The sequence below is a fragment of the Anomaloglossus baeobatrachus genome, chromosome 1 (assembly GCF_048569485.1).
Source record: "Anomaloglossus baeobatrachus isolate aAnoBae1 chromosome 1, aAnoBae1.hap1, whole genome shotgun sequence".
In the NCBI taxonomy this organism is placed as follows: Eukaryota; Metazoa; Chordata; class Amphibia; order Anura; family Aromobatidae; genus Anomaloglossus; species Anomaloglossus baeobatrachus.
Genome location: NC_134353.1, coordinates 480689736 through 480761824, shown reverse-complemented (window position 1 = coordinate 480761824; position 72089 = coordinate 480689736). Strand labels below are relative to the sequence as shown.

The 72089-nt window shown below is 48.4% G+C and overlaps 2 protein-coding genes across 3 annotated transcripts in view; both read right to left on the bottom strand.

The window, feature by feature from the left end:
• Positions 1-13719, bottom strand: part of MED26 (mediator complex subunit 26) — a 126213-nt gene extending 112494 nt beyond the window's left edge. The window contains exon 1 of the mRNA XM_075338346.1: positions 13482-13719. The gene's annotated coding sequence lies outside the window, so the exon portion shown is untranslated. The remainder of the gene's footprint in view (positions 1-13481) is intronic.
• Positions 13720-40925: 27206 nt separating this feature from the next.
• Positions 40926-70967, bottom strand: SMIM7 (small integral membrane protein 7). Of its 2 annotated transcripts, XM_075338322.1 has the most exons (6): positions 70865-70967; positions 66503-66544; positions 59522-59574; positions 56947-57000; positions 48710-48800; positions 40926-41410 (listed from the first exon to the last, which is right to left on the bottom strand). In XM_075338322.1, the coding sequence occupies exons 1-6, from the start codon at positions 70888-70890 to the stop codon at positions 41395-41397; spliced, it is 282 nt and encodes a 93-aa protein (XP_075194437.1). In that variant the 5' UTR covers positions 70891-70967; the 3' UTR covers positions 40926-41394. The 2 variants fall into 2 exon arrangements, with proteins under 2 accessions (XP_075194437.1, XP_075194444.1); XM_075338329.1 differs by lacking the exon at positions 56947-57000 and having other exon boundaries at positions 70865-70966.
• Positions 70968-72089: the final 1122 nt, after the last annotated feature.

Sequence of the window (72089 nt, the reverse complement as noted above, 5' to 3'; positions counted from 1 at the left end):
CACACTATATAACCAGTGACTCCCCCTGCACCAGTCTATATACACAGCACACACACTATATAACCAGTGACTTCCTCTGCACCAGTCTATATACACAGCACACACACTATATAACCAGTGACTTCCCCTGTACCAGTCTATATACACAGCACACACACTATATACCCAGTGACTTCCCCTGTACCAGTCTATATACACAGTGCACACACTATATAACCAGTGACTTCCCCTGCACCAGTCTATATACACTGCACACACTATATACCCAGTGACTTCCCCTGTACCAGTCTATATACACAGCACAGTACAGAAGCAGTGTCTGTATACACAGCACACACACTATATACCCAGTGACTTCCCCTGCACCAGTCTATATACACAGCACACACACTATATAACCAGTGACTTCCCCTGCACCAGTCTATATACACAGCGCACACACTATATACCCAGTGACTTCCCCTGCACCAGTCTATATACACAGCACACACACTATATAACCAGTGACTTCCCCTGCACCAGTCTATATACACGGCACACACTATATAACCAGTGACTTCCCCTGCACCAGTCTATATACACAGCACACACACTATATACCCAGTGACTTCCCCTGCACCAGTCTATATACACAGCACACACACTATATAACTAGTGACTTCCCCTGCACCTGTCTATATACACAGCACACACTATATACCCAGTGACTTCCCCTGCACCAGTCTATATACACAGCACACACTATATACCCAGTGACTTCCCCTGCACCAGTCTATATACACAGCACACACACTATATACCCAGTGACTTCCCCTGCACCAGTCTATATACACAGCACACACACTATATAACCAGTGACTTCCTCTGCACCAGTCTATATACACAGCACACACACTATATAACCAGTGACTTCCCCTGTACCAGTCTATATACACAGCACACACACTATATAACCAGTGACTTCCCCTGTACCAGTCTATATACACAGCGCACACACTATATAACCAGTGACTTCCTCTGCACCAGTCTATATACACAGCACACACACTATATAACCAGTGACTTCCCCTGCACCAGTCTATATACACAGCACACACACTATATAACCAGTGACTTCCTCTGCACCAGTCTATATACACAGCACACACACTATATAACCAGTGACTTCCTCTGCACCAGTCTATATACACAGCACACACACACTATATACCCAGTGACTTCCCCTGCACCAGTCTATATACACAGCACACACACTATATAACCAGTGACTTCCCCTGCACCAGTCTATATACACAGCACACACACTATATAACCAGTGACTTCCCCTGCACCAGTCTATATACACAGCACACACACTATATAACCAGTGACTTCCCCTGCACCAGTCTATATACACAGCACACACTATATAACCAGTGACTTCCCCTGCACCAGTCTATATACACAGCACACACTATATACCCAGTGACTTCCCCTGCACCTGTCTATATACACAGCACACACACTATATAACTAGTGACTTCCCCTGCAACCTGTCTATATACACAGCACACACTATATACCCAGTGACTTCCTCTGCACCAGTCTATAACACAGCACACACACTATATACCCAGTGACTTCCCCTGCACCAGTTCTATATACACAGCACACACACTATATACCCAGTGACTTCCCCTGCACCAGTCTATATACACAGCACACACACTATATAACCAGTGACTTCCTCTGCACCAGTCTATATACCACAGCACACACTATATAAACCAGCGACTTCCCCTGTACCAGTCTATATACACAGCACACACACTATATAACCAGTGACTTCCCCTGTACCAGTCTATATACACAGCGCACACACTATATAACCAGTGACTTCCTCTGCACCAGTCTATATACACAGCAGCACACACTATATAACCAGTGACTTCCCCTGCACCAGTCTATATACACAGCACACACACTATATAACCAGTGACTTCCTCTGCACCAGTCTATATACACAGCACACACACTATATAACCAGTGACTTCCTCTGCACCAGTCTATATACACAGCACACACACTATATACCCAGTGACTTCCCCTGCACCAGTCTATATACACAGCACACACACTATATAACCAGTGACTTCCCCTGCACCAGTCTATATACACAGCACACACACTATATAACCAGTGACTTCCCCCTGCACCAGTCTATATACACAGCACACACACTATATAACCAGTGAATTCCCCTGCACCAGTCTATATACACAGCACACACACACTATATAACCAGTGACTTCCCCTGCACCTGTCTATATACACAGCACACACACTATATACCCAGTGACTTCCCCTGCACCAGTCTATATACACAGCCACACACACTATATAACCAGTGACTTCCCCTGCACCAGTCTATATACACAGCACACACACTATATAACCAGTGACTTCCCCTGCACCAGTCTATATACACAGCACACACACTATATAACCAGTGACTTCCCCCTGCACCAGTCTATATACACAGCACACACACTATATAACCAGTGACTTCCCCTGCACCAGTCTATATACACAGCACACACTATATAACCAGTGACTTCCCCTGCACCAGTCTATATACACAGCACACACTATATAACCAGTGACTTCCCCTGCACCAGTCTATATACACAGCACACACACTATATAACCCAGTGACTTCCCCTGTACCAGTCTATATACACAGCACACACACTATATAACCAGTGACTTCCCCTGCACCAGTCTATATACACAGCACACACTCTATATAACCAGTGACTTCCTCTGCACCAGTCTATATACACAGCACACACTATATAACCAGTGACTTCCCCTGTACCAGTCTATATACACAGCACACACACTATATAACCTGTGACTTCCCCTGCACCAGTCCTATATACACAGAACAGACACAATATAACCAGTGACTTCCCCTGTACCAGTCTATATACACAGCACACACACTATATAACCAGTGACTTCCCTGCACCAGTCTATATACACAGCACACACACTATATAACCAGTGACTTCCTCTGCACCAGTCTATATACACAGCACACACACTATATAACCAGTGACTTCCCCTGCACCAGTCTATATACACAGCACACACACTATATACCAGTGACTTCCCCTGCACCAGTCTATATACACAGCACACACACTATATAACCAGTGACTTCCTCTGCACCAGTCTATATACACAGCACACACACTATATAACCAGTGACTTCCCCTGTACCAGTCTATATACACAGCACACAACTATATAACCAGTGACTTCCCCTGCACCAGTCTATATACACAGCACACACACTATATAACCAGTGACTTCCCTGCACCAGTCTATATACACAGCACACACACTATATAACCAGTGAATTCCCCTGCACCAGTCTATATACACAGCACACACTATTAACCAGTGACTTCCCCTGCACCACTCTATATACACAGCACACACACTATATAACCAGTGACCTCCCCTGCACCAGTCTATATACACAGCACACACACTATATAACCAGTGACTTCCCCTGCACCAGTCTATATACACAGCACACACACTATATAACCCAGTGACTTCTCCTGCACCAGTCTATATACACAGCGCACACACTATATAACCAGTGACTTCTCCTGCACCAGTCTATATACACAGCACACACACTATATAACCAGTGACTTCCTCTGCACCAGTCTATATACACAGCACACACACTATATAACCAGTGACTTCCCCTGTACCAGTCTATATACACAGCACACACTATATAACCAGTGACTTCCCCTGCACCAGTCTATATACACAGCACACACACGTATATAACCAGTGAATTCCCCTGCACCAGTCTATATACACAGCACACACACTATATAACCAGTGACTTCCCCTGCACCTGTCTATATACACAGCACACACACTATATACCCAGTGACTTCCCCTGCACCAGTCTATATACACAGCACACACACTATATAACCAGTGACTTCCCCTGCACCAGTCTATATACACAGCACACACACTATATAACCAGTGACTTCCCCTGCACCAGTCTATATACACAGCACACACTATATAACCAGTGACTTCCCCTGCACCAGTCTATATACACAGCACACACTATATAACCAGTGACTTCCCCTGCACCAGTCTATATACACAGCACACACACTATATAACCAGTGACTTCCCCTGTACCAGTCTATATACACAGCACACACACTATATAACCAGTGACTTCCCCTGCACCAGTCTATATACACAGCACACACTCTATATAACCAGTGACTTCCTCTGCACCAGTCTATATACACAGCACACACTATATAACCAGTGACTTCCCCTGTACCAGTCTATATACACAGCACACACACTATATAACCTGTGACTTCCCCTGCACCAGTCTATATACACAGAACAGACACAATATATACCCAGTGACTTCCCCTGTACCAGTCTATATACACAGCACACACACTATATAACCAGTGACTTCCCCTGCACCAGTCTATATACACAGCACACACACTATATAACCAGTGACTTCCCCTGCACCAGTCTATATACACAGCACACACTCTATATAACCAGTGACTTCCTCTGCACCAGTCTATATACACAGCACACACTATATAACCAGTGACTTCCCCTGTACCAGTCTATATACACAGCACACACACTATATAACCTGTGACTTCCCCTGCACCAGTCTATATACACAGAACAGACACAATATATACCCAGTGACTTCCCCTGTACCAGTCTATATACACAGCACACACACTATATAACCAGTGACTTCCCCTGCACCAGTCTATATACACAGCACACACACTATATAACCAGTGACTTCCTCTGCACCAGTCTATATACACAGCACACACACTATATAACCAGTGACTTCCCCTGCACCAGTCTATATACACAGCACATACACTATATAACCAGTGACTTCCCCTGCACCAGTCTATATACACAGCACACACACTATATAACCAGTGACTTCCTCTGCACCAGTCTATATACACAGCACACACACTATATAACCAGTGACTTCCCCTGTACCAGTCTATATACACAGCACACACACTATATACCCAGTGACTTCCCCTGTACCAGTCTATATACACAGCACACACACTATATAACCAGTGACTTCCCCTGCACCAGTCTATATACACAGCACACACTATATAACCAGTAACTACCCTGCACCAGTCTATATACACAGCACACACACTATATACCCAGTGACTCCCCCTGCACCAGTCTATATACACAGCACACACACTATATAACCAGTGACTTCCCCTGCACCAGTCTATATACACAGCACACACTCTATATAACCTGTGACTTCCCCTGTACCAGTCTATATACACAGCACACACACTATATAACCAGTGACTTCCCCTGTACCAGTCTATATACACAGCACACACACTATATACCCAGTGACTTCCCCTGCACCAGTCTATATACACAGCACATACACTATATAACCAGTGACTTCCCCTGCACCAGTCTATATACACAGCACACACACTATATACCCAGTGACGTCCCCTGCACCAGTCTATATACACAGCACATACACTATATAACCAGTGACTTCCCCTGCACCAGTCTATATACACAGCACACACACTATATAACCAGTGACTTCCTGTGTAGCAGTCTATATACACAGCACACACACTATATAACCAGTGACTTCCCCTGCACCAGTCTATATACACAGCACACACTATATAACCAGTGACTCCCCCTGCACCAGTCTATATACACAGCACACACACTATATACCCAGTGACTTCCCCTGCACCAGTCTATATACACAGCACACACTATATAACCAGTGACTTCCCCTGCACCAGTCTATATACACAGCACACACACTATATACCCAGTGACTTCCCCTGTACCAGTCTATATACACAGCACACACACTATATAACCAGTGACTTCCCCTGCACCAGTCTATATACACAGCACACACTATATAACCAGTAACTACCCTGCACCAGTCTATATACACAGCACACACACTATATAACCAGTGACTTCCCCTGCACCAGTCTATATACACAGCACACACACTATATAACCAGTGACTTCCCCTGCACCAGTCTATATACACAGCACACACACTATATAACCAGTGACTTCCTCTGCACCAGTCTATATACACAGCACACACACTATATAACCAGTGACTTCCCCTGCACCAGTCTATATACACAGCACACACTATATAACCAGTGACTTCCCCTGCACCAGTCTATATACACAGCACACACTATATAACCAGTGACTTCCCCTGCACCAGTCTATATACACAGCACACACACTATATAACCAGTGACTTCCCCTGTACCAGTCTATATACACAGCACACACACTATATAACCAGTGACTTCCCCTGCACCAGTCTATATACACAGCACACACTCTATATAACCAGTGACTTCCTCTGCACCAGTCTATATACACAGCACACACTATATAACCAGTGACTTCCCCTGTACCAGTCTATATACACAGCACACACACTATATAACCAGTGACTTCCCCTGCACCAGTCTATATACACAGCACATACACTATATAACCAGTGACTTCCCCTGCACCAGTCTATATACACAGCACACACACTATATAACCAGTGACTTCCTCTGCACCAGTCTATACACAGCACACACACTATATAACCAGTGACTTCCCCCTGTACCAGTCTATATACACAGCACACACTATATAACCAGTGACTTCCCTGCACCAGTCTATATACACAGCACACACACTATATAACCAGTGACTTCCCTGCACCAGTCTATATACACAGCACACACACTATATAACCAGTGAATTCCCCTGCACCAGTCTATATACACAGCACATACACTATATAACCAGTGACTTCCCCTGCACCACTCTATATACACAGCACACACACTATATAACCAGTGACCTCCCCTGCACCAGTCTATATACACAGCACACACACTATATAACCAGTGACTTCCCCTGCACCAGTCTATATACACAGCACACACACCTATATAACCAGTGACTTCTCCTGCACCAGTCTATATACACAGCGCACACACTATATAACCAGTGACTTCTCCTGCACCAGTCTATATACACAGCGCACACACTATATAACCAGTGACTTCCCCTGTACCAGTCTATATACACAGCACACACACTATATACCCAGTGACTTCCCCTGCACCAGTCTATATACACAGCACATACACTATATAACCAGTGACTTCCCCTGCACCAGTCTATATACACAGCACACACACTATATACCCAGTGACGTCCCCTGCACCAGTCTATATACACAGCACATACACTATATAACCAGTGACTTCCCCTGCACCAGTCTATATACACAGCACACACACTATATAACCAGTGACTTCCTGTGTAGCAGTCTATATACACAGCACACACACTATATAACCAGTGACTTCCCCTGCACCAGTCTATATACACAGCACACACTATATAACCAGTGACTCCCCCTGCACCAGTCTATATACACAGCACACACACTATATACCCAGTGACTTCCCCTGCACCAGTCTATATACACAGCACACACTATATAACCAGTGACTCCCCCTGCACCAGTCTATATACACAGCACACACACTATATACCCAGTGACTTCCCCTGTACCAGTCTATATACACAGCACACACACTATATAACCAGTGACTTCCCCTGCACCAGTCTATATACACAGCACACACTATATAACCAGTAACTACCCTGCACCAGTCTATATACACAGCACACACACTATATAACCAGTGACTTCCCCTGCACCAGTCTATATACACAGCACACACACTATATAACCAGTGACTTCCCCTGTACCAGTCTATATACACAGCACACACACTATATAACCAGTGACTTCCCTGTACCAGTCTATATACACAGCACACACACTATATAACCAGTGACTTCCCTGCACCAGTCTATATACACTGCACACACTATATACCCAGTGACTTCCCCTGCACCAGTCTATATACACAGCACACACACTATATAACCAGTGACTTCCCCTGTACCACTCTATATACACAGCACACACTATATAACCAGTGACTTCCCCTGCACCAGTCTATATACACAGCACACACTATATAACCAGTGACTTCCCCTGCACCAGTCTATATACACAGCACACACTATATACCCAGTGACTTCCCCTGTACCAGTCTATATACACAGCACACACACTATATAACCAGTGACTTCCCCTGTACCAGTCTATATACACAGCACACACACTATATAACCAGTGACTTCCTCTGCACCAGTCTATATACACAGCACACACACTATATACCCAGTGACTTCCTCTGTAGCAGTCTATATACACAGCACACACACTATATAACCAGTGACTTCCCTGTACCAGTCTATATACACAGCACACACACTATATAACCAGTGACTTCCTCTGCACCAGTCTATATACACAGCACACACACTATATACCCAGTGACTTCCCCTGAACCAGTCTATATACACAGCACACACACTATATAACCAGTGACTTCCCCTGCACCAGTCTATATACACAGCACACACACTATATAACCAGTGACTTCCCCTGCACCAGTCTATATACACAGCACACACACTATATAACCAGTGACTTCCCCTGCACCAGTCTATATACACAGCACATACACTATATAACCAGTGACTTCCCCTGCACCAGTCTATATACACAGCACACACACTATATAACCAGTGACTTCCTCTGCACCAGTCTATATACACAGCACACACACTATATAACCAGTGACTTCCCCTGTACCAGTCTATATACACAGCACACACTATATAACCAGTGACTTCCCTGCACCAGTCTATATACACAGCACACACACTATATAACCAGTGACTTCCCTGCACCAGTCTATATACACAGCACACACACTATATAACCAGTGAATTCCCCTGCACCAGTCTATATACACAGCACATACACTATATAACCAGTGACTTCCCCTGCACCACTCTATATACACAGCACACACACTATATAACCAGTGACCTCCCCTGCACCAGTCTATATACACAGCACACACACTATATAACCAGTGACTTCCCCTGCACCAGTCTATATACACAGCACACACACTATATAACCAGTGACTTCTCCTGCACCAGTCTATATACACAGCGCACACACTATATAACCAGTGACTTCTCCTGCACCAGTCTATATACACAGCGCACACACTATATAACCAGTGACTTCCCCTGTACCAGTCTATATACACAGCACACACACTATATACCCAGTGACTTCCCCTGCACCAGTCTATATACACAGCACATACACTATATAACCAGTGACTTCCCCTGCACCAGTCCTATATACACAGCACACACACTATATACCCAGTGACGTCCCCTGCACCAGTCTATATACACAGCACATACACTATATAACCAGTGACTTCCCCTGCACCAGTCTATATACACAGCACACACACTATATAACCAGTGACTTCCTGTGTAGCAGTCTATATACACAGCACACACACTATATAACCAGTGACTTCCCCTGCACCAGTCTATATACACAGCACACACTATATAACCAGTGACTCCCCCTGCACCAGTCTATATACACAGCACACACACTATATACCCAGTGACTTCCCCTGCACCAGTCTATATACACAGCACACACTATATAACCAGTGACTCCCCCTGCACCAGTCTATATACACAGCACACACACTATATACCCAGTGACTTCCCCTGTACCAGTCTATATACACAGCACACACACTATATAACCAGTGACTTCCCCTGCACCAGTCTATATACACAGCACACACTATATAACCAGTAACTACCCTGCACCAGTCTATATACACAGCACACACACTATATAACCAGTGACTTCCCCTGCACCAGTCTATATACACAGCACACACACTATATAACCAGTGACTTCCCCTGTACCAGTCTATATACACAGCACACACACTATATAACCAGTGACTTCCCCTGTACCAGTCTATATACACAGCACACACACTATATAACCAGTGACTTCCCCTGCACCAGTCTATATACACTGCACACACTATATACCCAGTGACTTCCCCTGCACCAGTCTATATACACAGCACACACACTATATAACCAGTGACTTCCCCTGTACCACTCTATATACACAGCACACACTATATAACCAGTGACTTCCCCTGCACCAGTCTATATACACAGCACACACTATATAACCAGTGACTTCCCCTGCACCAGTCTATATACACAGCACACACTATATACCCAGTGACTTCCCCTGTACCAGTCTATATACACAGCACACACACTATATAACCAGTGACTTCCCCTGTACCAGTCTATATACACAGCACACACACTATATAACCAGTGACTTCCTCTGCACCAGTCTATATACACAGCACACACACTATATACCCAGTGACTTCCTCTGTAGCAGTCTATATACACAGCACACACACTATATAACCAGTGACTTCCCCTGTACCAGTCTATATACACAGCACACACACTATATAACCAGTGACTTCCTCTGCACCAGTCTATATACACAGCACACACACTATATACCCAGTGACTTCCCCTGAACCAGTCTATATACACAGCACACCACACTATATAACCAGTGACTTCCCCTGCACCAGTCTATATACACAGCACACACACTATATAACCAGTGACTTCCCCTGTAGCAGTCTATATACACAGCACACACACTATATAACCAGTGACTTCCCCTGCACCAGTCTATATACACAGCACACACACTATATAACCAGTGACTTCCCCTGCACCAGTCTATATACACAGCACACACACTATATAACCAGTGACTTCCCCTGCACCAGTCTATATACACAGCACACACTATATAACCAGTGACTTCCCCTGCACCAGTCTATATACACAGCACACACTATATAACCAGTGACTTCCCCTGCACCAGTCTATATACACAGCACACACACTATATAACCAGTGACTTCCCCTGTACCAGTCTATATACACAGCACACACACTATATAACCAGTGACTTCCCCTGCACCAGTCTATATACACAGCACACACTCTATATAACCAGTGACTTCCTCTGCACCAGTCTATATACACAGCACACACTATATAACCAGTGACTTCCTCTGCACCAGTCTATATACACAGCACACACTATATAACCAGTGACTTCCCCTGTACCAGTCTATATACACAGCACACACACTATATAACCTGTGACTTCCCCTGCACCAGTCTATATACACAGAACAGACACAATATATACCCAGTGACTTCCCCTGTACCAGTCTATATACACAGCACACACACTATATAACCAGTGACTTCCCCTGCACCAGTCTATATACACAGCACACACACTATATAACCAGTGACTTCCCCTGCACCAGTCTATATACACAGCACACACACTATATAACCAGTGACTTCCCCTGTACCAGTCTATATACACAGCACACACACTATATAACCAGTGACTTCCCCTGCACCAGTCTATATACACAGCACACACTCTATATAACCAGTGACTTCCTCTGCACCAGTCTATATACACAGCACACACTCTATATAACCAGTGACTTCCTCTGCACCAGTCTATATACACAGCACACACTATATAACCAGTGACTTCCCCCTGTACCAGTCTATATACACAGCACACACACTATATAACCTGTGACTTCCCCTGCACCAGTCTATATACACAGAACAGACACAATATATACCCAGTGACTTCCCCTGTACCAGTCTATATACACAGCACACACACTATATAACCAGTGACTTCCCCTGCACCAGTCTATATACACAGCACACACACTATATAACCAGTGACTTCCTCTGCACCAGTCCTATATACACAGCACACACACTATATAACCAGTGACTTCCCCTGCACCAGTCTATATACACAGCACATACACTATATAACCAGTGACTTCCCCTGCACCAGTCTATATACACAGCACACACACTATATAACCAGTGACTTCCTCTGCACCAGTCTATATACACAGCACACACACTATATAACCAGTGACTTCCCCTGTACCAGTCTATATACACAGCACACACACTATATACCCAGTGACTTCCCCTGTACCAGTCTATATACACAGCACACACACTATATAACCAGTGACTTCCCCTGTACCAGTCTATATACACAGCACACACACTATATAACCAGTGACTTCCTCTGCACCAGTCTATATACACAGCACACACACTATATAACCAGTGACTTCCCCTGCACCAGTCTATATACACAGCACACACACTATATAACCAGTGACTTCCCCTGCACCAGTCTATATACACAGCACACACACACTATATAACCAGTGACTTCCCCTGCACCAGTCTATATACACAGCACACACTATATAACCAGTGACTTCCCCCTGCACCAGTCTATATACACAGCACACACACTATATAACCAGTGACTTCCCCTGCACCAGTCTATATACACAGCACACACACTATATAACCAGTGACTTCCCCTGCACCAGTCTATATACACAGCACACACTATATAACCAGTGACTTCCCCTGTACCAGTCTATATACACAGCACACACACCATATAACCAGTGACATCCCCTGCACCAGTCTATATACACAGCACACACTATATAACCAGTGACTTCCCCTGCACCAGTCTATATACACAGCACACACACTATATAACCAGTGACTTCCCCTGTACCAGTCTATATACACAGCACACACACTATATAACCAGTGACTTCCTCTGCACCAGTCTATATACACAGCACACACACTATATACCCAGTGACTTCCCCTGTACCAGTCTATATACACAGCACAGTACAGAAGCAGTGTCTGTATACCATACACAGCCCAGCCATAGACACATGTGGCAGGCTGTGCTCGGTGTCTGCAGGGCTCCTCCTCCGAGGACAGCCGCCTATGACTGGCCGGAGGCAGGCCGAAGCCTCGGTGTTTCCTGATAGTTGGATCCAGGCAGCGTTGGCCGGGCCTGTGTGATGAATGAGAGGCGCGGTGTGCGGTCACGGCCCGCTCTTACCGTTCACGCTACACTTTGTACCGGTCGGCACAGCTGACACCGGACCCTCCAGGCAGAAAGTAGTTCCCAGGCAACAAGTGTCCAGGCCGGAACCTCACGTCCCCGGACCCCAGCCTGACACTTCCTGTCACCAGTCTGCGGCCCGATAGGCACTTGTTGGGGGAATGTTGTCCCGGTCGGGAGCAGTGGCCGCCTCAGCACACGCTGCCTCCTCACGGGGACACACTACCCCCGCTGCTGTGACTGCGGCCGGTGCAGGACAGCCCTTCCCCTCGGTCCCTCAGCCCCTCCCAGCCCCGGCACTCACATTGCTGTGCTTATCGATGGCCTGTACCCAGCCTCTCCCTGATCTCCCGCGGGGATACCGGAGCCGCTGTCATTGCCTCTGTCCGGGGATCACTGCGGAGGGCGGCGCGGCATGTTCCCGGGGAGGGAGGGACACTGTGGCCTGGGCACCGGAGACTCCCAGGCGCGTCTCTCCAGCTGGAGTCGAGCGACCGGGAGCCCCGAGGCACGACGGGAAATCCGCCGCCGCACGCTTTGTGACGCCACTGAAGCGACGTCTCGCGTCACAATTCCTCTGGGCAGCACGCACGTCACGTACGTACGCAGCGACGTCCATTATTCCCTCCTCCAACAGGAAGTGGCAGGTTCAGCATGTAACTGTCAGTGGCGGGGAGGCTGCGTGCTTTCCTCTCACAACACACGGAAGGCTGTCACGTGACTCACGTGTCCTCGGGAGTCCCGACGCGTCTGCGCCCGGTGCTCATTCTCGTGTTGTGCTGGGACATATAGGACTGTTATCTATCACATGCAGCGCTTTCCCTTGGCCGAGCTGGGGCATGGCAGAGCGCACTCAGTGTGTACCACACACACCATCAGGCCTAACCTGTGCAGAGTGTGCCTCAGCAATTGGAGAGGCGCTGCGCATGCTCGACCCTCACTCTGTCTTTCTAATTGTTTGGGAAGGCAGCGATTTCTGGCATCTCATGAACAGGAGGTGGAGTATGCCCACCACCACTGCCTTCTAGACTGGGTATAGGAAGAAGCATGGTCGCCTGCTGCCTTGTAGCCTGGTACTGCGGAGGTGAAGCATGCGCACCTCTGCCGCCTTGTACTTTGGAGGTGGAGCATGCGCACCTGTGCTGCCTTGTACTGTGGAGGTGGAGCATGCGCACCTGTGCTCCCTTGTAGCCTGGGACTGCAGATGTGAAGGTGGAGGATGCGCACCTGTGCTGCCTTGTAGCCTCGGACTGCGGAGGTGGAGCATGCACACCTGTGCTGCCTTGTAGCCTGGGACTGCGGAGGTGGAGCATGCGCAACTGTGCTGCATTGTAGCTTGGGACTGCGGAGGTGGAGCATGCGCACCTGTGCTGCCTTGTTGCTTGGGACTGCGGAGGTGGAGCATGCGCACCTGTGCTGCCTTGTTGCCTGGGACTGGTGGAGCATGCGCACCTGTGCTGCCTTGTTGCCTGGGACTGCGAAGGTGGAGCATGCGCACCTGTGCTGCCTTGTTGCCTGGGACTGCGAAGGTGGAGCATGCGCACCTGTGCTGCCTTGTAGCCTGGGACTGCGAAGGTGGAGCATGCGCACCTGTGCTGCCTTGTTGCCTGGGACTGCGAAGGTGGAGCATGCGCACCTGTGCTGCCTTGTAGCCTGGGACTGCGAAGGTGGAGCATGCGCACCTGTGCTGCCTTGTTGCCTGGGACTGCGAAGGTGGAGCATGCGCACCTGTGCTGCCTTGTAGCCTGGGACTGCGGAGGTGGAGCATGCGTACCTGTGCTGCCTTGTAGCCTGGGACTGCGGAGGTGGAGCATGCGTACCTGTGCTGCCTTGTAGCCTGGGACTGCGGAGGTGGAGCATGCGTACCTGTGCTGCCTTGTAGCCTGGGACTGTGGCGGTGGAGCATGCGTACCTGTGCTGCCTTGTAGCCTGGGACTGTGGCGGTGGAGCATGCTGAGGCTAGTTTCACACTTGCGCTATTTTGACGCAAACTGAATCCGTCACTAATGTAGTACAGTTCATTTATTTACAGTGGAAGCGCGTTACTATGGCGTGTGTGTGTCATGCAGTACCCGCTTGTGTCCACACAATGTCGCGCTTCCACTGTAAATAAATGAACTGTACTACATTAGTGACGGATTCGATTTGCGTTAAAATAGCGCAAGTGTGAGTGAGCCCTTACTTGTGCTCCCTTGTAGCCTGGGACTGCGGAGGTGGAGCATGCGCACCTGTGCTGCCTTGTAGCCTGGGACTGCGGAGGTGGAGCATGCGCACCTGTGCTGCCTTGTAGCCTAGGACTGCGGAGGTGGAGCATGCGCACCTGTGCTGCCTTGTAGCCTGGGACTGCGGAGGTGAAGCATGCGCACCTGTGCTCCCTTGTAGCCTGGGACTGTGGCGGTGGAGCATGCGCACCTGTGCTGCCTTGTAGCCTGGGACTGCGGAGGTGGAGCATGCGTACCTGTGCTGCCTTGTAGCCTGGGACTGCGGAGGTGGAACATGCGCACCTGTGCTGCCTTGTAGCCTCGGACTGCGGAGGTGGAGCATGCGCACCTGTGCTGCCTTGTAGCCTGGGACTGTGGAGGTCGAGTATGCGCACCTGTGCTGCCTTGTACTGTGGAGGTGGAGCATGCGCACCTGTGCTCCCTTGTAGCCTGGGACTGCAGATGTGAAGGTGGAGGATGCGCACCTGTGCTGCCTTGTAGCCTCGGACTGCGGAGGTGGAGCATGCACACCTGTGCTGCCTTGTAGCCTGGGACTGCGGAGGTGGAGGATGCGCACCTGTGCTGCCTTGTAGCTTGGGACTGCGGAGGTGGAGCATGCACACCTGTGCTGCCTTGTAGCCTGGGACTGCGGAGGTGGAGCATGCGCAACTGTGCTGCCTTGTAGCTTGGGACTGCGGAGGTGGAGCATGCGCACCTGTGCTGCCTTGTCGCCTGAGACTGCGGAGGTGGAGCATGCACAACTGTGCTGCCTTGTTGCCTGGGACTGCGGAGGTGGAGCATGCGCACCTGTGCTGCCTTGTTGCCTGGGACTGCGGAGGTGGAGCATGCGTACCTGTGCTGCCTTGTAGCCTGGGACTGCGAAGGTGGAGCATGCGCACCTGTGCTGCCTTGTAGCCTGGGACTGTGGCGGTGGAGCATGCGTACCTGTGCTGCCTTGTAGCCTGGGACTATGGCGGTGGAGCATGCTGAGGCTAGTTTCACACTTGCGCTATTTTGACGCAAACTGAATCCGTCACTAATGTAGTACAGTTCATTTATTTACAGTGGAAGCGCGTTACTATGGCGTGTGTGTGTCATGCAGTACCCGCTTGTGTCCACACAATGTCGCGCTTCCACTGTAAATAAATGAACTGTACTACATTAGTGACGGATTCGATTTGCGTTAAAATAGCGCAAGTGTGAGTGAGCCCTTACTTGTGCTCCCTTGTAGCCTGGGACTGCGGAGGTGGAGCATGCGCACCTGTGCTGCCTTGTAGCCTGGGACTGCGGAGGTGGAGCATGCGCACCTGTGCTGCCTTGTAGCCTGGGACTGCGGAGGTGGAGCATGCGCACCTGTGCTGCCTTGTAGCCTGGGACTGCGGAGGTGAAGCATGCGCACCTGTGCTCCCTTGTAGCCTGGGACTGTGGCGGTGGAGCATGCGCACCTGTGCTGCCTTGTAGCCTGGGACTGCGGAGGTGGAGCATGCGTACCTGTGCTGCCTTGTAGCCTGGGACTGCGGAGGTGGAACATGCGCACCTGTGCTGCCTTGTAGCCTCGGACTGCGGAGGTGGAGCATGCGCACCTGTGCTGCCTTGTAGCCTGGGACTGTGGAGGTCGAGTATGCGCACCTGTGCTGCCTTGTACTGTGGAGGTGGAGCATGCGCACCTGTGCTCCCTTGTAGCCTGGGACTGCAGATGTGAAGGTGGAGGATGCGCACCTGTGCTGCCTTGTAGCCTCGGACTGCGGAGGTGGAGCATGCACACCTGTGCTGCCTTGTAGCCTGGGACTGCGGAGGTGGAGGATGCGCACCTGTGCTGCCTTGTAGCTTGGGACTGCGGAGGTGGAGCATGCACACCTGTGCTGCCTTGTAGCCTGGGACTGCGGAGGTGGAGCATGCGCAACTGTGCTGCCTTGTAGCTTGGGACTGCGGAGGTGGAGCATGCGCACCTGTGCTGCCTTGTCGCCTGAGACTGCGGAGGTGGAGCATGCACAACTGTGCTGCCTTGTTGCCTGGGACTGCGGAGGTGGAGCATGCGCACCTGTGCTGCCTTGTTGCCTGGGACTGCGAAGGTGGAGCATGCGCACCTGTGCTGCCTTGTAGCCTGGGACTGCGAAGGTGGAGCATGCGCACCTGTGCTGCCTTGTAGCCTGGGACTGCGAAGGTGGAGCATGCGCACCTGTGCTGCCTTGTAGCCTGGGACTGTGGCGGTGGAGCATGCGTACCTGTGCTGCCTTGTAGCCTGGGACTGTGGCGGTGGAGCATGCTGAGGCTAGTTTCACACTTGCGCTATTTTGACGCAAACTGAATCAGTCACTAATGTAGTACAGTTCATTTATTTACAGTGGAATCGCGTTACTATGGCGTGTGTGTGTCATGCAGTACCCGCTTGTGTCCACACAATGTCGCGCTTCCACTGTAAATAAATGAACTGTACTACATTAGTGACGGATTCGATTTGCGTTAAAATAGCGCAAGTGTGAGTGAGCCCTTACTTGTGCTGCCTTGTAGCTTGGGACTGTGGAGGTGGAGCATGCGCACCTGTGCTGCCTTGTAGCCTGGGACTGTGGAGGTGAAACATGCGCACTTGTGCTGCCTTGTAGCTTGGGACTGTGGAGGTGAAGCATGCGCACCTCTGCTCCCTTGTAGCCTGGGACTGCAGAGGTGAAGCATGCGCACCTGTGCTGCCTTGTAGCTTGGGACTGTGGAGGTGAAGCATGCGCACCTGTGCTGCTTTGTAGCTTGGGACTGTGGAGGTGAAGCATGCCCACCTGTGCTGCCTTGTAGCCTGGGACTGCGGTGGTGAAGCATGCGCACTTGTGCTGCCTTGTAGCCTGGGACTGCGGAGGTGAAGCATGCGCACCTGTGCTGTCTTGTAGCCTGGGACTGCGGAGGTGGAGCATGCGCACCTGTGCTGCCTTGTAGCCTGGGACTGCGGAGGTGGAGCATGCGCACCTGTGCTGCCTTGTAGCCTGGGACTGCGGAGGTGGAGCATGCGTACCTGTGCTGCCTTGTAGCCTGGGACTGCGGAGGTGGAACATGCGCACCTGTGCTGCCTTGTAGCCTCGGACTGCGGAGGTGGAGCATGCGCACCTGTGCTGCCTTGTAGCCTGGGACTGTGGAGGTCGAGTATGCGCACCTGTGCTGCCTTGGAGCCTGGGATTGCGGAGGTGAAGCATGCGCCCCTGTGCTGCCTTGTAGCCTGGGACTGCGGAGGTGAAGCATGCGCACCTGTGCTCCCTTGTAGCCTGGGACTGCGGAAGTGGAGCATGCGCACCTCTGCCGCCTTGTAGCCTCGGACTGCGGAGGTGGAGCATGCGTACCTGTGCTGCCTTGTAGCCTGGGACTGCGGAGGTGGAACATGCGCACCTGTGCTGCCTTGTAGCCTGGGACTGCGGAGGTGGAACATGCGCACCTGTGCTGCCTTGTAGCCTCGGACTGCGGAGGTGGAGCATGCGCACCTGTGCTGCCTTGTAGCCTCGGACTGCGGAGGTGGAGCATGCGCAACTGTGCTGCCTTGTAGCTTGGGACTGCGGAGGTGGAGCATGCGCACCTGTGCTGCCTTGTTGCCTGGGACTGCGAAGGTGGAGCATGCGCACCTGTGCTGCCTTGTTGCCTGGGACTGCGAAGGTGGAGCATGCGCACCTGTGCTGCCTTGTTGCCTGGGACTGCGGAGGTGGAGCATGCGTACCTGTGCTGCCTTGTAGCCTGGGACTGTGGCGGTGGAGCATGTGCACCTGTGCTGCCTTGTAGCCTGGGACTGCGGAGGTGGAGCATGCGCACCTGTGCTGCCTTGTAGCCTGGGACTGCGGACGTGGAGCATGCGTACCTGTGCTGCCTTGTAGCCTGGGACTGTGGCGGTGGAGCATGCTGAGGCTAGTTTCACACTTGCGCTATTTTGACGCAAACTGAATCCGTCACTAATGTAGTACAGTTCATTTATTTACAGTGGAAGCGCGTTACTATGGCGTGTGTGTGTCATGCAGTACCCGCTTGTGTCCACACAATGTCGCGCTTCCACTGTAAATAAATGAACTGTACTACATTAGTGACGGATTCGATTTGCGTTAAAATAGCGCAAGTGTGAGTGAGCCCTTACTTGTGCTGCCTTGTAGCTTGGGACTGTGGAGGTGGAGCATGCGCACCTGTGCTGCCTTGTAGCTTGGGACTGTGGAGGTGAAGGATGCTTACTTCCGCTGCCTTGTAGCCTGGGACTGTGGAGGTGAAACATGCGCACTTGTGCTGCCTTGTAGCTTGGGACTGTGGAGGTGAAGCATGCCCACCTGTGCTGCCTTGTAGCCTGGGACTGCGGAGGTGAAGCATGCGCACCTGTGCTCCCTTGTAGCCTGGGACTGCAGAGGTGGAGCATGCGCACCTGTGCTCCCTTGTAGCCTGGGACTGCAGAGGTGGAGCATGCGCACCTGTGCTGCCTTGTAGCCTGGGACTGTGGAGGTCGAGTATGCGCACCTGTGCTGCCTTGGAGCCTGGGATTGCGGAGGTGAAGCATGCGCCCCTGTGTTGCCTTGTAGCCTGGGACTGCGGAGGTGAAGCATGCGCACCTGTGCTCCCTTGTAGCCTGGGACTGCGGAAGTGGAGCATGCGCACCTCTGCCGCCTTGTAGCCTTGGACTGTGGAGGTGGAGCATGCGCACCTGTGCTGCCTTGTACTTTGGAGGTGGAGCATGCGCACCTGTGCTGCCTTGTACTGTGGAGGTGGAGCATGCGCACCTGTGCTCCCTTTTAGCCTGGGACTGCAGAGGTGAAGCATGCGGACTTGTGCTGCCTTGTAGCCTGGGACTGCAGAGGTGAAGGTGGAGGATGCGCATCTGTGCTGCCTTGCAGCCTGGGACTGTGGAGGTGGAGCATGCGCACCTGTGCTGCCTTGTAGCGTGGGACTGCGGAGGTGAAGCATGCGCACCTGTGCTGCCTTGTAGCCTGGTATTGTGGAAGTGAAGGTGGAGGATGCTCATCTGTGCTGCCTTGTAGCCTGGGACTGCGGAGATTAAGCATGCGTACCTGTGCTGCCTTGTACTGTGGAGGTGGAGCATGCGCACCTGTGCTGCCTTGTACTGTGGAGGTGGAGCATGCGCACCTGTGCTGCCTTGTAGCCTGGGACTGCAGATGTGAAGGTGGAGGATGTGCATCTGTGCTGCCTTGCAGCCTGGGACTGTGGAGGTGGAGCATGCGCACCTGTGCAGCCTTGTAGCGTGGGACTGCGGAGGTGAAGCATGCGCACCTGTGCTGCCTTCTAGCCTGGGACTGTAGAAGTGAAGGTGGAGGATGCGCATCTGTGCTGCCTTGTAGCCTGGGACTGCGGAGATTAAGCATGCGCACCTGTGCTGCCTTGTAGCCTGGGACTGCGGAGGTGGAGCATGCGCACCTGTGCTGCCTTGTAGCCTGGGACTGCGGAGGTGGAGCATGCGCACCTGTGCTGCCTTGTAGCCTGGGACTGCGGAGGTGGAGCATGCGTACCTGTGCTGCCTTGTAGCCTGGGACTGCAGAGGTGGAACATGCGCACCTGTGCTGCCTTGTAGCCTCGGACTGCGGAGGTGGAGCATGCGCACCTGTGCTGCCTTGTAGCCTGGGACTGTGGAGGTCGAGTATGCGCACCTGTGCTGCCTTGGAGCCTGGGATTGCGGAGGTGAAGCATGCGCCCCTGTGCTGCCTTGTAGCCTGGGACTGCGGAGGTGAAGCATGCGCACCTGTGTTCCCTTGTAGCCTGGGACTGCGGAAGTGGAGCATGCGCACCTCTGCCGCCTTGTAGCCTTGGACTGTGGAGGTGGAGCATGCGCACCTGTGCTGCCTTGTACTTTGGAGGTGGAGCATGCGCACCTGTGCTGCCTTGTACTGTGGAGGTGGAGCATGCGCACCTGTGCTCCCTTGTAGCCTGGGACTGCAGATGTGAAGGTGGAGGATGCGCACCTGTGCTGCCTTGTAGCCTCGGACTGCGGAGGTGGAGCATGCGCACCTGTGCTGCCTTGTAGCCTCGGACTGCGGAGGTGGAGCATGCACACCTGTGCTGCCTTGTAGCCTGGGACTGCGGAGGTGGAGCATGCGCAACTGTGCTGCCTTGTAGCTTGGGACTGCGGAGGTGGAGCATGCGCACCTGTGCTGCCTTGTTGCCTGGGACTGCGAAGGTGGAGCATGCGCACCTGTGCTGCCTTGTTGCCTGGGACTGCGAAGGTGGAGCATGCGCACCTGTGCTGCCTTGTAGCCTGGGACTGCGAAGGTGGAGCATGCGCACCTGTGCTGCCTTGTAGCCTGGGACTGCGGAGGTGGAGCATGCGTACCTGTGCTGCCTTGTAGCCTGGGACTGTGGCGGTGGAGCATGCGTACCTGTGCTGCCTTGTAGCCTGGGACTGTGGCGGTGGAGCATGCAGAGGCTAGTTTCACACTTGCGCTATTTTGACGCAAACTGAATCCGTCACTAATGTAGTACAGTTCATTTATTTACAGTGGAAGCGCGTTACTATGGCGTGTGTGTGTCATGCAGTACCCGCTTGTGTCCACACAATGTCGCGCTTCCACTGTAAATAAATGAACTGTACTACATTAGTGACGGATTCGATTTGCGTTAAAATAGCGCAAGTGTGAGTGAGCCCTTACTTGTGCTGCCTTGTAGCTTGGGACTGTGGAGGTGGAGCATGCGCACTTGTGCTGCCTTGTAGCTTGGGACTGTGGAGGTGAAGCATGCGCACCTCTGCTCCCTTGTAGCCTGGGACTGCAGAGGTGAAGCATGCGCACCTGTGCTGCCTTGTAGCTTGGGACTGTGGAGGTGAAGCATGCGCACCTGTGCTGCTTTGTAGCTTGGGACTGTGGAGGTGAAGCATGCCCACCTGTGCTGCCTTGTAGCCTGGGACTGCGGAGGTGAAGCATGCGCACTTGTGCTGCCTTGTAGCCTGGGACTGCGGAGGTGAAGCATGCGCACTTGTGCTGCCTTGTAGCTTGGGACTGCGGAGGTGAAGCATGCGCACCTGTGCTCCCTTGTAGCCTGGGACTGCGGAGGTGGAGCATGCGCACCTGTGCTGCCTTGTAGCCTGGGACTGCGGAGGTGGAGCATGCGCACCTGTGCTGCCTTGTAGCCTGGGACTGCGGAGGTGGAGCATGCGTACCTGTGCTGCCTTGTAGCCTGGGACTGCGGAGGTGGAACATGCGCACCTGTGCTGCCTTGTAGCCTGGGACTGTGGAGGTCGAGTATGCGCACCTGTGCTGCCTTGGAGCCTGGGATTGCGGAGGTGAAGCATGCGCCCCTGTGCTGCCTTGTAGCCTGGGACTGCGGAGGTGAAGCATGCGCACCTGTGCTCCCTTGTAGCCTGGGACTACGGAAGTGGAGCATGCGCACCTCTGCCGCCTTGTAGCCTTGGACTGTGGAGGTGGAGCATGCGCACCTGTGCTGTTTTGTACTTTGGAGGTGGAGCATGCGCACCTGTGCTGCCTTGTACTGTGGAGGTGGAGCATGCGCACCTGTGCTCCCTTGTAGCCTGGGACTGCAGATGTGAAGGTGGAGGATGCGCACCTGTGCTGCCTTGTAGCCTCGGACTGCGGAGGTGGAGCATGCACACCTGTGCTGCCTTGTAGCCTGGGACTGCGGAGGTGGAGCATGCGCAACTGTGCTGCCTTGTAGCTTGGGACTGCGGAGGTGGAGCATGCGCACCTGTGCTGCCTTGTCGCCTGAGACTGCGGAGGTGGAGCATGCACAACTGTGCTGCCTTGTTGCCTGGGACTGCGGAGGTGGAGCATGCGCACCTGTGCTGCCTTGTTGCCTGGGACTGCGAAGGTGGAGCATGCGCACCTGTGCTGCCTTGTAGCCTGGGACTGCGAAGGTGGAGCATGCGCACCTGTGCTGCCTTGTAGCCTGGGACTGTGGCGGTGGAGCATGCGTACCTGTGCTGCCTTGTAGCCTGGGACTGTGGCGGTGGAGCATGCTGAGGCTAGTTTCACACTTGCGCTATTTTGACGCAAACTGAATCCGTCACTAATGTAGTACAGTTCATTTATTTACAGTGGAATCGCGTTACTATGGCGTGTGTGTGTCATGCAGTACCCGCTTGTGTCCACACAATGTCGCGCTTCCACTGTAAATAAATGAACTGTACTACATTAGTGACGGATTCGATTTGCGTTAAAATAGCGCAAGTGTGAGTGAGCCCTTACTTGTGCTGCCTTGTAGCTTGGGACTGTGGAGGTGGAGCATGCGCACCTCTGCTCCCTTGTAGCCTGGGACTGCAGAGGTGAAGCATGCGCACCTGTGCTGCTTTGTAGCTTGGGACTGTGGAGGTGAAGCATGCCCACCTGTGCTGCCTTGTAGCCTGGGACTGCGGTGGTGAAGCATGCGCACTTGTGCTGCCTTGTAGCCTGGGACTGCGGAGGTGAAGCATGCGCACCTGTGCTGTCTTGTAGCCTGGGACTGCGGAGGTGGAGCATGCGCACCTGTGCTGCCTTGTAGCCTGGGACTGCGGAGGTGGAGCATGCGCACCTGTGCTGCCTTGTAGCCTGGGACTGCGGAGGTGGAGCATGCGTACCTGTGCTGCCTTGTAGCCTGGGACTGCGGAGGTGGAACATGCGCACCTGTGCTGCCTTGTAGCCTCGGACTGCGGAGGTGGAGCATGCGCACCTGTGCTGCCTTGTAGCCTGGGACTGTGGAGGTCGAGTATGCGCACCTGTGCTGCCTTGGAGCCTGGGATTGCGGAGGTGAAGCATGCGCCCCTGTGCTGCCTTGTAGCCTGGGACTGCGGAGGTGAAGCATGCGCACCTGTGCTCCCTTGTAGCCTGGGACTGCGGAAGTGGAGCATGCGCACCTCTGCCGCCTTGTAGCCTCGGACTGCGGAGGTGGAGCATGCGTACCTGTGCTGCCTTGTAGCCTGGGACTGCGGAGGTGAAGCATGCGCACCTGTGCTCCCTTGTAGCCTGGGACTGCGGAAGTGGAGCATGCGCACCTCTGCCGCCTTGTAGCCTTGGACTGTGGAGGTGGAGCATGCGCACCTGTGCTGCCTTGTACTTTGGAGGTGGAGCATGCGCACCTGTGCTGCCTTGTACTGTGGAGGTGGAGCATGCGCACCTGTGCTGCCTTGTAGCCTGGGACTGCAGATGTGAAGGTGGAGGATGTGCATCTGTGCTGCCTTGCAGCCTGGGACTGTGGAGGTGGAGCATGCGCACCTGTGCAGCCTTGTAGCGTGGGACTGCGGAGGTGAAGCATGCGCACCTGTGCTGCCTTCTAGCCTGGGACTGTAGAAGTGAAGGTGGAGGATGCGCATCTGTGCTGCCTTGTAGCCTGGGACTGCGGAGATCAAGCATGCGCACCTGTGCTGCCTTGTAGCCTGGGACTGCGGAGGTGGAGCATGCGCACCTGTGCTGCCTTGTAGCCTGGGACTGCGGAGGTGGAGCATGCGCACCTGTGCTGCCTTGTAGCCTGGGACTGCGGAGGTGGAGCATGCGTACCTGTGCTGCCTTGTAGCCTGGGACTGCAGAGGTGGAACATGCGCACCTGTGCTGCCTTGTAGCCTCGGACTGCGGAGGTGGAGCATGCGCACCTGTGCTGCCTTGTAGCCTGGGACTGTGGAGGTCGAGTATGCGCACCTGTGCTGCCTTGGAGCCTGGGATTGCGGAGGTGAAGCATGCGCCCCTGTGCTGCCTTGTAGCCTGGGACTGCGGAGGTGAAGCATGCGCACCTGTGTTCCCTTGTAGCCTGGGACTGCGGAAGTGGAGCATGCGCACCTCTGCCGCCTTGTAGCCTTGGACTGTGGAGGTGGAGCATGCGCACCTGTGCTGCCTTGTACTTTGGAGGTGGAGCATGCGCACCTGTGCTGCCTTGTACTGTGGAGGTGGAGCATGCGCACCTGTGCTCCTTTGTAGCCTGGGACTGCAGATGTGAAGGTGGAGGATGCGCACCTGTGCTGCCTTGTAGCCTCGGACTGCGGAGGTGGAGCATGCGCACCTGTGCTGCCTTGTAGCCTCGGACTGCGGAGGTGGAGCATGCACACCTGTGCTGCCTTGTAGCCTGGGACTGCGGAGGTGGAGCATGCGCAACTGTGCTGCCTTGTAGCTTGGGACTGCGGAGGTGGAGCATGCGCACCTGTGCTGCCTTGTTGCCTGGGACTGCGAAGGTGGAGCATGCGCACCTGTGCTGCCTTGTTGCCTGGGACTGCGAAGGTGGAGCATGCGCACCTGTGCTGCCTTGTAGCCTGGGACTGCGAAGGTGGAGCATGCGCACCTGTGCTGCCTTGTAGCCTGGGACTGCGGAGGTGGAGCATGCGTACCTGTGCTGCCTTGTAGCCTGGGACTGTGGCGGTGGAGCATGCGTACCTGTGCTGCCTTGTAGCCTGGGACTGTGGCGGTGGAGCATGCAGAGGCTAGTTTCACACTTGCGCTATTTTGACGCAAACTGAATCCGTCACTAATGTAGTACAGTTCATTTATTTACAGTGGAAGCGCGTTACTATGGCGTGTGTGTGTCATGCAGTACCCGCTTGTGTCCACACAATGTCGCGCTTCCACTGTAAATAAATGAACTGTACTACATTAGTGACGGATTCGATTTGCGTTAAAATAGCGCAAGTGTGAGTGAGCCCTTACTTGTGCTGCCTTGTAGCTTGGGACTGTGGAGGTGGAGCATGCGCACTTGTGCTGCCTTGTAGCTTGGGACTGTGGAGGTGAAGCATGCGCACCTCTGCTCCCTTGTAGCCTGGGACTGCAGAGGTGAAGCATGCGCACCTGTGCTGCCTTGTAGCTTGGGACTGTGGAGGTGAAGCATGCGCACCTGTGCTGCTTTGTAGCTTGGGACTGTGGAGGTGAAGCATGCCCACCTGTGCTGCCTTGTAGCCTGGGACTGCGGAGGTGAAGCATGCGCACTTGTGCTGCCTTGTAGCCTGGGACTGCGGAGGTGAAGCATGCGCACTTGTGCTGCCTTGTAGCTTGGGACTGCGGAGGTGAAGCATGCGCACCTGTGCTCCCTTGTAGCCTGGGACTGCGGAGGTGGAGCATGCGCACCTGTGCTGCCTTGTAGCCTGGGACTGCGGAGGTGGAGCATGCGCACCTGTGCTGCCTTGTAGCCTGGGACTGCGGAGGTGGAGCATGCGTACCTGTGCTGCCTTGTAGCCTGGGACTGCGGAGGTGGAACATGCGCACCTGTGCTGCCTTGTAGCCTCGGACTGCGGAGGTGGAGCATGCGCACCTGTGCTGCCTTGTAGCCTGGGACTGTGGAGGTCGAGTATGCGCACCTGTGCTGCCTTGGAGCCTGGGATTGCGGAGGTGAAGCATGCGCCCCTGTGCTGCCTTGTAGCCTGGGACTGCGGAGGTGAAGCATGCGCACCTGTGCTCCCTTGTAGCCTGGGACTACGGAAGTGGAGCATGCGCACCTCTGCCGCCTTGTAGCCTTGGACTGTGGAGGTGGAGCATGCGCACCTGTGCTGTTTTGTACTTTGGAGGTGGAGCATGCGCACCTGTGCTGCCTTGTACTGTGGAGGTGGAGCATGCGCACCTGTGCTCCCTTGTAGCCTGGGACTGCAGATGTGAAGGTGGAGGATGCGCACCTGTGCTGCCTTGTAGCCTCGGACTGCGGAGGTGGAGCATGCACACCTGTGCTGCCTTGTAGCCTGGGACTGCGGAGGTGGAGCATGCGCAACTGTGCTGCCTTGTAGCTTGGGACTGCGGAGGTGGAGCATGCGCACCTGTGCTGCCTTGTCGCCTGAGACTGCGGAGGTGGAGCATGCACAACTGTGCTGCCTTGTTGCCTGGGACTGCGGAGGTGGAGCATGCGCACCTGTGCTGCCTTGTTGCCTGGGACTGCGAAGGTGGAGCATGCGCACCTGTGCTGCCTTGTAGCCTGGGACTGCGAAGGTGGAGCATGCGCACCTGTGCTGCCTTGTAGCCTGGGACTGTGGCGGTGGAGCATGCGTACCTGTGCTGCCTTGTAGCCTGGGACTGTGGCGGTGGAGCATGCTGAGGCTAGTTTCACACTTGCGCTATTTTGACGCAAACTGAATCCGTCACTAATGTAGTACAGTTCATTTATTTACAGTGGAATCGCGTTACTATGGCGTGTGTGTGTCATGCAGTACCCGCTTGTGTCCACACAATGTCGCGCTTCCACTGTAAATAAATGAACTGTACTACATTAGTGACGGATTCGATTTGCGTTAAAATAGCGCAAGTGTGAGTGAGCCCTTACTTGTGCTGCCTTGTAGCTTGGGACTGTGGAGGTGGAGCATGCGCACCTGTGCTGCCTTGTAGCCTGGGACTGTGGAGGTGAAACATGCGCACTTGTGCTGCCTTGTAGCCTGGGACTGCAGAGGTGAAGCATGCGCACCTGTGCTGCCTTGTAGCTTGGGACTGTGGAGGTGAAGCATGCGCACCTGTGCTGCTTTGTAGCTTGGGACTGTGGAGGTGAAGCATGCCCACCTGTGCTGCCTTGTAGCCTGGGACTGCGGTGGTGAAGCATGCGCACTTGTGCTGCCTTGTAGCCTGGGACTGCGGAGGTGAAGCATGCGCACCTGTGCTGTCTTGTAGCCTGGGACTGCGGAGGTGGAGCATGCGCACCTGTGCTGCCTTGTAGCCTGGGACTGCGGAGGTGGAGCATGCGCACCTGTGCTGCCTTGTAGCCTGGGACTGCGGAGGTGGAGCATGCGTACCTGTGCTGCCTTGTAGCCTGGGACTGCAGAGGTGGAACATGCGCACCTGTGCTGCCTTGTAGCCTCGGACTGCGGAGGTGGAGCATGCGCACCTGTGCTGCCTTGTAGCCTGGGACTGTGGAGGTCGAGTATGCGCACCTGTGCTGCCTTGGAGCCTGGGATTGCGGAGGTGAAGCATGCGCCCCTGTGCTGCCTTGTAGCCTGGGACTGCGGAGGTGAAGCATGCGCACCTGTGCTCCCTTGTAGCCTGGGACTGCGGAAGTGGAGCATGCGCACCTCTGCCGCCTTGTAGCCTCGGACTGCGGAGGTGGAGCATGCGTACCTGTGCTGCCTTGTAGCCTGGGACTGCGGAGGTGGAACATGCGCACCTGTGCTGCCTTGTAGCCTGGGACTGCGGAGGTGGAACATGCGCACCTGTGCTGCCTTGTAGCCTCGGACTGCGGAGGTGGAGCATGCGCACCTGTGCTGCCTTGTAGCCTCGGACTGCGGAGGTGGAGCATGCGCAACTGTGCTGCCTTGTAGCTTGGGACTGCGGAGGTGGAGCATGCGCACCTGTGCTGCCTTGTTGCCTGGGACTGCGAAGGTGGAGCATGCGCACCTGTGCTGCCTTGTTGCCTGGGACTGCGAAGGTGGAGCATGCGCACCTGTGCTGCCTTGTTGCCTGGGACTGCGGAGGTGGAGCATGCGTACCTGTGCTGCCTTGTAGCCTGGGACTGTGGCGGTGGAGCATGTGCACCTGTGCTGCCTTGTAGCCTGGGACTGCGGAGGTGGAGCATGCGCACCTGTGCTGCCTTGTAGCCTGGGACTGCGGACGTGGAGCATGCGTACCTGTGCTGCCTTGTAGCCTGGGACTGTGGCGGTGGAGCATGCTGAGGCTAGTTTCACACTTGCGCTATTTTGACACAAACTGAATCCGTCACTAATGTAGTACAGTTCATTTATTTACAGTGGAAGCGCGTTACTATGGCGTGTGTGTGTCATGCAGTACCCGCTTGTGTCCACACAATGTCGCGCTTCCACTGGAAATAAATGAACTGTACTACATTAGTGACGGATTCGATTTGCGTTAAAATAGCGCAAGTGTGAGTGAGCCCTTACTTGTGCTGCCTTGTAGCTTGGGACTGTGGAGGTGGAGCATGCGCACCTGTGCTGCCTTGTAGCTTGGGACTGTGGAGGTGAAGGATGCTTACTTCCGCTGCCTTGTAGCCTGGGACTGTGGAGGTGAAACATGCGCACTTGTGCTGCCTTGTAGCTTGGGACTGTGGAGGTGAAGCATGCCCACCTGTGCTGCCTTGTAGCCTGGGACTGCGGAGGTGAAGCATGCCCACCTGTGCTGCCTTGTAGCCTGGGACTGCGGAGGTGAAGCATGCGCACCTGTGCTCCCTTGTAGCCTGGGACTGCAGAGGTGGAGCATGCGCACCTGTGCTCCCTTGTAGCCTGGGACTGCAGAGGTGGAGCATGCGCACCTGTGCTGCCTTGTAGCCTGGGACTGTGGAGGTCGAGTATGCGCACCTGTGCTGCCTTGGAGCCTGGGATTGCGGAGGTGAAGCATGCGCCCCTGTGTTGCCTTGTAGCCTGGGACTGCGGAGGTGAAGCATGCGCACCTGTGCTCCCTTGTAGCCTGGGACTGCGGAAGTGGAGCATGCGCACCTCTGCCGCCTTGTAGCCTTGGACTGTGGAGGTGGAGCATGCGCACCTGTGCTGCCTTGTACTTTGGAGGTGGAGCATGCGCACCTGTGCTGCCTTGTACTGTGGAGGTGGAGCATGCGCACCTGTGCTCCCTTTTAGCCTGGGACTGCAGAGGTGAAGCATGCGGACTTGTGCTGCCTTGTAGCCTGGGACTGCAGAGGTGAAGGTGGAGGATGCGCATCTGTGCTGCCTTGCAGCCTGGGACTGTGGAGGTGGAGCATGCGCACCTGTGCTGCCTTGTAGCGTGGGACTGCGGAGGTGAAGCATGCGCACCTGTGCTGCCTTGTAGCCTGGTATTGTGGAAGTGAAGGTGGAGGATGCTCATCTGTGCTGCCTTGTAGCCTGGGACTGCGGAGATTAAGCATGCGTACCTGTGCTGCCTTGTACTGTGGAGGTGGAGCATGCGCACCTGTGCTGCCTTGTACTGTGGAGGTGGAGCATGCGCACCTGTGCTGCCTTGTAGCCTGGGACTGCAGATGTGAAGGTGGAGGATGTGCATCTGTGCTGCCTTGCAGCCTGGGACTGTGGAGGTGGAGCATGCGCACCTGTGCAGCCTTGTAGCGTGGGACTGCGGAGGTGAAGCATGCGCACCTGTGCTGCCTTCTAGCCTGGGACTGTGGAAGTGAAGGTGGAGGATGCGCATCTGTGCTGCCTTGTAGCCTGGGACTGCGGAGATTAAGCATGCGCACCTGTGCTGCCTTGTAGCCTGGGACTGCGGAGGTGGAGCATGTGCACCTGTGCTGCCTTGTAGCCTGGGACTGCAGAGGTGAAGCATGCGGACTTGTGCTGCCTTGTAGCCTGGGATTGTAGAGGTGAAGGTGGAGGATGCACATCTGTGCTGCCTTGCAGCCTGGGACTGTGGAGGTGGAGCATGCGCACCTGTGCTGCCTTGTAGCGTGGGACTGCGGAGGTGAACCATGCGCACCTGTGCTGCCTTGTAGCCTGGGACTGTGGAAGTGAAGGTGGAGGATGCGCATCTGTGCTGCCTTGTAGCCTGGGACTGCGGAGGTGAAGCATGCGCACCTGTGCTGCCTTGTAGCCTGGGACTGCGGAGGTGAAGCATGCGCACCTGTGCTGCCTTGTAGCCTGGGACTGCGGAGGTGAAGCATGCGCACCTGTGCTGCCTTGTAGCCTGGAACTGCGGAGGTGAAGCATGCGCACCTGTGCTGCCTTGTAGCCTGGGACTGCGGAGGTGAAGCATGCTCACCTGTGCCGCCTTGTAGCCTGGGACTGCGGAGGTGGAGCATGCGCACCTGTGCTGCTTTGTAGCCTGGGACTGCGGAGGTGAAGCATGCGCACCTGTGTTGCCTTGTAGCCTGGGACTGCGGAGGTGGAGCATGCGCACCTGTGCTCCCTTGTAGCCTAGGACTGTGGAGGTGGAGCATGCGCACCTGTGCTCCCTTGTAGCCTGGGACTGCGGAGGTGAAGCATGCGCACCTGTGCTGCCTTGTAGCCTGGGACTGCGGAGGTGAAGCATGCGCACTTGTGCTGCCTTGTAGCCTGGGACTGCGGAGGTGAAGCATGCGCACCTGTGCTGCCTTGTAGCCTGGGACTGTGGAGGTGGAGCATGCGCACCTGTGCTCCCTTGTAGCCTAGGACTGTGGAGGTGGAGCATGCGCACCTGTGCTCCCTTGTAGCCTGGGACTGCAGAGGTGAAGCATGCTCACCTGTGCCGCCTTGTAGCCTGGGACTGCGGAGGTTAAGCATGCGCACCTGTGCTCCCTTGTAGCCTGGGACTGCAGAGGTGAAGCATGCTCACCTGTGCCGCCTGGTAGCGTGGAGGTTAAGCATGCGCACCTGTGCTCCCTTGTAGCCTAGGACTGTGGAGGTGGAGCATGCGCACCTGTGCTGCCTTGTAGCCTGGGACTGTGAAGGTGGAGCATGCGCACCTGTGCTGCTTTGTAGCCTGGGACTGCGGAGGTGGAGCATGCGCACCTGTGCTCCCTTGTAGCCTGGGACTGCGGAGGTGAAGCATGCGCACCTGTGTTGCCTTGTAGCCTGGGACTGTGGAGGTGGAGCATGCGCACCTGTGCTGCCTTGTAGCCTGGGACTGTGGAGGTGGAGCATGCGCACCTGTGCTGCCTTGTACTGCGGAGGTGGAGCATGCGCACCTGTGCTGCTTTGTAGCCTGGGACTGCGGAGGTGGAGCATGCGCACCTGTGCTGCCTCGTAGCCTGGGACTGCGGAGGTGGAGCATGCGCACCTGTGCTGCCTTGTACTGCGGAGGTGGAGCATGGGCACCTGTGCTGCTTTGTAGCCTGGGACTGCGGAGGTGGAGCATGCGCACCTGTGCTGCCTCGTAGCCTGGGACTGCGGAGGTGGAGCATGCGCACCTGTGCTGCCTTGTAGCCTGGGACTGCGGAGGTGGAGCATGCGCACCTGTGCTGCCTTGTAGCCTGGGACTGCGGAGATTAAGTATGCGCACCTGTGCTGCCTTGTAGCCTGGGACTGCGGAGGTGAAGCATGCACACTTGCACACTGCTCGATCTGCCGCAGATAAAACTGATTTTATAAAAACAGCTCAGTAAGTGAAACATCGCTGGAATCAGAATCTCTGTCCCTACATCATGCTGCTCTCAGAAGATTGTAGCAAAATCCTGGTGACAGATTCCCTTTAAGGCCCCTTCACGTCAGTGATTCTGGTACGTTTGTGCTTTTTTTTTTTATACGTACCAGAATCACTGACATACGCAGACACATTATAATCAATGGGTCTGCGCACACATCAGTGATTTTTCACTGACAGTGTTTCCGTGCAGCGTGCACGCATGTGATTCTGCACGGAGACAAGTCAGTTTTTTTCTGGCATCACTGATGACCCACGGACCACACTATGGTGTGATCCATGAAACACGTACCAGAAAAACACTGACATAAAATAAAACATTTTCCATTCACCTTTCCAGCGACGCGAATGTGCAGCCTCCGCTCTCTGCAGCTCCTGCCCGGCTCATGAATATTCATGAACGCAGGAACAGCCGACCCGGATGTAGCTGCAGAGAGTGGTGGGCGGACGCTGCAGAGCCGAGGAGTTTAGCACCATGGACAGCAGGAAAGAAGGCAGGTGAGTAATGTCCATGTGCAATCACGAAGGGACATGTGAGTGTTTTACACGTCAGTGAAGGAACGTCTGTTTTTCACTGACGTGTGAAGGGGGCCTAAAGGAAATTTTTCTCCAGGTTTGTTACCTCATCTGAGAGCAGCATTACGCAGGCATGGAGATTCTGAATCTATCAATTAGATTACTGGGTGCAGCTATTCTGTCACAAGGTGCATTTTTAGCGTTAGTCATATAACAGTTCAGAGAGCTGTCCCCTCCCACACCAGGCTCTCTAGAGAGATTGACACCTCACTGTCCATGTACAGAGAAGTGGGTGTGCCGGACAACATAGCCTGAGCCAGCTAGCCACAGCAATGATCAGGGTTTGGCTGCTAAAACAGACACAGCAAATAAACAAAAGATTGGACAGTGACAACACAGGGATGACTGAATTTTCTGTCTTAACCCTTGGAACATGGGTGTGGAACCATTTGAAATTTTCTACCAACCTTCGGGGGCCGCACAAAATTATCAATGTGAAAATGACCCTGCTATATTTGATCAAACAATTAATAAACACAGCCCTATTGTGATGGCTGGAGCTGCTTCTCAATGGTGTAGCTCTGATGTTTGGTGATAATAATCATGTTGCTTCTCACAATTGCTTTTTCAGGTTTGTCTTTGTCTGGAGCGCAGTCAACTCTTTATAAGATTGGTAAACCATATACATCATATAACAGATGTATATACATCACAGGAGACGATGGGACTGCTATATATACATCACATGAGACACTGGGACTTCTGTATATACTTCACAGGAGACGCTGGGACTGCTGTATATACACATCACATAGACACTGGGACTGCTGTATATACATCACAGGAGACACTGGTGGCATATACATCACACAAGAGGCTGGGGACATGTATCCCCAGCCCCTCCTGTGATGTATATGCCCCATGTTCTCCAATGTAATGTATATATAACAGGAGACGCTGGGGGCATACACATCACAGGAAGGGCTGGGGGCAAATAAGGTGAAGGAAATTATTTTATCCCATGCTGATTTTGTAAGTTTATACACTGACAAAGACATGAACAGTCTATAATTTTAAGGGTAGGTTAATTTTAACAGTGAGAGAATATTCAAAATAAAATCCAGGAAATCAGATTGTATAAATTATATTCATTTATTTGCATTTTGCAGGTTTGTGATTCTGAGTGTTATTTCGTGACATGTTGTAATTCATGTTAGTGGTAAATTTAGGAAATTTGGAAAATTTTGCAATTTTTAAACTGAGGGTTTTTGATTTTTTTTTTTTACTAAATCACATTTCCCACTTGTCTACTTTCTGGCAGCACAAGTTTTGAAGCATATCTTGTTTTCGTTAGGAAGTTAGAAGGGTTTAAAGTTCATCAGTAATTTCTCATTTTTCTAACAATTTACAAAACCATTTTTTTTTTTTTTTTTTTTTTATTTTTTTAGGGACCACGTCACATTTAGGCTATGTTCACACACAGCGTTTTTTACCTGCGTTTTGGGTCCGTTTTTGCTGCAGAAATTTCTTGAGAAATTCTTGTAACCTTTCTGCAGACATTCCCCAGCAAAACCTATGGCAAAAAAAATTAGCTGTGCACACACTGCGTTTTTTTCTTAAGAAAATTCTTTCAGTAGATTTTCTTAAGAAAAAGAATGAGCATGTCACTTCTTTTCTGCAGCTAACTGCGTTTTTTGCCATAGATAATTGGCACAATAACGCAGGGAGCAACCAGCGGTAAAAACGCACCGAAAACGCACCGAAAACGCAGGTGCGTTTTTGGTGCGTTTTTTTTTAACACAGGTGCACTCTTAAGAAATTTCTTAAGAAATTTCTTAAGAAAAATCATTTTTCTAGTGTGAACATAGCCTTAAAGTGACTTCGAGAGGCCGAGGTGACAGAGAATGTCCAAAAGTGACACCATTCTAAAAACTGCACCCCTCACACTGCTCAAAACCACATCCAATAAGTTTATTAACCCTTCAGGTGCTTCACAGGAAATAATGCAAACTGTGGGGAAAAAAAAATACATTTTACCTAAAAATGTTGCTTTAGCCGTATTTTATTCACTTTTACAAAAGATAGCATGACAAAATGGACCCCAAAATTTGTCACCCAGTGTCTTCTAAGGGCACCGATACCCCACATGTGGTCAGAAATCTCTGTTTGTACAAATAGGAGGGCTTGGAAGGAAAGAAGCGCTATTTGAATTTTGGAAAGCAAATTTGGCTGAAATAGATTGAGAGCACGGCCGGGCCTTCAAGGTACATAAACAGCAGAAACCCCCCACAAGTGACCACAGTTTGGAAACTAGACCACTCAAGGATTTTTATCTAGGGGTATAGTGAGCATTTCAACCCACAGGTACTTCACAGAATTTGATAAGTTATAGTAAACATTTTCATTTTTTCACAAATGTCTGACATTTACAAGAGGTGACACGAAAAAGGTGGACCCCACAGTTTGTTACCCAATTTCTTATGAGCGCGGTGATACCCCACATGTAGTCAAAGTTCTATTTGGACAAATGCGAGCAAACGGAAGAAGCAATATTGGAATTTTGGCTCCATTTGGAATGATTGTCATATTTGCAGAACCTATATGGTTGAAGAGCAACTAGTTTTCAGTGTTCGGAAATTGATGGGCTTATACATTCCTTTAGTGGGCAATAAGTTTTTGAATAAATTAAAAGGGAGGAAAATTAGTGACATTGCTGTCCGCAGGGTACCGGACTATATTAGGCAGAATTCATTAGGTGACAAAAACTTGGTAATATATTCCCTTTGGAGTACTAATTATAGTCACAATGGGGTAAATAAGTATTTGATCCCTTGCTGATTTTGTACTTTTTCCCACTGACAAAGACATGAACAGTCTATAATTTTAAGAGTAGGTTAATTTTAAGTGAGAAAATTCTAAATAAAATCAGTGTATAAATTATATAAATTTATTTGCATTTTGCAGAGGGAAATAATTATTTGATCCCCTACCAACCATTAAAAGTTCTGGCTCCTGCAGACCAGTTAGACGCTCCTAATAAACTCGTTATTTGTATTATAGACAGCTGTCTTAAATTGTCACCAGTATAATATACTCCTGTCCACAGACTCAGTCAGACTCGAACCTCTACAACATGGGCAAGACCAAAGAGCTTTCTAAAGGATGTCAGGGACAAGATCATAGACCTGCACAAGGCTGGAATGGGCTACAAAACCAGAAGTAAGACGCTGGGCGACAAGGAGACATACAGAAATACAAAATGAGTGTTAATTGACATCGATCTGGGGCTCCATGCAAAATCTCACCTCATGGGGTATCTAGGATCATGATGTATGTGAGAAATCAGCCTAAAACTACACGGGGGGAACTTATGAATGATCTCAAGGCAGCTGGGACCACTGTCACCAAGAAAACCATTGGTTACACATTACACCATAATGGCTTAAAATCCTGCAGTGCCAGCAAAGTCCCACTGCTCAAGAAGGCACATGTGCAGGCCCATCTGAAGTTTGCCAATAAACACCTGGATGATTCTGAGAGTGATTGGGAGGTGCTGTGGTCAGATGAGACAAAAATGAAGCTCTTTGGTCTAAACTCAACTATGTTTGGAGGAAGAGAAATACTGCCTATGACCCAAGAACACCGTCCCCACTGTCAAGCATGGAGGTGGAAACATGTTTTGGGGTGTTTCTATGCTAAGGGCACACGACTACTTCACCGCATCAATGGGACAATAGATGGAGCGATGTACTGTAAAATGCTGAGTGACAACTTCCTTCCCTCTGCCAGGACATTAAAAATGGGTCGTGGCTGAGTCTTTCAGCACGACAATGACCCAAAACATACAGTCAAGGCAACAAAGGAGTGGCTCAAAAAGAAGCACATTAAGGTCATGGAGTGGCCAAGCCAGTCTCCAGACCTTAATCCTATAGCAAATCTATGGAGAAGCTGAAGCTGCGAGTTGCCAAGCGACAGCCTCAAAATCTTAATGATTTAGAGGTGATCTGCAAAGATGAGTGGAGCAAAATTCCTCCTGACGTGTGCAAACCTCATCATCAACTACAAAAAATGTCTGACTGCTGTGCTGCAAATCAAGGGTTTTGCCACCAAGTATTAAGTCTTGTTTGCCAGAGGGATCAAATACTTATTTCTCTCTGCAAAATGCAAATACATTTATATAATTTATACAATGTGATTTTCTGGATTTTATTTTGGATATTCTCTCACTGTTAAGATTAACCCACCCTTACAACTATAGACTGGTCATGCCTTTGTCAGTGGGCAAACTTACAAAATCAGCAAGGGATAAAATTATTTCCCCACTGTAGATATTGTGAAGTCATCAGATAAGTGATATATGTCAGAGAGGTAATCTGGAGTTGTGAGCATATAATCTCATCTCTACTCCATGTGTTGGCGACACTGTTAGAACACAGGTGATGTGCCTGCCTCCCTCCTTTGTGATGTGATCGGGGATGACGAGTCGATGCTACACACTGGGCAGGGGTCATTCATTTATTCTAATTAATAAAACAAGGGCACAATACCAGCCTGGCATTGGAAGCTTCAGCATCCCTCCACACCCCATGTCAGATCAGGTGGAAAAGAGAGGTGCGGCACAACCGCCCCTTCATTTACAGATCTGACCTATGCAATGGTTGGTACATAGTTATGGAAAGTTTTTGCTCTTTTTGAGCCATTTTGTAAACTAAAAATCTTCGTCTCAGTAATACAAGTTGACAGGGACAATATAGGTAACAGTGATAAATGATGCACTTTTTATTTAAACATATAATTTGTACTGCTTCGAATTGTCTATAATAAACAGTTTTAAAAAAAATCTATTGTTTTATGCCACAGCTCCCTGCAGATCTATGTGTCTTCACGGTTACAGAAAAACTGTGTATAGTCTGATCCTGCACTTCTTCCTCACATATATACAGTAGATTTCAATCACTATCATAAGAAATATGCCTATGAGAGACCAGAGTCTTATAAGTAATAGTTGTCTCTCTCAGCTGGTATCATATTTTGAACACTGAAAAGGAATTTGTCAGCAGGTTTTTGCTATGTAATCTGAGGACGGTATGATGTATGGGTTAAAACACTGAATTCAGGGATATGTTACTTATTCAGCTGTGTGCTGTTCTTTCCACACAGTGAATCTTTTATCACTAGGAGATAATCAATGCCAGGACTACAGTGCACACGAGCCTGAGTTAGACCACACCCCCTTCTCTGATTAGCAGCTCACTATCAATAGACAATGTACACAGAAAGCTGTGGTGCGAGCAAGCTTTCTGAGCTCTGCTACATTTTAGGCCGGAGTCACACTTGTGCGTGTCTCGCATCGCATCATTCGGCACGGCCGCACACTCTCCTGACAGGAGCGGGTCGGCTGCATGTATTTCTATGTAGCTGAGACGCTCCTGTCCGGAGAGCATCAAGCCATGCCGGGTGATGCAATGTGAGACTCTCGTGAGATACACGCAAGTGTGACTCCAGCCTAAGAACTCTGATTGTATCACAAATGCTGCAGCCAGTAAATTAAAGGGGTGGTTCACCCATATTTTTTATTTTCTAGATCGATATTATGTTGAGAAACAATGTTTCTCTCAAATACCTTATGTTGGCAATAGTGCCTGTGAGAGGCGCTATTGTGGACCGCTGTTCTCCGGGCTCCGTGACCTCGGGGATCTGGTGATGTCACTTCAAGTTCCTGTTAAACCTAACCTAAACCTGTTAAACCTAACATCACCGCGGCCAGCCCCAGTCTTCCTGAGTGATGGACTGTGGGCGGTGTTTCACCGCATGTCACAGCCCATCCGCTCCCTCCTCCCTCACAGCAGAGCGCTGCAAGCAGGAGACACAGTGGGCTGTAATGAGTGGTGAAACTCTGCCCACAGACCAGTGAGTCAGGAATAACGAATAACGTTTGGAACACCATTCTAAGTCTGAACTGGGTGCAAAAAACCTAAAAAAACATCACTATGGGGAGATAAGGTATGCACACCAGTGACTATGTAAGGGGAATACATGGAATAGCAGAAACTGCTGTGTGAATACTGACTTGAAAAATCCAATAGCTATGTGCACCCAGTTCAGACATAGAATGGAGTTCCAAACGTTATTCGTTATTGTTAGTAGTTTTTCGTTTGTGAACCCTCCCCACCAGACCTATTGCCAATCCATACAATACGCATAAATAGCCTGGGTCTCAGCTTCCCATACACGGTAAGTTTTTTAACTGCATGAGAGGACACACACAAGCTAGGGACCCCAACGTAGAGAAATACTTTGGCGTAGTGTTGGGGCTCTATTGCATTGATCAATTCAGTAGCTAAATTTCTCTTGATTCATATGTTCATGGCAGTAATGCAGATTCCATTTTTCACATTTTCACTTTTACACATAGCTATTGGATTTTTCAAGTCAGTATTCACACAGCAGTTTCTGCTATTCCATGTATTCCCCTTACATAGTCACTGGTGTGCATACCTTATCTCCCCACAGTGAGTCAGGAAGACTGGGGCCATCCTCGGTGATTCACGTGATCCGGAACTTGACATGACATCACCAGATCCCCAAGGTCACAGAGCCCGGGGGTCAGGCAATGGGGAACAGCGGTCTGCAATAGCGCCTCTCACAGGTACTATTGCCAACATAAGGTATTTGAGAGAAACTTTGTTTCTCAACATATCGATCTATAAAATAAAAACTATAGGTGAACCACCCTTTTAAGTCATACATCATTGGAATCAGGGTCTCTTTTCCTATATAATGCTACTCTCAGATGAGGTAGTAAAAACCTGCTGACATTTCCTTGAAATCAAGCAGAAGAAACTAATGTAAAAAGGGTCTTGTTCCTAAATTTACTTTCTTTACCAATTAATCAATCAAAGATCTGAACCCACAATGCATTGTTTAGGGTGTAAATACTTTAGTCTGCTTTTAGGTATTGCCCATCTTTGGGGACATTTTTTTTTATTTCACTTAAAGGGAACCTGTCAGCAGAAATGTCCCCTAAAACCTAACAGATTCCCCCTCTGCAGCTCCTGGGCTGCATTCTATAAAGGTCCCTGTTATGATTGTGCCCACTTTCTGACCGAAAAAAAGTGTTTATAAAGTTGTACCTTTTTGGCTTCTGATTCTGTAAATCCGTCACGGGGGCGGGTTGCCTGATGGCCGTTATTCTGCCCCCTGGTCCTGTAAGCCGCCCCCATCGCTGATTTCAATACTTCTGGACGCCGCCCACTGCTCCAGCCATCCCCGCGCATGCCCAGTGCCCATCTCTCGGGGATGAGCACTGTGCCCAGTGTCACCGCTGGTGACGTGCACGCAGGGCTAAGATTATGGGCGGTGCTGTGATGTTTATTCCTAAGCAACCGCCCATAATCGCGGGACCGCGCTTTCGGTGTAGTCACTGCTCCGCGCTCTTCCCATCTATTTCCTGCCTCGGGGCAAGATGGGAAGGAGGCGAAGTGAGGTCAGCAGCAGCGCGCTTGCGCAGAAAGAAGCAGGCCGAGGGGGAAAGCGCGGTCCCGCGATTATGGGCGGTTGCTTAGGAATAAACATCACAGCACCGCCCATAATCTTAACCCTGCGTGCACGTCACCAGCGGTGACGCTGGGCACAGTGCTCATCCCCGAGAGATGGGCACTGGGCATGCGCGGGGATGGCTGGAGCAGTGGGCGGCGTCCAGAAGTATTGAAATCAGCGATGGGGGCGGCATACAGGACCAGGGGGCAGAATAACGGCCATCAGGCAGCCCGCCCCCGTGACGGATTTACAGAATCAGAAGCCAAAAAGGTACAACTTTATAAACACTTTTTTTCGGTCAGAAAGTGGGCACAATCATAACAGGGACCTTTATAGAATGCAGCCCAGGAGCTGCAGAGGGGGAATCTGTTAGGTTTTAGGGGACATTTCTGCTGACAGGTTCCCTTTAAATGCAAATATTTCAAGCTAAAAATCCTTTTTGCAATTGTGATACAGAAAAAAGTAAAAAAAATCGGGGCCAAATTTTTAATCCACCCCAATTGCAAAATAGTTTTTTAGGCAAAAATGCAATGTCAGCAAAGGTAGAGCGTATCGTAGTACATGTAGTATATTTTACATTATGCTCTATAGAAGATGTGGGCAGTAAGTGTAAAAAAAAAAAAAAAAAAAAAAAATCACAAAAAGAAAGAAAGATGGTTAGGCACAGAAATGAAAAGCAATGCAGAAACTAGGCTTGTCCTAAATACATAACCTTTCAGGGTCATCGTCAGGAAGCCATTAATCAGCGATGGAGGAAGGTCTGTGCTTCTGTAATACTATCCTACTACTTTTATATATCATGCCGTCTCGGGCAACAACTAAAAACAACATATTGAGCGACTGCAAGAGGTCCCATGTGAAAATAAGGTTTGATTTTCTAACATCGCAATAGAGAATATTGCGGTAAAGTCACAAAATAGTCCAATATATATACACATTTCTACAGAATGCCTTTATCTGCAGATACTAGGCCTTGGTGAGGTCGATGGAACGAAGGTTGGCTATCGGAAGTTCTTTAAGGTCGTAGGGTAAAAATATCTACATAGCCGAAGAGAACCATTCCTAGGCCCATCATGTTTACTTATGACCCAAACAACCTGAAAGGAAGAAAAGAGGAGAATTAAAACATGCTTGTGTATTTTATCCTTAAACTTGCATTATAGCCACAAGCACCATACATATGTACAGGGAGAGGTAAGTATATAGTCCGCTTCCAATTGTGCAAGTTCCCCCACTTAAAAAGTCGAGAGAGGCCTGTAATTGACATCATAGGTAGACCACAACTATGAGAGACTAAATGAGAAAACATCCAGAAAATCACCGCGTCTGATTTGGCAAGATTTTATTGGAAAATTATGGTGGAAAATAAGTATTTAGTCATCTTAAACATGCAAGATTTCTGTCTCTCACAGACCTGTAACTTCTTTAAGAGGCTCCTCTGTCCTCCACTCATTACCTGCAGCAATGACACCTGTTTGAACTTTTTAGTATAAAAGACACTTGTCCACAACCTCAAACAGTCACACTCCAAACTCCACTATGGTGAAGACTAAAGGGCTATCGTAGGACACCAGAAACAAAATTGTAGCCCTGCACCAGGCTGGGAAGACTGAATCTGCAATAGGCAAGCAGCTTGGTGTGATGAAATCAACTGTGGGAGCAATAATAAGAAAATGGAAGACATACAAGACAACTGGTAATCTCCCTCGATCTGTGGCTCCACGCAAGATCTCACCCCATGGGGTCAAAATGATCACAAGAACGGTGAGCAAAAAAATCCCATAACCGTACGGGGGGACCTAGTGAATGACCTGCATAAAGCTGGGACCACCGTAACAAAGGTTACCATCAGTAACACACTACACCGCCAGGAACTAAGATCCTGCAGTGCCAGACGTGTTCCCCTGCTTAAGCCAGTATATGTCCGGGCCCGTCTGAAGTTTGCTAGAGAGCATTTGGATTATCCAGAAGAGTATTGGGAAAATGTCATATGGTCTGATCAAACCAAAGTAGAACTGTTTGGTAGAAACACAGCTCGTTGTGTTTGGAAGAGACAGAATGCTGAGTTGCATCCAAAGAACACCATACCTACTGTGAATCATGAGGGTGGCAACATCATGCTTTGGGGCTGTTTCTCTGCAAAGGGACCAGGACGACTGATTTGTGTACATGAAAGAATGAATGGGGCCATGTATCGTGAGATTTTGAGAGCAAACCTTCCATCAGCAAGGGCATTGAAGATGAAATGTGGTTAGGTCTTTCAGCAGGATAATGATCCCAAGCACATCACCAGGGCAATGAAGGAGTGGCTTTGTACGAAGCATATGAAGGTTCTGGAGTGGCCTAGCCAGTCTCCAGATCTCAACCCCATTGAAAATCTTTGGAAGGAGTTGAAAGTTTATGTTACCCAGCGACAGGCTCAAAACATCACTGCTCTAGAGGAGAACTGCATGGAGGAATGGGCCAACATACCATCAACAGTGTGTGCCAACCTTGAAGACTTACAGAAAACGTTTGACCTCTGTCATTGCCAACAAAGGATATAGAACAAAAAATTGAGATGAACTTTTGTTATTGACCAAATACTTATTTTCCATCATAATTTGCAAAAAACAATCTTGCCAAATCAGAAAAGGTGATTTTCTGGATTTCTTTTCTTATTTTGTCTCTATAGTTGTGGTCTACCTATGATGTCAATTACAGGCAAATCTCATCTTTTTAAGTGGGAGAATTTATACAATTGGTGGCTGACTGCAACTCTGTTTCATTAAAAAATGGTGTACAAATTTTGCACAATATAGCCATGGTGTTGCACTGCAGAATGAATTCTCTGAAAACCTGTGCGCATGTCCTGGTGGGGGCATTTGTAACAATCACATTTCTTCTAGGCCACTTTCAGCTGATTTCTGACCAAAAAGTGCAGCTTAAATTTCATGAGTTCAACCATTACAAACTCTGCCATCAGATCGAGTTCACTGACAGATTCTCAGGTAACTCATTCTGTAGCAAGCAATAGACTGTACAACACAATGGTTATATTTCTATACAGAGTGTGCAACATTTCTATAAATTTTAATGAAACACTGTTGCAAATTTTTATTTTAAGACAAAACTATATGCATTGAAATAAAATGAAAAAAAATGTCCATATTTTTTAAAGGGAATTTGTCAGCAGGTTTTTGTAATCTGTAGACAGCATGCTGTAGGGGTTAGCACACAGACTTTGTCGTTGTGTCTCTTATCAAGGTCCCTACTGTTGTTTACCTGCAATGTTTGTTTTAGCTTCAGGGCATTATCATTGCTGACTAGGTCAGATAGTCCGGCATGCTCCTTGCTGTGATTAGCACCTCACTGTCTATAGACAATGTACATAGAGAACCTGGTGTGGGTGGAGGCAGCTTTCTGAGCTCTGCTGCATTCCTAAATCTAAAGACACTGATAGTGTCACAACCACTGCACCCAGTAAAGTAAGTGAGACATCATTGGATTCAGAGTCTCTTTGTCTACATTATGCTGCACTCAGATGAGGTAGCAGAAACCTGACGACAGATTCCCTTTTAGGCCTTGTGCGCACTGGGAAATGAAATTTCCTTGAGAAAATTCCGCATGCTCTCAAAGATTACCGCACCCGCGGTAAAAAACCGCGGGAAACCGCACCCGAAAACCGCATGCGGTTTGCTGCGGTTTTACCGCGGTATTATTCGCGGTATTGCCGCGTGCGGGTTGGGATGTGCATTATTGCATTCAATGCAATAAAGCACATTGAAAAAAAAAAAAAAAAAGTCATTTAATCCTGAGATAGTAGATAGATAGACAGAAGAATAGATAGAGGGATAGATAGATAGACAGATAGATAGATGACAGATCGCTGCATTTCCCACGGTCGGCAGTGAGTTCACATTACCGGCCGTGGGAAATGACCAGTAATTATCTCTGCTGTCTGCTGCTTTCATTCAGCGCTGTGTCTATGTCAGTCGCGGCTGGATGGAAGCAGCGCAGGACCTGTGGATTACGCCGGAGCGGTGGATTACGCCGGAGCTTTGGTGCGGGAGGGGTTAATAAAATGGTGAACGAGGCTTGTTTGTTTTATTTAAAATAAAGGATTTTTCGGTGTGTGTGTTTTTTTCACTTTACTTACGGGTTGATCCTGTCAGCTGTCACATAGACGCTGCCATGATCAAGCCTGGAGTTAATGGCGGTGGTCCCCCACCATCATTAACCCCTTGTATTACCTTGCTGCCACTGCTACACGGCAGCAAGAAGAGCCGGGGACACGCCGGTGCTGCCGCATAATGCATGCGACAGTGCCGGGGCAGCTGCGGCTGATATTCTCGGCTGCCGGAGGGGGAGTGAGGCGGGGGACATTAACCCTGCCCCTCTCCCTCCCCAGCCTGAGAATACCGGGCCGCCGCTATGTGCTTACCTCGGCTGGACGGTAAATATGCAGCGGAGCCCACGTCTTTGTTTTCTATATTTCCGTTTTCTTTCTATGTGTGTTCTATGTGTCTGTGTTCTATGTGTCTGTGATGTGTTCTGTGTCTGTGATCTGTGTGTTTACTCTCTGCTTTGCTTCCTGTTCCTGTAATGACATCACTTCCCTGCAAAACTGCAGACAAGCGATGCACATTACCGGAGGTAAACCGCGAAATACCGCAGGGAATAACGCAGGAAAACACAGTGAACCGCACAGAATTTTCTGCCTGCGTTATTCCCTGCGGGATTTCACGATTATATTGGAGTCAATGGAGTGGAATCCCGCAGCGATGTGCGGAAAAGAAGTGACATGCACTTGTTTTTGCTGCGGGATTCCCGCAGCAAAACATGCAGCTGTCAAATTCCGCCCAGTGCGCACAGGATTTTTTTTCTCCATAGGATTTGCTGGTGATTCACTGCAGAGATGTTATGAACATTTTCTGCAGCGAAACATGCAGCAAATCCGCGGAAAATCCGCGGCAAAATCCGGTAAGTGCGCACATAGCCTAAAGGGGTTTTCCATCACCGAGGAAACCCTTCCTAACTATTGTAATGACACACTGCTAGGATTCAGCTCCACTTACTGGTTCCAGTGGCAATTTACACACTTGCTAAATCCCAGCGGATTGTACTTTACACGAAGTTAGGATTTTGTAAGCTGCAGGGGTTTCTAAAAATCTCCTAAGTGTTTGGACAACCCCCTTACAGGGGTTCCACACTAGCAAAATAAATATTAGACATATGCAATATTCATAAAAAATAGTGTGCAAAAAAGTTATTTAGAAAGAGCTTTTTAAAAAGTGTTTTTTGCAGGGGGCCTGCCATGAAAAAAAAATTATTATTAAAGGGTTTGTCAACTACATAAAGAATACCTTTTCATCCCCTATGTGCGCCTCTTTAAAAATAATAAAAAAATCCTATACGCTCCTCCGGTGCCAGTGTGGTACCAGCGATGTTAGAACTCGCATTCCCGGGGTCCACGTGACATTGGTTTTGAGGCTCATGTGTCATTACAATCAGCGCCGACTTCTCTCTGCCCGCCTTCAGACACAGGAGTAATTAACATGATGTGCGCAGCAGCCGCAGCTCTCACTTCTTGTTAATTACTTAAACGTCCAAAGGCGGAGAGAAGAAGGCCAACGTTAATTGGTTTTGGGTCTTGTGTGTCATAACAATGTCACGTGGGGCCCGGGATCGCGAGTTCTGAGATTGGAGGAACCACGCCGGCACTGGAGGGGAGTATAGGATTTGTTACTTTTATGGGCGTGCATATGGGAAATGAGAAGGGGGTGTCCAAATAGTGGACAAACCCTCTAAATAATTTTAATACGAAACAAAACTTCAAAAGCATTGTGGTTACATTTTTATTAGAGTTGTTGACACTGAGATTTGGGGTTGATTTGTGTCATCTGCACTACATATCACATACTGGTAATTAGTGTTGAGCGGACCCGGATTGGCAAAAGCCATATCCACACGGTTTGAGCGTCAGATCAGAGTCCAACCCGGACGCGGGGGTGTGTCTGTCTGTCTGTCTGTCTCTCTCTTCTCTCTCGTCCCAGATTCCGCTCCCCATTGACATATATAGGGCCGGATTACGGATCGGATCCGGACTTCTTTGTCAACCCGCCGCGGACCTACCGGACCCGGATTATTTGCAATCCGCTCAACTCTACTAGTAATACAAAAGTGTGTCACTTGTGTCTCACTGATCTACACAGACTTTAAAGCACACCAATCACCAGGATTTTCCTACATAAAGCCAGTGCAGTACTGGCACTAGGTTATCAGGCTGATTCTATACATACCTTTAGTGGTCAGCTCGGATGTTTAAGTTTTGAAACAAAAGCAAGTAAAGGTTGTAAAATAAGCAGCTTTTTGAATGATAGCAGCTGCCAATCAGCTGATAGCTGGGGTGGGTATTCATAGTGATTCTCGCCCCCCTGCCTGTCGTCCTCCCCATTATTTATGCTAATTCTATTATACAATCGTTTTAATAATAGTTGTAGAAGGACCTGTGCTGATGTCATACCCATGTGGAGCCTCAGCCAACAGAAAAATAATGTTGCTTCCTGGTATCAGCTATGTTGGCTGAGGCCCCGCCCCTTCTGGTCACATGGGCATGACATCAGCACAGGTCCTTCTACAACTATTAGTAAAACGATTCTATAATAGAATTAGCAGAAATAACGAGGACGACGACAGGCAGGGGGGCGAGAATCACTGTGAATACCCACCCCAGCTATCAGCTGATCGGCAGCTGCTGTCACTCAACAAGCTGCTAATTTTACAAACTTTACTTGCTTGTGTTTCAAAACCTAAACATCTGAGCTGACAACTAAAAGGTATGTATAGAATTAGCCTGATAGTGCCAGTATAGCACTGGCTTTAGGTTATATAGGAAAATCCTGGTGATTGGTATGCTTTAAAGGCAGGGTCAGATCCACAAAACAGAATGGGACATGCTCTGAGTCTACTGGACAGGAGACATGGACCCCTTTATAAATCTGATGTGTGTATGGACCAATAAAAGCCTATGGGTCAGTGTGCTGTCAGAGAAAAAAAACAGCACACGGATGTGTGAATACAGCCCAAGGTTAACACCATATTTATCTGCAGCAAAATTACCACAATTTAAATGTAGAATTGGATGCAGATATGGAGTGTGGCAGATCTATTGTGGACTTTACCTTTTATAAAAGATGAAATCCAAAGCAAATTCACATGGAACAATAACCCTTTGGTGGAATATATTCCACATATAGCTTTAGTCTAACCTGGTGTGGCTTTATCAAGAACGCAGGAACCCCAAAGAATAGCATATCTCGGAAGGTACCGCAAATAAGTCGCAGAAAGACAGAACTATTTGGGCTTTTTGCAACCTACTGGTTACAACATAACCCCATTCCGCTGCACTACAGTGGAACCTCGCTTAACGAGTAACCCACTTAACGAGAATTTCGCTTAACAAGCAAAGCTTTCTGTAAATTTGTAACTCTGTTTACGAGAAAGCCTTGCTGTACGAGCAAAATACTCACCGCACACACTTCCGGTTCCGTACATACACCGCGTTCTAACCCGCTCTTGCAGTCAACACAAACACACACAAACAAACACACAAGCACGCACGCACACATATACAGTATTATGCTCACCTTACCTTCCGTTCCATCGCCGGCCTAATGGGTCTTGTAGTTCGCCGGTGCATCGCGACGAGGGAGGAATCCTCGCGGCAAACTACAGGACCCAGGAGACCGTCGATGGAACGGAAGGTAAGGCGAGCATATAATATGTGTACCTTTCGTTCCATCGCCGGCCTCCTGGGTCCTGTAGTTCGCCGCTCCACGCTGTGTATCGGTAACCATCGGCGACGAGGCAGGAACTTCCCCTGTCAGATGCTACTCAATGGCAGCGTGCTGACCAATCAGAGGCTCCTGCCTTTGACGTCAGTGCTCTGGGTGCAGAAGTTCCTTCCTCGTCATCATGGTTACCCGATACACGGCCCGTGCTAGAGAACAGCAAGTCCCAGCAGACCGACGATGGAACGGAAGGTAAGGTGAGCATAATATGTGCGTGTTTGTGCATGTGCGGAATGGCACAACAGGGGACCAGTATGGGACATTTAACAAGTTGTGGAACGAATTGTCTGCATTGCAATGATTTCCTATGGGAAATCTTGCTTTGCTGAACGAGTAACTTGGTTAACAAGCACAGTCCCAGAACGGATTGTTCTCGTTACCAAGGTTCCACTGTATGTTCTTTTATAGCAGTGGCATAGAATGATCTGTGGCCACCAGACCTGTGTCACGGGCAAGTTTCTGCATAGCCCCAGCCTAGCCTTAATAAGAAATGGATTAATAAACTATTCTTGTTATAGTGAAGAAAAACTAATAAAATGTTGGAAAAAATAAAATCGTACTTACACAATCATACAAAACATCATAAAAATGTTCCACATGGCGATAAAAATTCTGAAGTAGCGTAAACTGAGGAGAAATTCTCGAATATTGTCACCTGAAAAAGAAAAACACACACCAAAAAAACATTATTAATTTGAGGTGGAGCACAAACGTGGGCTACTGTAAGTGTATATACAAAACATGCCATTCTAAAAATGAGTGCGACTGTTGGGACGCCACCGATCCAGGAATGTGTCTCTGCAGAGCTCCGCTGAATGTACCATCACTCCGTGTATTCTCTATTGGGTGGTGGAAATGGCTGAACGCTACACTCTGTACCTAGCAGTCCCATAGAGAGGAATGGGGCGCTGGTACATCACAAATAAGCTCCATGCAGCGCTCGTCTGGGTTCCTATGGATAGATAATCATTTCTAAAGAAGGGAATAACCCTTTAATAAGACGTCCAACCCCACGAGTAATACTCATATCACCAATGCCATGAGTTCCGTACCGATTAATTCCAGGTACCCCGCCGCTTTCCATTCATCCAGCTTGTAAGCAATTTGTCAAAAATGTCATAGGGTTGGACAACCCAATCCCTTTCAAAAGTTTTTATGAAAACCACAAGCCAATGTATTGTAACCTGATATCCTCAGATCAAAAGGAAAAGATCCAGCACTTTGCCCTCCGATGATGGATAAAAGCTATTGATGAGCAAGCACTACCATGCTCGGGTGCTCATAACGAGTAGTAATGAGTGAGCACTACCATGCTCGGGTGCTCATAACGAGTAGTGATGAGTGAGCACTACCATGCTCGGGTGCTCATAACGAGTAGTGATGAGTGAGCACTACCATGCTCGGGTGCTCATAACGAGTAGTAATGAGTGAGCACTACCATGCTCGGGTGCTCATAACGAGTAGTGATGAGTGAGCACTACCATGCTCGGGTGCTCATAACGAGTAGTGATGAGTGAGCACTACCATGCTCGAGTGCTCATAACGAGTAGTGATGAGTGAGCACTACCATGCTCGAGTGCTCATAACGAGTAGTGATGAGTGAGCACTACAATGCTCGGGTGCTCATAACAAGTAGTGATGAGTGAGCACTACCATGCTCAGGTGCTCATAACGAGTAGTGATGAGTGAGCACTACCATGCTCGGGTGCTTGTAACGAGTAGTGATGAGTGAGCACTACCATGCTGGGGTGCTCATAACGAGTAGTGATGAGTGAGCACTACCATGCTGGGGTGCTCATAACGAGTAGTGATGAGCAAGCACTACCATGCTCGGGTGCTCATAACGAGTAGTGATGAGTGAGCATTACCATGCTCAGGTGCTCATAACGAGTAGTGATGAGTGAGCACTACCATGCTCAGGTGCTCATAACGAGTAGTGATGAGTGAGCACTACCATGCTCAGGTGCTCATAACGAGTAGTGATGAGTGAGCACTACCATGCTCAGGTGCTCATAACGAGTAGTGATGAGTGAGCACTACCATGCTCGGGTGCTCATAACGAGTAGTGATGAGCGAGCACTACCATGCTCAGGTGCTCATAACGAGTAGTGATGAGCGAGCACTACCATGCTCGGGTGCTCATAACGAGCAGTGATGAGTGAGCACTACCATGCTCGAGTGCTCATAACGAGTAGTGATGAGTGAGCACTACCATGCTCGGGTGCTCATAACGGGTAGTGATGAGTGAGCACTACCATGCTCGGGTGCTCATAACGGGTAGTGATGAGTGAGCACTACCATGCTCGGGTGCTCATAACGGGTAGTGATGAGTGAGCACTACCACGCTCGGGTGCTCATAACGAGTAGTGATGAGTGAGCACTACCATGCTCGGGTGCTCATAACGAGTAGTGATGAGTGAGCACTACCATGCTCGGGTGCTTGGTACTCGTAATGAGCAGTCGGACGAGTAAAATGGGAGTCAGCGGGGAACTCTTCTGTAAAAATGCTTGCGTTCCCCATTGATATCCTCGAGTCGCACCCATCCGAGCGTCCAACTGCTCATTAGGAATACCGAGCACCCAAGTATAGTAGTGCTCGCTCATCCCTAATAAAAACAATAATGTTTATTTCAGAATCCAATTAAAAACAGGACACCTTGGAAAAACATGCCAGACCTACGCGTTTCAGACTAGTGTGTAGAAACGGTCCTTATTCATACCATGCATTACATTCTCTGGATCAACTATCAACCTCCAGGATTCTAGTACAAATAACACATCAGATCTAAGAAAGGTTTGCTCTAAAGTCTTCTAGATTTACAATATATACACTGTGAAGCAAAGAGCGTTTAGACAATGACAGCAATCTTGGGGACCATGGCTGTGTCATTATTACATTAAGGGGTACTTCTCACACAGCGAGATCGCTGCTGAGTCACGGTTTTTGTGACGCACCAGCGATCTCGCTGTGTGCGACACTGAGCAGCGATCGGGCCCCTGCTGTGAGATCGCTGCTTGTTACACACAGTGCTGGTTCATTTTTTGGACGTTGCTCTCCCGCTGATAAGCACACATCGCTGTGTGTGACAGCGAGAGAGCAACGAACTGAATGTGCAGGGAGCCGGTGTCTGGCAGCCTGCGAGTAAGCTGTAACCAAGGTAAATATTGGGTAACCAAGTGAAGTGCTTTGCGTGGTTACCTGATATTTACCTTAGTTACTAGCGTCCGCCGCTCTCACGCTGTCAGTGCCAACTCCCTGCTCCCTGCACAAGTAGCCGGAGTACACATCGGGTAAATAAGCAAAGCGGTTTGCTTATTAACCCGATGTGTACTCTGGCTAGGAGTGCAGGGAGCCAGCGCTAAGCAGTGTGCACTGGTAACCATGGTAAATATCGGGTAACCAAGCGCTTGGTTACCCAATATTTACCTTAGTTACCAAGCGCAGCATCGCTTCCACGCGTCGCTGCTGGCTGGGGGCTGGTCACTGGTGAGATCTGCCTAATTGACAGCTCACCAGCAACCATGTAACGCCGCAGCAGCGAGCCTGATAAGGTCAGATCGCTGGAGCGTTGCTAAAGTGTGACGGTACCCTAAGTCTAGTTTAATACTGATATGTAAATAGATCTCAATGCACACTATGCATCCATATGGACAGATTGCTAACAAAAGCAAATAAAGCTTTTGCCATAAGCCATTGGAACAGAGTCCTGCAATAGTCGTGCCAAAACAAGAATTCCACGCTGCCGGTATTTCAGGCCCTGGACAGGTTTCTATCCAAGTATGAAGAAAGGCTGTCTATCGTCCACCTCTTACATGTCACACAGACTGATACACAAATAGATATAATGTGTCTAACAATACAACCATGGGGCCCGGATTTATCAGAAAAATACAGTGATTACCGTCCCCTCCCGAGCAGGCTGGGCATGATTCCCAATAGGATTATGCTAAGCATGCTTACATCTCATCTGTGAACAGCCACTTAATGCTGCTTTTTAGCAGATACATAATGAGGTACAGCTCTTTACTAAAATGGAAGGAGAATTCAGGAAGCCATGTCACAAGCCCTGTGACTACCATTTCTTCATAACTAGACCATTTATTTAGCAGTATACACTGATATAGGACCACTAATACAACGGCAATCACATGGAAACTAGATTAGCAGCATAAATGCTCATTTTTGGTTGTATAGCAGTATAGGTGATTAATGAGCGTGTGAGCAGCACATGATCTAGTGCTTACGTTGAGTGTATTTTTGAAAATGTTTATTTTTTTTTTACTGGCCTGTTAAAAATAAAAAATCTTCACATTTTCAATTTTCACACTGTCCACAAGCCCTTATATTAGACTGTACAGAAAGCCACATGGACGGAGGCTGCACGATCATATTCATAATTCAACAAAGAAAAAGTGGCACTGACCCAAAATTATTTAAAAATTATTATTTTATTTAAATACACAATATTAAAATTAAAACAAGGAGTCCAATTAGGTTAGCTTTACCGCATACTTAGAATACAATCATCTAAATATTATAACATTGCTGTCAAAACCAGTAAAGTTACGGGATATATATGACTGTATGTATACAGCGTAATTGAATGACAGTTATGGACAATATTAACCTTAATTAGGCCATAGTTTAAGTACCTTATTGTTGCACTGTCTTAGTCACTATAATTGATTTCTATAAAATAGAATTTTATATATATATATTTTAGAACTAGTTCCTAATTATGCTATCACAGCTGTAGAGTGTATAGTCCCTGATGAAGAGGTGAAACGCGCGTTGGGACTGCTTGGGAGGCTGATAACGCTATTAGGGTTAGTACTGTTCCTAATTATATTGAGGATAACTAGGAGGATTATTGTCGGGCACCACATACTGTGACCATATATAGTGGTTATATTGGCTACACTAACAATTCTACCCCTTCACATAGCAGAATATGGTGAGGATGTTATGGTGAGAATTGTGACTGGGCAATTTATTATGTAAAAACTTACAGTTTACAAACCCCTCTATACAGCTGTGATAGCATAATTATGAACTAGTTCTAAAATATAAAATTCTATTATATAGAGATCAATTATAGTGACTAAGGCATAGTGCCACAATAAGGTACTTGTATTATGGCCTAATCCAGAACGGTCATTCAATTATGCTGTATAGATACGTTCATATATATCCCGTAACTATACTGGTTTTGTCAGCAATGATTTATTTATATGATTGTATTATAAGTATGCTGTATGGCTAACCTAATTGGCCTCCTTGTTTTAATTGTAATAAGATGTGTATTAAATTAAATAAATAAAATAATTTTTTAAGAATTTTGGGTCAGTACCACTTTTTCTCTGTTGAATTATATTATTAGTGGTCCCTCACACATATGTGTTAGGTCTGGGTTAGTGACCTATTATAAACGATCATATTCATACAGGAGAGCTTTCTTGGCATGCTCTGAAAAGATCTGAAAGTCATTGTGAAGGGTGGAGGAGCTGGGTCAGCTGTGACATTGTCAGGAGTGTGTTAGGGCTAGAGCTGAGCGAGTACCTAACTGTTTGTACTCGCTATACTCGTACCCACTACTGTCTAATACTCGTGTATTTATTCCGAATAGCATGTGCAATGCAAGTCAGTGGCGAAAACTCACAATGTAAGGAGTTACCTGAATCCCGCACTATTCACTACTCGCATGAATAATACAGCATTCGGGTTACTCGTTACATTGTGAGTTTTCCCCATTGATTTGCATTGTACATGCTATTCGGAATGGATACGTGAGTATTAGACAGTAGTCGATATGAGTATAGGGAATATGAATAGTTAGGTACTTGCTCAACTCTAGTTATGGCCTGATGTGATCTCGGGGTAATCTGGGAACAAGAGGTCACTGTGTTGTTGATCGCAGATTTGCTTTAGTGTTCGATCGTCATTTTCCGAGTTAGAGAGTATTTAATTCCATCAGGTGCTGAAGGGGTTAAGGTTCATTTCTATCCTGCAGTGATCTAACAGGTAGTTGTATTCCCACCTGCAGCCACTCTCTTTTGTTATAAATATCTGCTCCTCACTCCTTCCTACCTTCCTATGCCAACTATAGCTATCTATGCTGTCCACTTTGAAGGAGCCAGTCTCTGGAGAAGCTAAGCTGTCGCAGCTGAGAAGTTCCTGCTGGAGAAGCTGCAGAGTGTTATCTGTTGTGTCTTTCCTGACCTGTTTGTGGTACCTTCCTCGTGTTGCCTTATTGCAGTAGTGAGACTAGCGTCTCACTGGCCTTCACTAGTCACGGTGAGTTCAAGACCAGTGAGGGCCTAGTAAATGAGGCTCATTGGGGGGTGGGGGTGGGGGGTGGAACTCATCTAGGAGTGAAGACATCAGCATCTGATGAGTGTTAGGAGGTAACCCTGCTCCCTAGCGCCACGGCCTTCCGCTGTATTGCTATCTTGGTGTTCCACCTGTGATGGCCTCTCGCCGGGAGTCCTCTCGTACCTGGCGTGACACCTGCAGTCACATTGTGACAGACATCGCCTATTGTGAATGGTGGATGCTGCGTCATCAGCCACGTATAGAGACCTGTCATTGTAAGCCTGCCTCTGATGATAATAAGACTGGTGAAAAGGGTTCTGTCCACAACAGAAAGTGTAAGTATAGTATTCAGCTTAGTGAGCAATATTAATAGGAATACAAGTTGTCTCGTTCAATATCATATATAAACCACACCACCTTTTGTGTCTGTTGGGTGTAGTCCGGTGGATTCACAAGATTTTCAGGTAGCCCCACCTCCAGTCCACTGACTGATGTACCAGGTCCTTCCAACACGCCTTATGATTCTAGCACTGTTATCCACATGCTGTCAGGTCCATATAGAAGGCTGACCATGCCAATGTATTGCTTCTCTGGGGAGAAGCTGGCAGCACAGGTGTCTTGCACCAGCTTAGGGTATATATGCTCACGCTGCAGATTTATCTGTACCCAAACTGCAACCAAAACTTCTCTTTGTCCCAGAGAGCTTGGAAATGTAAAAAATGTATGTAATGCGTTTTTTGAGAAAAAATAGACATGGGTGGACCAGACTGTGAAGTCTGACCCCCGTGGGTTTAAAAGGCACCAGCAGGGGTCGGACACTCTGGAAATAAAAAAAAGAAAGAAAAAATAAAGCTAGCGCGTTTTACCGAGTCACCTGCGCAGCTGTACACTGCTTCTGCAGCCGCTCAGTCTTCTTCTGGGGCCACTGATTAGGCTCATGCATATTCACTGCTTCAGCTGCCCACCATCGTCTGTGATTGGTTGCAGTAAAACAGCACCCCCAGCCTGTGTGACAGCGTGTCTGATGCTTCCAATCACAGACCCAATCTGCGGGTCTATCGCGTACAGTAAAAATAAATAAAAAACAACTTTGTGTGGTTTCCCCACCACCCCTCCCCAATTTTGATAACCAGCCAAGATAAAGCCAGACAGCTGGGAGCTAGTATTCTCAGGCTGGGGAGACCCACGTTATTGGGAGCACCCCAGACTAAAAATATCAGCCTGCAGCCACCCAGGATTATCTCACTTATTAGATGCAACAACCCCAGCACTTTACCCGACTTTTCCTGATTGCCCTGATGCGATGGCAATCAGGGTAATAATGGGTTTCTCTGCTCACAGCTCACATTAAGTCCTAGAATAGTAATGTGAGGCGTCTATGAGACACCCTCATCACTAATCCGGAAGTTAAAAGAAAAACAAACACCCCAAAAATCCTTTATTTGAAATAAAATACAAAGAAGAACTCTCTTTCATTCCTTTAACCCCAAAAACTTCCCTGCAGGTCTGACGTAATCCACATGAGGTCCCATGACAATTCAGCTCTGCTACATCTGAACCTGGAGAGATCGAAAATATGTCCGATCTCTCCAGGCTCCGGGAAACACTGACAAACGCTACCCAGCTGGCAGCAGTGACGTCACTCAGTTCAACGGAGGTCATACCTGGGTTCTCAGATGACCCGAGCATGCATGCTCAGATGACCCGAGCACATGTGTACTGAAAGTGGGAAGGATAAGCTTCTGACAACTAGTGAAAGTGTATGGCTCTTTTGACTTTAATAAGAAAAGCTAAGACTTAAAAGAGGTATTCCCATCTACAAGATCTTATCCTAATATGTAGTAGATGTAATATTAGTAAATACTTCCAATTAGAAATGAAGTATAGGTCATCTGATATAACCAGATTACCTCATGTGCAGGGCATTGCAGCTTATGTATCCATGGCTACATTCACTCACATAGTGACAGTTGTACGTGGTCGTAACATAGTTACCTAAGCTGCAATGCCCTGCACATGAGGTAAGAGACATGGCTATATCAGGAGAACTATACTACATTTCTAATTGGAGGTATTTGCTAATATATTATTATTATTATTATTATTATTATTAAACCTACTACATATTGGGATAGTATCTTAGAGATGGGAATAACACTTTAAGTCTTACAGATTAGCACATATATCATCAAGGATGCTAAAAGTTATTTCTGTACATTATATTACCAATAAATTATTGTACTGAACACTATTTGTTAGTCTATTATAAATGATTTCATCTTCCATATGCTGAACTTCAACTATTGTCCTGGTATAACCTGCCAAACTGGTATTATGCAAGCGGATATACGAAACTGCTGGTAGATGAAGGCTCTCCTGCGCTATAAGAGCTATAAACAGAAAGAAATCCACATAACCTACATAAGGCTATTACATTCCCTTTAATGGGTCAGAAATGGAGATGGTATGGGGCACACGGGAGACACACCTGCACCCAAGCTTCTATCAACCCCGACAGCAATGGAAAAATGCATATATCCAACTGTGCACAAATACAAGAAATGCAGTAAATCATCATTTATTTCTACAGCGCCAGCATATTATGCAGAACTTTGTAAATGACGTAACCACAAAATAGCTATATCAATATAGTAGCTTTCAGGCATAAATCTGACATTAGATACCGTCAGACTTATAAGTCTCTAAAACAAAAAACTAGTCCAAGCTAGAACAATAAAGCAGATACAAAATAGACACTTCTGCAGGCACCGGCAATCTGAACTGATGTCCAAAGTCAAATCTGGTGAATCACTCAATAGATGTAGTGAAGAGTAATGAGCAAGCACTACCATGCTCGGGTGCTCTGTACTCATAACTAGTGATGTGCAAGCACTACCATGCTCGAGTGCTCTGTACTCATAACTAGTGATGTGCAAGCACTACCATGCTCGAGGGCTCTGTACTCATAACGAGTAGTGATGAGCGAGCACTACCAGGCTCGGGTGCTCTGTACTCATAACTAGTGATGAGCGAGCACTACCATGCTTGGGTGGTCTGTACTCGTAACGAGCAGTGATGAGCGAGCACTGCCATGCTTGGGTGGTCTGTACTCGTAACGAGCAGTGATGAGCGAGCACTGCCATGCTTGGGTGGTCTGTACTCGTAACGAGCAGTGATGAGCGAGCACTGCCATGCTTGGGTGGTCTGTACTCGTAACGAGCAGTGATGAGCGAGCACTGCCATGCTTGGGTGGTCTGTACTCGTAATGAACAGTGATGAGCGAGCACTGCCATGCTTGGGTGGTCTGTACTCGTAATGAACAGTGATGAGCGAGCACTGCCATGCTTGGGTGGTCTGTACTCGTAACGAGTAGTGATGAGGGAGCACTGCCATGCTTGGTTGGTCTGTACTCGTAACGAGCAGTGATGAGGGAGCACTGCCATGCTTGGGTGGTCTGTACTCGTAACGAGCAGTGATGAGCGAGCACTGCCATGCTTGGGTGGTCTGTACTCGTAACGAGCAGTGATGAGCGAGCACTACCTTGCTTGGTTGGTCTGTACTCGTAACGAGTAGTGATGAGGGAGCACTACCATGCTTGGGTGGTCTGTACTCGTAACGAGCAGTGATGAGCGAGCACTGCCATGCTTGGTTGGTCTGTACTCTTAACGAGCAGTGATGAGCGAGCACTGCCATGCTTGGTTGGTCTGTACTCGTAACGAGCAGTGATGAGGGAGCACTGCCATGCTTGGTTGGTCTGTACTCGTAACGAGTAGTGATGAGGGAGCACTGCCATGCTTGGTTGGTCTGTACTCGTAACGAGCAGTGATGAGCGAGCACTGCCATGCTTGGGTGGTCTGTACTCGTAACGAGCAGTGATGAGGGAGCACTGCCATGCTTGGGTGGTCTGTACTCGTAACGAGCAGTGATGAGCGAGCACTACCATGCTTGGTTGGTCTGTACTCGTAACGAGCAGTGATGAGCGAGCACTACCATGCTTGGTTGGTCTGTACTCGTAACGAGTAGTGATGAGCGAGCACTACCATGCTTGGTTGGTCTGTACTCGTAACGAGTAGTGATGAGCGAGCACTACCATGCTTGGTTGGTCTGTACTCGTAACGAGTAGTGATGAGCGAGCACTACCATGCTAGGTTGGTCTGTACTCGTAACGAGTAGTGATGAGGGAGCACTGCCATGCTTGGGTGGTCTGTACTCGTAACGAGTAGTGATGAGTGAGCCCAACCATGCCCCCGGCACTGAATCGTGGCGCTCTGTCACTATCCAACGTTCAGAGGAAGCTGTTGTGTGGGTGGTGTTATACATAGCCCAGCATCTGCAGCAGAGAAAACTGACTGCACCCATTAACCTAAATGACACATCATTGAATCAGAATATCTGTCACTATCTCCTGCTGCTTTCAGATTACAAAGCAAAAACCTGCTGACACATTCCCTTCCAATCAGGCTGTGTTACATTCTAAATATTTTTGGGGTCGTTTTCTTCCATCTCACAAAATAAAAATTGAAATTGCAAATTTTCACATTGATTCTCATATCCCCAGTGGCCAATGACATTTTCATCCAAGGCAAGATTACAATGTCAGCTAGCACCTCTATACAACAGGATCAATCACAATAGATGTCACAGCTGACCTGCTCCCCCTCCCTGCACAATGACTGTTGCACACGCTGATTAGAAACCTCCATACAAATAGGAGTCTGTGCATTGTGGCTAATGTGCATGTGAATTTCCAGAAAATAAAAAATACAGTTACCATAAAAGTTTAATGTAAACAGTTGGATGTTCTCTGATTACTCTTTTTATTTAATGGTGGCTGGAGCTTTCAGAGGGTCCAGGCAGCTAGTCTTTATTACTAAAGCCTTATTCTAATGATTAATGACCTTTCCACCATGTGGGACACTTTCCTGGTATGTGGAGCTGCACTGTTCACTCATTTTCAGGCCACCCGGACAATTTTTGCTCACATCACCAAACAGAAATTAAGTCTTAGATTTCATTTCCATGAACAGTCACTGTGAAGGAGACGTCTTAGAACTCGTACACACCTGTAGTTGCTTCTGACGGATCATCTCCAAATCCTTGGGAGTCTTTTTTCTTTCTGTGATTAAAAATAGTGAAAAAACATCAATTAAACATCAGTTCCTGTTACTTTTGAGATCCCTTGATGCCAAGCTGTGTATGAATGCTGCACTAGCCACATGAACTTTTTGAAAGCCATGTATGCGCACGCTGCATCTTTTTGTGTTCCCAAACTGCAGCCAAAACTGCGGCTAAAACTGCAGCCAAAATGCAGCCAAAACTGCACCTTGTCAGAGAGAGCCTGGAAATGTCAGAAAAACGCATGTAATTGTAGGTGCGTTTTTGGTGCGTTTTTCACAACATGCGTTTTTGCTGCGTTTTTGTGACAAATGTTGACAAAAACGCAGGAAGAATGAACATGCTGCATTTTTTTTGTCACAAACCTTTGACAAATAAAACGCTGACAAATAAACTGCAACGTGCGCATAGGAAATCTGATTTCTCATAGACTTTGCTGGGAAGTCAAATGTCAGAAAGTTCTGACAACAAAACTGCAGCCAAAAAAGCAGCAAAAAAGCAGGAAAAAAAGCAGCGTGCGCATGTAGCCTAAGGGTGGTGCTGCGACACATGTCAAACAGCCACGGATGGAAATATGCCAACGCTACATCGCAGAACAATGGAAAGAAATCACATTGTGGCTGGCAAGTTACTGTGAACACGACATGCAAGTCACAAACTAGATTCTTTTCCCCAAAATTGTATACTGCAAAACAATTGTATTGATGGGGTTTATTAGGCTATGTGCGCACGTTGCGTACAGTTCACTGCAGAAATTTCTGCAGCGATCTGAAGAGCACATGTGCGCTTTAAATCGCTGCAGAAATGTCCGTAGTGAGCGCCGATTCCATGCGCTCTGACTGCAGCTCCTGCCATAGACAGAGCAGGAGCTGCCGGCAAAGCGCAGGAAAGAAGTGACATGCAGTAGCCGAAGCGCTGCGCTCTAAAACGCCACGTGTGCAGGGGCCCTGCACAATCTCCATAGACTGTGCAGGGGACGCAGGACGCATGCAGTTACGCTGCGCTACAAAGCGCAGCGTAACTGCATGTATTTACGCAACGTGCGCACATAGCCTTAAACAGGCAGCCATAGAACTGATAAGCTTCTTTTCTAGATTTCTCCATCCACTGCAACATGTGTTTTCTAAGGGCTTGGAAACACAAGGCATATTGGCAGTACATGTTGTAAATGTCTGAACCTTAAGGCCCTGTGCGCACTAGAAAATAGAATTTTCTTAAGAAAATTCCATAGGGTCTGAAAGATTACCGCACCTGCGATACAAAACCACGGCAAACCACACCCAAAAAACGCATCCAGTTTTACCGCAGTATTGCTGCGGGTTGGTACATGTGTGGATAGATAGAGGGATAGATAGATAGAGGGATAGATAGAGGGATAGATAGATAGAGGGATAGATAGATAGAGGGATAGATAGATAGAGGGATAGATAGATAGAGGGATAGATAGATAGAGGGATAGATAGATAGAGGGATAGATAGATAGAGGGATAGATAGATAGAGGGATAGATAGATAGATAGAGGGATAGATAGATAGATAGAGGGATAGATAGATAGAGGGATAGATAGATAGATAGATAGATAGATAGAGGGATAGATAGATAGAGGGATAGATAGATAGAGGGATAGATAGATAGAGGGATAGATAGATAGAGGGATAGATAGATAGAGGGATAGATAGATAGAGGGATAGATAGATAGAGGGATAGATAGAGGGATAGATAGATAGAGGGATAGATAGAGGGATAGATAGATAGAGGGATAGATAGATAGAGGGATAGATAGATAGAGGGATAGATAGATAGAGGGATAGATAGATAGAGGGATAGATAGATAGAGGGATAGATAGATAGAGGGATAGATAGATAGAGGGATAGATAGATAGAGGGATAGATAGATAGATAGAGGGATAGATAGATAGATAGATAGAGGGATAGATAGATAGAGGGATAGATAGATAGAGGGATAGATAGATAGAGGGATAGATAGATAGAGGGATAGATAGATAGAGGGATAGATAGATAGATAGAGGGATAGATAGATAGAGGGATAGATAGATAGAGGGATAGATAGATAGATAGAGGGATAGATAGATAGATAGAGGGATAGATAGATAGATAGAGGGATAGATAGATAGAGGGATAGATAGATAGATAGATAGAGGGATAGATAGATAGAGGGATAGATAGATAGAGGGATAGATAGATAGAGGGATAGATAGATAGAGGGATAGATAGATAGAGGGATAGATAGATAGAGGGATAGATAGATAGAGGGATAGATAGATAGAGGGATAGATAGATAGAGGGATAGATAGAGGGATAGATAGATAGAGGGATAGATAGATAGAGGGATAGATAGATAGAGGGATAGATAGATAGAGGGATAGATAGATAGAGGGATAGATAGATAGAGGGATAGATAGATAGAGGGATAGATAGATAGATAGAGGGATAGATAGATAGATAGAGGGATAGATAGATAGAGGGATAGATAGATAGAGGGATAGATAGATAGAGGGATAGATAGATAGAGGGATAGATAGATAGATAGAGGGATAGATAGATAGAGGGATAGATAGATAGAGGGATAGATAGATAGAGGGATAGATAGATAGAGGGATAGATAGATAGAGGGATAGATAGATAGAGGGATAGATAGATAGAGGGATAGATAGATAGAGGGATATAGGGATAGATATAGATAATAGATATAGATAATACATGGATAGATAGATAGATAGATAGATAGAGGGATAGATAGATAGATAGATAGAGGGATAGATAGATAGAGGGATAGATAGATAGAGGGATAGATAGATAGAGGGATAGATAGATAGAGGGATAGATAGATAGAGGGATAGATAGATAGAGGGATAGATAGATAGAGGGATAGATAGATAGAGGGATAGATAGATAGAGGGATAGATAGATAGAGGGATATAGGGATAGATATAGATAATAGATATAGATAATACATGGATAGATAGATAGATAGATAGATAGATAGAGGGATAGATAGATAGATAGATAGAGGGATAGATAGATAGAGGGATAGATAGATAGAGGGATAGATAGATAGAGGGATAGATAGATAGATAGAGGGATAGATAGATAGATAGAGGGATAGATAGATAGAGGGATAGATAGATAGAGGGATAGATAGATAGAGGGATATAGGGATAGATATAGATAATAGATATAGATAATACATGGATAGATAGATAGATAGAGGGATAGATAGATAGATAGATAGATAGATAGATAGATAGAGGGATAGATAGATAGAGGGATAGATAGATAGAGGGATATAGGGATAGATATAGATAATAGATATAGATAATACATGGATAGATAGATAGATAGATAGATAGATAGATAGATAGATAGAGGGATAGATAGATAGATGGGCTGGGGGGCTCCCCATAAAGTGGTGCTCCTCATCCTGAGAATACCAGCCTTCAGCCGTGAGGCTTTATCTTGGCTGGTATCAAAATTGGGGGGGACCGCACGCTGTTTTTTTAATTTATTTATTGTACTGCACAATATAGACCCGCCCACCGGCGGCTGTGATTGGTTGCAGTGAGATAGCTGTCACTCAGCGTGGGGGCTCGTCTGAATGCAACCAATCACAGCCACCGGTGAGCAGGGAAGGCGTGAATATGTTATGAGACTAATGAGCGACGGCTCAGGAAGATGAAAGAGCTGCTGCGGCAGCAGTGTGACAGCCGCCCGGTGATCGGTGAGTATGAAGCGCTTGCTCCTACCCCTTTGCGCCCGATTCTGGTCCCCATAGACTTTATATGGGGAGCAGTATCTGGCCAAATACCAGCCCTCCGAATGTATGTTGCCTGATTTCTATGTGCCTGTGTATGATACATGCATGTGTCTGTGTGTGAGTGTGATATGTGTGTTTACTGATCAATTTCCTCTTCCTCTCCTAATGACATCACTTCCTTGCAAAATGCAGGCAAGTGATGTACACTATGTCCCAAAAAACGGGTAATACCGCGGGAATAATGCAATGAAATGCACAGAATTTGCTGCCTGCGTTATTCCCTGCGGTATTTCATGATTACATTACAGTCAATGGGGTAAAATACCGCAGGTAACTGCAGAAAAGAAGTGACATGCATTTCTTTTTGCTGAAGAAAACATGCAGCAAAATCTGTAGGTGACAAAAACCGCATAGTGCGCACAGCATTTTTTTTTACCATAGGTTTTACTGGGGAAGGACTGCAGAAAGGTTAGACATTTTCTGCAGCAAAACCGCGGTAAAAACCACAGCATGTGTACAGGACCTAAGGGTTCCATTTCTGGGACTCCCATATTTAAAGAGGGGGTATCCCATAACCCCTTTAGCACTCAAGAGAGAAGATCAGGGGGGTCACGACACCACACACGTACAACCACCTCACTTCTTCCACTCTACAATGCTAATAGAGAATCTTTCACCAGGCTTTTGCAGCATAATGTAGGGGCAGAGATCCTGATTCCAGTGATGTCACTTACTGAGCGGCTTTCTGCAGTTTAGATAAAATCACTCTCTCCAGTTCTTTGAATGTTTCCCTATGTATAAGGCCCTGTGCCAAAAAGAAAATGTACCTGCGGAATTTTCTGCCGGTATTTCCGCAGGTTCACGCAGCAGCTCCCCAGAATCCGCAGTTATCCGTTATTGCGGATTTCAGGCGGAATTGTTGCGGTAAACCTGCGGAAAACGTGTGGAATTTGAGTGTTATTCCTGCGGATTTCCCCCCTGTATCTACATAGTAGAAAGGCTGGAAATCCGCAGGATAATCCGCAGGAATAATTGACATACAGTTCTTTGCGGCTGCGGGAAATCCGCAGCATATTCCACAGCCGCACATACCACAGCATGGACACAGCATTCCCCATGTCCCATAGGATAACATTGGGAGTGTCTGTACTTGCGCAAACCTGCGGATTTATCTGGGAAATCTAGAAAATCCGCAGGTTTTCCGCAGCAAAATCCGCATGTATTTTCTCCCGTGGGCACAGGGCTTAACACCTCTTTCCCTCACATCACTAACTGGCAGCTTTCTACGTACATTGTGCATAGTCAGAAAGCTGCCAATAAGTCAGTGTTGGGGTTGTACATAGCTCATGAATATGGAGGACTACATGGAAGCAGGTTTATTAGTCCTCTAGTGATAATCTCCTGCTGATTAAACAATCATTTTAACTAAACTACAGCAAGCGCAAGCAGCTCAGTAAGTGACACATCGTTAGAGTCAGGATCTCTGGCTCTACATTATGCTGCTGTCAAATTAGGTGTCAAAAGCCTGGTGATGAGTTGAAGTCCCCTATTTTAGCGAAGGCTGAGCTGCAGATAGCACATTGGTCACCTCTGTTCTATAGTGACGAGCAGAAATGTTAATTATGCATTTTTATTCACAGTTTATATTTTTACTTCTAGACAGCCGGATTACTCTGGTGGTATTAGGTGACTCTTCACAGGATAGTTTTGCTAGATCAAATAGCAATGAAATTGCAGAGAAGGGAGTGGGGTGGATATAGAATATTCTCTAAGAATATGGTACGTACAAGTTACATTTTGAGCTCCAGACTCTTGAAAAGTCTCCTGCTTTATGTTATGGTGGGTGATTGATATCTACACAGGGGTTGTGTAGCATTCTTCCACACATAGACAGGCTGCGTTTGGTGCTGCAGCTCAGCCCCATTCATTTCCGCAGATACAACCCAGATTAGGCTGCTTTCACACTACGTTTTTTTAACATGCGTTATGAACGTTTTTTTGCTATAAAAGCGGATCCTGCTTTTACAGCAAAAAAACCCATGTGTTATTTTGCAGGATCCTGTCACTCTAAGTTTATGGGCGGGCCTTGGAGTCATGTGATCGGGAGTCAGTGGAACTGAACGTGATAGACTGGGAGCCGGCTTCTGACAGCTGCGGAGGTTCATAATGTAAACATCGGGTAACTTGCTTGGATACCCGATATTTACCTTGGTTACGAGCATCCGCGGCTGCTAGGAGCCGGGCTGCCTGCTCCCTGCACACGAAACCAACGTAAACATCGGGTAACTAAGAGAAGCGCTTGGCTTGGTTACCCGATATTTACCTTGGTTACGAGTGTCCGCAGCTATCAAGCGGCGGAGAGAGACAGAGAGAGGGAGAGAGACAGAGAGGGAGGCGGAGAGAGACAGAGAGGGAGGCGGAGAGAGACAGAGAGGGAGGCGGAGAGAGACAGAGAGGGAGGCGGAGAGAGACAGAGAGGGAGGCGGAGAGAGACAGAGAGGGAGGCGGAGAGAGACAGAGAGGGAGGCGGAGAGAGACAGAGAGGGAGGCGGAGAGAGACAGAGAGGGAGGCGGAGAGAGACAGAGAGGCAGGCGGAGAGAGGGACTGATCACCCGAGGCTGGTTTCTGGGCATGCTCAGTAGGGCAAGCAGGATCCTGTCTATCAGCATGCCAGCGTTCACATGCGTTTGCATGCCGTTTAGTCAGGATCCAGCAATTTGCAGTTTTGGACGCAGCTCAAAAATGCTACAAGTAGCGTTTTTGAAAAAAGTTAGAAATCTGCAACTCGCTGGATCCTCACTATAACGCACGCAAACGCATGTGAGCGCATGTTGACGTGAGTCCATTGCAAATGCATTGAAATGAAAACGCATTTGCACTGGATCCGTTTTTGCGTTAAAAAAACCGTTCAGGACGCATGTTAAAAAAACGTAGTGTGAAAGCAGCCTAATAAAGACAAAACGGGCAAGGGATGAGGGTTAAAGTGCATCTGCAGTTATCATATTCCGGAATCACCGCCATCAGCACTAGAGAATACACACGGGCAGAGGGAGCCCTAGGGGGCAGCACACACTACACCTGCCACTGAGGGCACATTACACCTGCCACTGAGGGCACATTACACCTGGCAGAAGGACTGTGATGACAACTTACAATTTGAAGTTCAGCACCGCTCCAGCATTCACCAGCAATGTCCTGTAATAGAGGAATGACAAAGAGATTACCACTACAGTAAGATCCGATCAGCTAGAATAATACAAAAAGGGAAGGTTTACAAATGTACAAGACTTCAGCCCTAAAGGGGTAGTAAGAAACTATGTCCATTTAACTCTAAATGGCTATTTATTGGAATAATCTAATATACTTTAGTTAAAATTTCCCCATCATTACCTCACTACTCCAGGCAAGTTGTTTTTCTTCTTTCATTAACTATGTGTGATGACGCTTTGTTTGAGAATCCCCAGTGCATGCTGGGATACTCCAACAAGAATAACAGGGCAGAGGCTACAGTCACCGCCGTAGCCTCTGCCCCCTCCCCTGAAATGAAGCCTCATCAGTGACGTCTGTTTCAGGGGCTGGTCTGGTCCCTGCTCTATTGAGCATGCATCAGTTGTTAATTCCGATGTATGCTCAGTAGGGATTTGTTTGCAACGCACAGTGACAGTGCACTCCCTCGCTGGCTCTAATAAGGAGTAAAGAGTGGGCAAGAGAGCATGCACATTGTAAAGAGAAAACCAGGCAAGTAAGGGCCAGCACTGCCCCCAAAAGACGACATTTTTGGGAGCAAGGCTATTTTCTTCTTCAGTGTCTTCTCTTGTTGGCTCTGATGACGAGTAAGGAGTCAGCAAGAGTGTGCGCATTCTAAAGAGAAAACTTGGCAAGCAGGGACAAGCACTGCCCCCAAAAGAGACGTCATTTTTGGGGGCAAGACTATTTTCTGCTTGCAATGTTCTCTTCTCATAATGCACACTGACAGTGCGCTCTCTTATTGGCTCTGTGTAACACCTGCCTGGCTCAACAGACTCAGATGGGATGTAACGGACAGGCTAGAGGGAAGCCACTCACAAAGCAAGACCCCCAGAACCCTGCAACCCTTTAACCCCTATACAGGGATTTGGAATTACACAGGGCCCGGGAGATCACTACCTGTGAAAGACTGCAGTCCGATGAGAGTAGTCGTCAGGCAGGGTCAAACCAGGAATTGCAGAACAGGGACAGAATCGGCAGGCAAGGACATAGTCAGGAAATCAGGCTAAGGTCAGAAGCAGAGATGGCAGCGTGACACAAAAACAGCAGGCAGGAGAGTAGTCAGGAAACACGCAGAAGTCAGCACACAGGAATCACAAAACAGAATAGGGCGGATTGGGAGCCAGGAAATCAGAACTATCTCTGGCAGAGGTCAGCAGACAGGAGGGGGAATAAGAAGGGTGTGGTGTCTTCCCATTGGCTGTAGCTGAACGCTGGCAACTTCAGCTGGAAGACACACGCCACCCACAGTCAGCCAGTGGTACTGCAGATCCCAAGCTAACCCAGCCCAGTGGATGATCGGAGCCTGCGCCCACCGATGCCGCTGGCATCGACTCCTCTCCCATCACCAGCACCATCCACGGCAGGAACACGGCGTCGCCTGGCGATCGGAGCAGAAGTCGCTGGAGCGAACTCTGGTGGTGACGTAATACTCTGATGACGAGTAAGGAGTCAGCAAGAGTGTGTGCACATTGTAAAGAGAAAACCTGGCAAGCAGGGACAAGCACTGCCCCCAAAAGAGATGTCTGTCACTATTGGAGGCAGGGCGGGTTTCTGCTCACAGTGTTCGCTCTCACAATGCGCACTGACAGTGCGCTCTATCGCTGGCTCGTGACTTATCATTAAATCCGGCAATGGAGTGCATGGTCACTGTTCATTAAAAAGGAATATTGCATAGTGATGTCTTGTTTCCTGAAACTACAGGAAGTTAAAAAAAAGTCTAAAGAAATAGGTCCAGTGGCCAATGTGGGGTTGTGAGATTCCTAATTTGTATTTTTAATAAAGATTGTGAAATGGGGAAAAAAAAGCACAAACTGTAGTTTGTAAATGTCCACGTCCCCTGAATTAAATAAGAATTGCTTATACTCATTGACAGCACTAACACCTTTCCAGTGAGGGGCCCAGCCAATCAGCGTCTCAATGACTGACTGTGGCGGTCATGTAACATGATAAAGTCAGTGGATGGGAGACAGAGATCGTTGGCTCAGCGCTGGTGCAGGAGGTGAGGGAGCTCTGCCCTTACATTATGCTGTGCTCAGATTAGGTGGCAAACACTGGTGACAGGTTCCCTTTACATAGAGAAAACTATACATGTGTGGTATCAATCTACTCGCACTGATCTGCAGAATCATATTTCAACACATTGTGTTGTTCAAAAGTACAACTTATCCCGCAAACAACAAGCCCTCACATGGCTATATCAACGGAAAAATAAAAAGTTATGGCTCTTGGAATAACAGCAGGAAAAAAACAAAAGCACAAAAATGAAAAATCACCAGGGCTGAGTGGACCCGGACTAAAAAAGTCCAGATCCGCGCGGTTTCAACGTTGCCCGGGTGCCGAATCCAGGCCCGGGATTCTGGGTGTTTGATCCGGCACTCGAGAAAATAAAAAAAAAAAAGGAAAAATAAAGAAAATAAGAATGACGTGAGCTCTTGATGCTTACTGAGGCTCCTGCGCAGCTATACTCTGCTCCCGCTGCCTCCCTGTGCCACTCATTTGATATGCACGGCTTTCCCTGCCCACCAGCCGGCCTGGCCTCTGTGATTGGTTGCAGTCAGACACGCCCCCAGCCTGTGTGACGCATCTCCCTGCATCCAGTCACTGCTCATCGCGGCTCATTCATTCTGCACTTCTCTATAGCCGCTCGCTGTGAGGTTCAGATGTAGCAGAGCTGAATCGCTGTGGGATCTCGTGTGGATTACTTCGGACCTGCAGGGTGTTGGGGGTTAATAAAGTAGCGGCAGAGAGTGGCTACTTTGTATTTTATTCCAAATAAAGAATTTTTTTGGTGTGTTTATTTACTTTCACTTACAGGATTAGTGATGGTGGGTGTCTCAGACTCCTGCCATCATTAATCTAGGGCTTAGTAGCAGCTGTGCGCTGTTATTAACCACTTATTACCCCTGCATCAGGGCATTCAGGAAGAGCTGGTAAAGCGTTGGGCTTGTCACATCTAAAAGAGGCGGCAATTCAGGGTGGCTGGAGGCTGATATTTTAGGCTGAACCCCCCCAGCCTGAGAATACAGCGCCAGCTGTCAGGCTTTATCTTGGCTGGGTATGAAAATTGGGGGGACTGCATATTGTTTTTTTTTAATTATTAATTTAAATTAAAAAGAAAATAAAAACCCACATCCGGTTCCTCTTAGGCCTGAGTCATAATTTCAAGGGACTTGCACGAGTCTCGCATCGCATTACCCAGGACAGCTGCACACATGTAGTTCTATGCAGCGGCATGCTCGTGTCTGGAGAGTGTCAGACTCGTGAGAGTCCCTCACAAGTGAGACTTTGGCCTTACGGTGCACTCACAAGAACCGTATGGCTCGCAGGAGTATCGGATCGCATCACCCAGCAGCCGCACACTCTCCAGACATGAGCGTCTTGGCTGCATAGAAATACATGCAGATGCACGCTCCTGTCAGGAGAGTGTGCGGCTGTGCTGGGTGATGCGATGTGAGACTCGCGCAAGTGTGTGACTCCAGCCTTATTTTGATACACTGCCATGGTAATGCCGGAAAGTTGGAGGCCGCAGCCGTGGGCTTTATCTGTGCTGGTATCAGAATACGGGGACCCTGCGCCGGTTGTTTTATTTACTCATTTATTTTTATACCACCATACTGACCCGCATACACTTGCGCTGCCCACCCTGGCGCCTATGATTGGTTGCAGTCAGGTCACACGCTGCCACTCAGGGTGGGGACGCATCTAACTGCAACCAATTACACGCACCGGTGGGTGGGAAAGCAGTGAATATTCAATGAGGGTTAATTGTCGGCTCTGGAAGTGAATGTGTGACCTGGACGCAGCTTGCCGCCATGATTGGGGTTTGGTGAGTACACCATGCGTGCTCCTACCCCCACTACCAATGTTTTTAATCTCCAGATTCTGGCTCCCATAGACGTATATGGGCACCAGATTCTTGATTGGATCCGATGTTTTTTAAAGATTCAGCAGGGACCCGCCGGTCCTGGTTTTCTGCGAGTTCGACCAGCTCTAAAAATCGCCCTTTCTTTAAAGGGTTAAATAGAGAAAAAAAACCATATAACCAAATCTGGTATGGTCGTAGTCGCACGGACATGAAAAATAGAATTGCCAGGTCATTTATTTTTCTTGTAAGTACATTATGTATAAAGCACAAAGGCCAGCAGCACACGCCAGTGATCAGCAGTGTGCTCATAGTGACGTCAGAGCCGCCATCATACGGTGTGCACATGACGTCATACGCAGACCTGGCTCCCAGTCCGTCCCGGCCCCTGTGCCCGCTCTTACCCGAACAACAGCAGGTCCCCGATCATCCTGCCACAAAAGCAGCCAGCTCACCGGGTCACACACTTCCGCCTTCCGGAAGACGAGCGCAGCCAATCAGCGTTCAGCCGCGCGGTCCCTCAGACGTGTAATGTGACGTCATGGTCTCCACAGAAATGGCGGCATCCGTCGGAAGGAGGCAATTCTGCGCTGTACTGTTCCATTTGTGGCCGTTAGAGGGCAGTATGGGGTAAAGAAATCCTGCCAGAGACAGGTCTGAAAACTAGTGCGCGCAGCAGCCAATCAGATCACTGCTTTCTGTTCTAACGCGTTGGAGAAAGTGCCAGTGGGTGGAGGAATCGGATTGGTTGCGGTGCAGTTGCTGAGTCGGCGCCCATGTTGTTACCCGGTTCACTAGTGTCCATGTGCAGTGGTCACCTGAAGGGCGATACCAGGCGCAGGCTGAGGACAAGGGTGGCGCCATTTCTATGGGGAAAAGCTAACCTTTTCCTTCCATTTTCCAGAGCCATAACATTTTATTTTCCGCAATCTAGCTGAAGGCTTGTTTTTTACCAGATTCAAGTTAGTCTGCAGTTAGACGTTAGCTATTAGATATTCATTCATCTATGGTGCACCAACTGTTTTAAAACCAACTGATCATACATAATTTTTATTTTGATCAAGGTGCCTGGTCCACAAGTGCTCAAAATGAATGTCTCAAGGTTTCTGTATGAATTTGAAATTCTAAGATATATAATACTATATACACGCGTAATCAAACGTACTCAATCGTCCATACGTTTAATTTGAAAAGAGGTACCCTGGACAACAAGTACTCAAAATGAACATCTCAATGTCCTGAATAATATTTGCTAAAAAAATTATCAAGTCTATGTGTAGTTCAGAAGTTATTCACGTAAATCTGTGTTATATAATGCTATACACGTGTAATCAAACGTACTCAATCGTCCATACGTTTAATTTGAAAAGAGGTACCCTGGACCACAAGTCCTCAAAATGAACATCTCAATGTCCTGAATAATATTTGATAGAAAAATTATCACGTCTATGTGTAGTTTAGAAGTTATTCACGTAAATCAGTGTTACATAACGCTATACGCGCATAATGAAACGTAAACAATCGTACATAAGTTTAATTTTAAAAGAGGTACCCTGGACCCCAAGTACTCAAAATGAACATCTCAATGTCCTGAATAATATTTGATAGAAAAATTATCAAGTCTATGTG

Excerpts from the sequence above, each read along its gene's own strand:
- SMIM7 (XM_075338322.1), bottom strand. The coding sequence starts at position 70,890 with ATGATCGGGGACCTGCTGTTGTTCGG. Across the intron at positions 59,575-66,502 it reads GCGGTGCTGAACTTCAAATT|AAAGAAAAAAGACTCCCAAG; the intron begins GTAAGTTGTCAT and ends TTTTAATCACAG. Across the intron at positions 48,801-56,946 it reads TGATAGAAGCTTGGGTGCAG|GTGACAATATTCGAGAATTT; the intron begins GTGTGTCTCCCG and ends TTTCTTTTTCAG.